Genomic DNA, 69,639 nt, shown 5'->3' on the forward strand with positions numbered 1-69,639 from the left:
CCCCTGCATTGGCAGGCGGATTCTTAACCACTGTGCCACCAGGGAAGCCCAAAACATTTCTATTTTTAAAAGTGTGCTTTATTTGTTAATATGGTAGATCCCTGGGAGTTGGTTATACCATCTCCTTTATATCTTTTGTTATAAATTAAGTATTTAATATTAGTGTTTTGAAACCACTAGAATAAGTGCAATCAAGGCAGCTTTTGGAGGGAACTAAAAATGGAAGCTTAGAAAGCTCTATACCTTTGAAAACCTTTTTAGATAGTTTTCATTGTACCCATCCAAATCATTTCTTATTCCATTCAATTAGGTGGAGAAATTTCAGTTCCTAAGATAAACACAAGGAAATATCACGTTTTCTCAAAAACTAACATAACAAGGAGAGAGTTTAATTCAGATTTTTCCTGCCTACTTTTTATTTATTATTATTTATTATTATTATTATTTCTTTTGCGGTACGCAGGCCTCTCACTGCTGTGGCCTCTCCCTTTGTGGAGCACAGGCTCCGGATGCGGACGCGCAGGCTCAGCGGCCATGGCTCACGGACCCAGCCACTCCGTGGCATGTGGGATCTTCCCGGACAGGGGCACGAACCCGCGTCCCCTGCATCGGCAGGCAAACTCTCAACCAACTGCGCCACCAGGGAAGCCCTGCTTGCTTTCTTGTTTTGCTCTTCTTCCTACATCCCAAATGTCTTGTGATTTCATTTGCTTACGGAAAAAAAAAAGAAAAAGCTAAAAATGAAAAGACATTTAAAGGACAAATAATACAAAGTCTATTTCATTTCATCTTCCCAAAATATATTTTTTGAACGTTTTTATTCTTATAGAAGTCACTCGTGTTCACTGTGCGAACATGGAGTACTTAGAAAAGAATAAAAGGAAACTAAAAAATTACTGTAATTCCAAAATCTAGATATAATCACCGTTAACATTTTGGTGTGCTTACTTTAGTCTTTTTAAAAGCATAATTGTTTAATGTCGATGGAATTGGAGTATATGTAGAGTTTTTTCTTTGTTTCCCCTTTTGTTTCTATTTTTTAAGTTTAATTTTTTTATTGAAGTATAGTTGATTTACAGTATCATGTTAGTTTCAGGTGTACTAGAGTTTTTTTCTCTTTCCTTAAACATCACGAGCATTCTCTGTGACATTACTCTTGTTTCAAGTATTATTTTTGGTGGTTGCTTAAGAGTCTTCCGTATGAATATCCTACCATATATGTATCATCCTCCTCCATTTTGAAAAGCTAGCTTTAACTTAGGCATCCATGGGCATTGAGAGTATCTTCATTCTAAAAAAGATGATTTTTTTTTTTTTTTACAATTTTAAGAAGGTAAAAAATTCAACTTTTTCTTTTGATTCTCATTCTTTTACTACTAGTAAGTCTGTCTTTGCTATACTTTTGTTTGCCAGTCAGCTGTTGTTCTTTTCTGTGAATTATATATTCAAGTCCTTGGCCCATTTTTTCCCGTTAAGATGCGTTTATTTCTTATGCATTTGAATAAGTTCTTTATAAACCAGAAATATTATTCCTTTATTTATAAAATTTATGACCAATATATCACCAGATTGTTCTTTAGTTTTTAATTTTGTTCATTACCACATTTGCATTGGTTTTTCCTTCGTGATGTCCTCCGTGGCTTTTCATGTGTTAAAAATGCATCTCCAGGGACTTCCCTGGTGGTGCAGTGGATAAGACTCCGTGCTCCCAATGTAGGGGGCCTGGGTTTGGTCCCTGGTCGGGGAACTAGATCCCACATGCCTGACACAACTAAGGAGCCCACCTGCTGCAACTAAGACCCGGCACAACCAAATAAATAAATAAATATTTTTTAAAAAATGCATCTCCACGCTTACCTGAATGTTCCACCTAAATTTTTAAATGTCTTTTTAAAAAAGTCTTTAATTCATTTGGAACTATTTTGATGAATGGTATGAGATATAAATGGAACTTGACTTTTCCCAAACCACAAATTTTCCCATTTTAGTGACTGATGCATATCCCCTTTCCTCATTCATTTGTTGTGCTTTTTATCATGTGAAAGGTTTTACATTTCCTAGAGTCTCCTTCCAGGCCATTCCATCTTTATTTCATTCATCTGTCTGTTCTTGAACCAATATGCTACAATATTTTTATGGAGACTTCTATCTTTTCAAACCTGGTATGGCAAGTCCTCCGTATCATTCTCTCTTTAAAAAACATCTTAGTTATTCTTATCAATTTATTCATCCAGATGAAATTTAGAATTTGACACATTCTCCCCAGATCATGTGGAAACTGATCGGTATTGCATTTCTTCCCATCCAGGGGGGTGGTATAGCTGTAGTTTTCTTTGTATAGGTCCTGCTCAAATCTTGTTATTTCTAAGAAGTTTACTGTGACCTTGGTATAGTGGATTTCCCCAGTCATCCCTGCTCAGGCTACTACCAATTAGTGTTAGAATAATAGAAAGCAAGCGATTTTTTTTGGCGATTCTCCATGTATATAGCTACTTGCTGAACTCTATTACGAATTCTGAGAGTGTCTTAAATGCTTATTCGGGGATTTCTAGATGGACCATCACACCTACAAATAACAGTAGTTTGTTGGTTTTTTTTTTTTATTTTTTTGATAGACTTTTTGCTCAATTTTATTGTGTTGGTTAGACCTCCTAAATGTGTTCAATGGGCACGTGATAAAGGCACTCTCGTTTTACTCCCGATTTTAATGGGAATTCTTTTGCTATTTCATATCTATGTTCTATTGTGGCTGAGAGTTTGAAGTACCTTTCAAAAATCGTGTTCAGGAAGTATCTGTCATAGCAATAACAAATGGGAGGACTAAAGCTAGAAGCTATTTTTTCAAGAGGCGGGGATGCCTCCAGCTGGAGTGAGGGCACAGGTGGCTCTTAATCACGAACCCTTCTGTGCCGATTCTTGACTCTCTACGTGAATTATGAATTACTCTGCTTTTGCTTTACAATCAAACAACTGCAAGAATAAAAACACAAAAACTTTTATTTCCAGTTTTCAAAAAACTATACAGTTTCAATCAAGTTTCAACATGTATAATGCCTTTCCCAGCGAGTGTTAAGACGACCAGGCTGTTTCCCTGTCACCTGCTGCCGTTTCACTTTCCCTGGGGTCGGATCACCCCTGCGTTTCTTGGACAAAGGCCTGCAGTCCCTGGATTACTGTTGTTAACATGGATTTAATGGCATTGCAGGCGGGGTCTCAAGTCTGACGTCGTACTGGAGGGTGGCCCCTGGCTTTGGGTCGGGGTCGGTGGGCGACCGGGCCACTCTCCTCTGGGTCGTGCCTCCACCCCGGGAATTGCCCTTCCTGGAACTTTTCCCCCCAAAACCCCACTGGCAGAGCCTCCGGAGGCGTTGGTTCTTTGGTAACTCTTCCATTTTTTTCCCCTGATTCCTTCCAAGCCGCTTTTGGCAGTTCGGTCGCATCTGCCTGGTTTCTTGACTGTGAGGTCACGGGTCACCCCCTCCCCCCAACCCCCACCCCCGCAGCCAGGTGGATGCTCCAGGCGGGTAGTAGCTGACCCCTGGCGGGAGCCCTGGAAAAACGCGAAGAGGCCTCGGGGCGGGGCCGCGTCCCGGCCCAGCCCCGCCCAGCGCCGCCGCCGCGCACGCGGCTTGGCCCCGCGCCGGCGCGTGCTGAGCCCTCCCGCGTGCCGTCCTTACCCGGCCTGCGCCGCGCGGCCGCCCCCGGAAGTGGCCTTCGCTTTCTCAGAAGCGGTGCGTCCGTGCCCGAGGCTCGTGAGTCTGCGGCCGCAGCGCTTGGCACCGGAGCTCGAGGGGCGGGGGTTGGGGGCGGGCCGGCTGCCGCCATGGCCGGGAGTCAGGACATGTTCGACGCCATCGTGATGGCGGATGATAGGTGGGTAGGGGCCTGGGCCGGGCCCCCACCCGAGCAGGTCTGCTCTCAGCCGCTGGGCTGCGGCGGTCACCCGGGCCCTGGGGGAACGCGCTGTGGCTCAGAAGGCGGCTGGCGCGGGAGGGCCCGAGATGCTTCTGCTTCTCCTTTGCTCATCGGCCTCTCGGGCGAGCGCCACGTGCCCAGCTGTTCCTCTAGATCCGCCTCCCCCGTCCGGGGCTGCCTCACGCATCTGCTTGGTCTGGTGACTGCCTCCCTCCAGGGACGCTCCTTCCTCGCGTGGGACGGACCTTTGCCATCTGGGCGCTGCCCCTTTTTCTTGTTCCTCAGTGGTAGGACATACGGCAGCATTCACGGACATGCTCTTAAATGTGTCAGGCGTCCTCCTTTTCCCTCCTGAGCCCCCGGGGAGCGCCTAGGGCAGTGGCGGGGGACCTGTTGGTTGCTTTGTGGCTGTCTTCCAGTGCCCTGCCCACTTGAGACATCAGTAGTTGTCAGTTAAGAAAGAGAGTGAAAAGTAAACAGTCGCTGACGTTTATTTGGAGTTTGCTGTGAATTGGACGCTGAGCTAAGCGTTGTATCCAGTTATTTATTTTAGCTCTACTTGTGAAGGGGATCCTATCCTGCACCCTGTCTTTCAGATGAGGAGGCAAGGTCACTCCCAGGGCCACACAGCCAGTAAGTGGGAGCTATCCCCTCGGCCTCACTGGGCGCTCCAGCACACCCCTTTCACTTCGGCGACCGCAAGTCATGCTGGTGCCAGTTACACTGCTGGGCCTTCAAAGTCAGAGCCTTTATTCTACTGCAGGCGCCACTGTCACGGTACATTTTGTGATCAACTGATGGCGTTTCTCCTTGCTAGCCTCCTGAGATGTGATGGAAAGCCCGGTACATGTTGCAGGGTTTTGGGTTTTTTTTTGAAGCACTTGACCAAGCAGTCTAGCTTACAGACCCAGAACTGGGGCTCGATGACCTGGCTGCAGATGAATTACCGGGGAGATTTTGCAAAGCGGATTCCTGGGCCTTCCTCCAGACTTACTGAATACGAGGGGTGAGGCCCCTGAATTGGTATCGTTGACAATTTCCTGTGTGTGTCTGATATTCTGCCAGGTTTGGGAATCACCGATTTAGCCCACCTTCCTCTTTGTAGAAGAGGTAAATTGGGCTTCCAGAATTACAGCGACTTGCCAGGCGCAGAGGCTTGGGGAGGGTGGAGCTGAGATTGGAACTGACGTTTCCTGGCTTACATTTTGTTCTTTTTCTACAGTACTAGGTCTTGTCTTGCTCGGTCTGGGTAGTGTGGACGAGGAAAGTTTTTGCAGGAAGAATGCTCTTTCTCCTGTTTATTTGCTCACGCTTCGTCTTCTCTGTTGCAGGTTTCACGGGGAAGGTTATCAGGAAGGCTACGAAGAAGGAAGTAGTTTGGGTATGATTGAAGGAAGACGGTATGGCACGTTACATGGAGCTAAAATCGGATCTGAGGTAAGTGGGACCCCCCACTTAGAAAGGAATCCTTTTCTCTTACCGTTGACAGTTTGCCTTGATGATCAGTGTGGTGGAGCCACCACTTCAGGCCTCTTCACATGGCAGTAGGCTAGATAGAACGTTGACGGAGAAATCGTCTCAGGACAGAGCCCGCAGAGGGTGTTGCTGTGTGGAGATGATGGAGTCAGGTGGGCTGGAGAAAGAGAAGACAAGTCCCCCCTCACCTCAGTCGACGTCGAGTGCCACGGTGCTGCCCTGTGTCTTAAGGCAGCTGAATCCTCCCCCAGAGAGTGAGCACCCTGTGTCTTGTGAAAACATGCCATTTATATTTCTGTTGAAATTCCATAAAATCCCTGATTTCCCTTTTCTCCTGCCCTTCGACCTAGATTGGCCCTCACTTATGGGGATAACTGGCCCTAAACACTAACGTCTGAGGCCGTGAGGACTGTATTAGGTGTCTTGCTGCAGAACGAATCAGCACAAGACACGTGGGCTTAAGACAACCAGTGTTTATTATCTCACACGGATTCTGAGGGTCTGCGGTCCAGGAGCCGCTGAGCCGGCTGGTTCCGGCCGGCTCGGGGTCTCTGGATGCTGGAGTTACGAGTCAGCCAGCCTGCAGTCAGCTTGCTGGGGTCTCACACGGATTCTGAGGGTCTGCGGTCCAGGAGCCGCTGAGCCGGCTGGTTCCCGCTCAGGGTCTCTGGATGCTGGAGTTACGAGTCAGCCAGCCTGTAGTCAGCTTGCTGGGGTCTCACACGGATTCTGAGGGTCTGTGGTCCTCACCGCGTGGACCTCTCCACAGGGCTGCTGGAGTGTCCTCGAGACACTGCGGGTGACCCACGTCGGCAGGGCAGAGGTGACATTGTCTGTCAGTGCCTAGATTCAGAGGTCACGTGCTGCCTCTTCCTGTGTGTTCTGCTCATCGAGGTCACCCCGATCCGGTCAGGGGACCGCACAGGGCAGGAATACCAGGGGGTGGGGAGGTGGGGTCGAGTGGGGCCACCTTGGAGGCTGGCTGCCCCACTGGTGACTTGACCTCCAACTTCTGTAGCCTGGTGCCCAGTGGGTGCTTCCAGAACAGCAAGAGAAGAAGCACCGCTGCCCCTTGGGCCCCCGCCCCCTTTTTGTTTTGAGAGCTTGATATTTAGATCAAGTAGAGCTGTTGGTTAGTCATTTCACTCTTGAATGTTTCGTAAATTCACAGATCGGGTGCTACCAAGGTTTTGCTTTTGCCTGGAGATGTCTCCTGCACGGCTGCACCACTGAGAAAGACAGGTAAAGCTGAGCCTTCTTTCTTCTTCGGTGTCTGGATGGGAAGTTCCGGTTTCATAGCTCACTCCGACCCTGGGCGGTTAGTCTCCTCACCTGTAAAATGGAGAAATAACCAGGCCGAACCTGAAATGTTGTCATGAGGTTTACAGGAAATAGTAACTAGAAAGCGCCGGGCGCATTTCTGGTGTTGGGTGAACATCCCTTGTTATTACTTCCCAAGGGTCCTCGGATCCCCCTGCCTTTTCCCTGGAGACCTTAGGGCGCTGAGTGGCTTTTAGTTACCCTGCCAGTCAAACCACGATGAAGATGACATTATCTTCTCATTTGTCTTTCCTCTGAGCTTGTAACAAACAGAGCAGAACAATCTTGGTATGATCAGGGCTCAGAAAAGGTGACTCCCTTGTCACTGGGTTCTTTAATGTAGCTGAAAGGTCTGCTAATGAGATGACCCATTTCATGTGTTTCACAGGCGTCAGGTACCTGGAAGCACTAAGTAACCATGAGCTGTTATTTGTAGTGTTTGTAGCCTTTTTATTTTTTTTATTTTTGGCTGCGTCGGGTCTTCGTTGCTGCACGCGGGCTTTCTCTAGTTGCGGCGAGCGGGGGCTACTCTTCGTTGCAGTGCGCGGTCTTCTCATTGCGGTGGCCTCTCTTGTTGTGGAGCATGGGCCCCAGGCGCACAGGCTTCAGCAGTTGTGGCACACGGGCTCAGCAGTTGTGGCTCGCAGGCTCAGCTGCTGCGGAACACGGGCTTCGTTGCTCCGCGGCGTGTGGGATCTTCCTGGACCAGGGCTCAAACCAGTGTCCCCTGCATTGGCAGGCGGATTTTCACCCACTGCGCCACCAGGGAAGCCCGTCCGTAGCCTTTGGAGCGTGCTCTTGCTGGTTGCTGCTTCCTGAAGCCCCAGGACCCTGTCCCCACCCCCGGTCTTCACTCTTAAGCTGGAAATGCACCCTCATGTGAAAGGCCGTCCTGCCGCTCATGGGAGCCGACACTGGGCTTTGGCGGCTGCTCTGCATCATCTTGATGTCTGGTGGCTTTGCCTGGCCTGGGAGGGGTGCCAGGAGAGTGGATAACAGAGCAGGGAAGCTGGCATTCCCCCGTCCATGTGGCCTGTCATCTTATTTGGAATATTTGAATTTCTAGAACTTGGGCCACAGCCATATTGAAATGTCAGAGCAGGGATGCTCAAGATAGTCTGGGTGATTGTGGGGTCGCCTGCGCTCTGACCTGTCCCGTCACTGAGCACGTGGGAGTTGACCGGATTCGTCCATCAGCCGAGGGCCATCTTGGGGAGATTTTCCTCTGAAGATTCAGTGGGAGTGGGCGGGTAGCTGGCGGTCAGGTTGGGACAGTGGTTGGCAGCCCCAGGTGCCACTGGGCGGCTGTCGGAGCGGAGCGTGGCTCCCCACTCCCGGTCCATGAAGGCGGGGTGGGGCGCACGGATTTGGAATGCTCCAACAGCCTCCCCTTCTCCCCGCACCGGGATCTGTGGCTCACTGGGTGTGAAGGGTCTCGCACCTGGGGGCTGCCAATCCGCACCCCAGGGCAGGGGTTCCCTCCCCTCCTAAAGCTGCGCCCCCGGTCTGTCCATCAGAGGGCCCGTGGCCGCCGCCCTCCCCACCCCACCAGCAGAGCCCAGAGAGCCCTTTGAAACACTAAAAGCCTAAAACCCTTTATCTTAGAGTAATGGTTTTTGGATTTTCTAAGTCTACAGTTTTCTTAAAAATGGTAGAAGGCGGGCAGAGGATCTGCTTCTTTATGTTTCAAGTAAGAATGTTAAAAGAGAAACATTGCCATGTGTGTTATCATTCAGTGAGCTAAGGGAATTTTAACACCAGAGAAGCTGTGTGGAGAGCTGTGTCTCAGCCTGAAGGATGGCGACCTTTCCATCAGGTGACCGTAGCTTTCTGACCCACCCTGAGACGCTCCTCTGCCCCTTCCGCAGTCGGGTGAAGGCTTTTTCCCTTACACCAGCCGTGAGCGGGTCACACCCTCCTGACACGCACTGGCTTTGACCGTGCGACGGGCTGGGTGTGTCTGGAGTAGCTTCACTGACCGGGGAGGGCAGGAATGACCCGTCGCTGCTTGCAGAGCTGGGAGTGGGTGGTAGTCATTGTTTCGTGGCAGGTTCAGCCGTTTCCCGCGTGTTAGCATCTGCCTTGCAACTCCCTGGAAACCAAGTGCTTTGTTGCTTTACTTAACTCCTTCTGACCTTTTGCAGTTCTGTGTTTTCTCCAAGAGGTGGCCATCATAGTTCTAAACTGGTTTAAAAGCCGCAGATGTGAGCAGGCCCTGGTCACTCTGAATGGCTGTTGCTTCATCCTAAGGATGAGTCCTTCAGGATTCCCAGGGATCAGATATCCGGCACGCTCCTGACACCCTGGGGATCAGATGTGGTGAGGGGAAGGTGGCTCGGCAGGGTGGCTTGCCTGCGACCCAGAGGGCACCCGCCCGCCCAGATGAAGCCAGGAGACTGATGTTTATCGAGCCCCTACTCTGTAGCACGTTCTGGGCTTTATCCTCCTGAGAGCCTGGGAGGTGGCCGTTAAGGCCCCATTTTACAGATGAGGACGCTGAGGCTCAGAGATGTGAAACACTCTGTGAGTGAGAGATGTGAGTGCCTCGGGGCGGTTGCGCTCCAGGCCGCCCACCAGCTGAGCTCCTCATCTTCCTGGGAAAGGGAGCCGAACTCAAACACCAGCCACTGGTTTCTGCCCTATGGATGGAGGGGGCTTGCCGGTTTACCTGCTGTTAAGCTCCCAGAGGCTGTGAGCGTGAAGATTGCAGATCCTGGGAAATCCCCAAGTCCGGAGCAGGCAGGGCTGTGCCCGGCACTCTTTCCCGTCTGCTTCTGTCTGCTCTGGGGTCAGACCTGGGGACCGGCGGTCGGCGTGCTTATCGGTATTGCCTTGGCCGCTGGGTCCGGATGGAGCCGTCCCTGTAAGGTCAGTTCGCTCTTGATGTCCAGATGCGGGTGTGGGCGGGCTCACATTGCCAGGTGAGTAAAGGTTGTTTCGTGTGATGACAAAGTTAGTCACCAGCGCCTGAGGCCAGGAGTGCTCAGCACCACCACTTTAAAGCCGTCGAGCGGCATCTGTTACTAAGCTGAGCCTGTTGTGTGCAAAGGACCAAAAGTCTTTATTTCTGTGTTTTACAGCAGAAAGATGAAGGTCTTAGAATCGTTGCTTGGAATGATTCAGAAATTCCCTTATGATGACCCTACTTATGATAAACTTCATGAAGACTTAGACAGAATTAGAGGGAAATTTAAGCAGGTTTGTGTCCTGTGTGTTTCTTTTTGATCGGGGTGCCTTTCTCAGATGTAGCTGGGGCAGCCCTGGGGGCTCATTTCACTAATGGTTTTGGGGCCACTGGTAACATACAAATGGTCAGTAAAGCAAATCCTTGTGTGTGTCGATGTAAGGAAACCGAGGACCATGTAGGGAACAGGTGTGAGAACTTCTTGAAGGGAGGTGACCTAGGCAAGTAGAGCTGCAGCTAGAGAGAGACTTCTGCTCTAATTTAAAAAAACATTTTCTTTCTTTTGTGTTTCTTCAGCTTTGTTCATTACTAAACGTCCAGCCCGACTTTAAAATTAGTGCAGAAGGTTCCGGACTTTCATTTTGAGGATGACAGACGCACAAAGACGAAACATCAGGGAACAGATGTTCGTATGTTAAGTGTTTAAAAATGTGATTAAAGGCAAAACAATGATGGGGGATTCATTGTTTTGCAGGGAGGGTTCCAGCTTGGCCGCTGAAAGGCCTTCCTTCCCCCGAGGTCTGCTGGGTGGCCTCCGTGTCCCCCACGGGGCCCCTCCACATAGGCCCGTCCTTTGTTGGGCCCTGTCTGCTCTGCAGCGTGAACGCGGCCCTGGCAGAGCCCTCACCGGGCTGCTCTTCTCTGGTCCAGCCAGGGTCCAGGCCCCTGGCTCACGGGTTCTCGTCACTTGGCAGGCCTGGCTCTGGGTTGGCTCTCGGGTTGGCTCTCGGGTTGGCTCTGGATAGGATAAACTTCCCCTTTACTCCCCGGGCTTTGGTCAGCGCTCAGAGGGACAGTTTTTTAAAAAATGAGAGCCACAGGGTTGACACGAAGCAGGTTAATAGGAAGGAGTGATGGGTACTGTGACATTTATTGACCCTTGAGATGTGCCAGTGCTGTGACCTGCTTCTCATGTTTTATTTAGTCCCTTCAGGAGCCTATGAGGTAGGCGTTATTTCCATTTTATAGACTAGGAAACAGGCCCAAGAGACTGCCTGGTCCAAGGGCAGTGGGCGGCAGAGCTGGGACTTCAGCCCTGTCTCCTGGTGCCCGCTCTGGAATGCACGGTCGCACCCACAGTCTCGGGGGTCCCTGCCCGCAGGTCCCCGCTGTGCCCCGTGGAGCCCTGGGGCTTCTCATGTGGCCATGGACGTGGGCGTCTGGCTGAGAGGAGCAGAGGCCAGCCCTGTCCCCAGGAAGCTGGGCCGTGCTCTTCCTGTGTCCCTGGGTGGGTGGGGCTCTGCAGCCTCAAAAATGGTCAAGGGGAGGAGACTTTAAGGCCACCGTTCTGTGTGCAGAAACTTTGGAGCCTTACTGCAGCCTTCCTTCTGGTGTGAGTTCTTCTGTCTTCTGCCCGGACTTAAAAGGCATCTGTACGGGTGCACGGCCTCAGGTGCTCCTTCGTCACAGACACCAGCAGCGCTTATCTCGGGCTGGTGGGATGGAGGGGCTTTTGTTGTCGTTTTTCTGGGTGGATTTTTTTTTTTTTGCGGTACGCGGGCCTCTCACTGCTGTGGCCTCTCCCGTCGCGGAGCACAGGCTCCGGACACGCAGGCTCAGCGGCCATGGCTCACGGGCCCAGCCGCTCCGCGGCATGTGGGATCCTACCGGACCGGGACACGAACCTGTGTCCCCTGCATCGGCAGGCTGACTCTCAACCACTGTGCCACCAGGGAAGCCCTGGGACCATTTTTGATGCGACATCTAGCGAATTCATTCCTTTCTCCGTGATATCTGGGGTTGAGGTACCAGGGTCGCACCGAACAGCCTTCTGTTGTGTTTGTGTCTGCGTGTTTCATTAACACGCATGGAGGCAGCTACCACGACAGGACGGCGCCCCGTGATGTTCAGGAAAGGGTCGGGTCCTGCTGCCCCTGGCCAGCCACCGTGTGCGTTTATCACTGACCTCTCCTGCCCCAAACCTCACTCCCCCCGACCCCTTCCGTCTCTCTCTTCTCAGCCTCTCCCATTCCAGGTGTCAGCCAGAGCAGCCGGCAGCCACTTCCTTTCCGCCATCCCGTGGGGCCAAGCTGCCTCATCCATCATCTTCAGGGGCCCTGGACACCGGACTTGACCTGTGCCAGCCTGGCTCCTTCTTGGAGGATGAGACCCAGTTTCCAGGACCCCTTGGTCACCCAAGACAGGTGTTCTGGTTACAGTACAGACAGAGCCCCCGTTCGCGTCACAACCACTGTGTCCCTGTGATGCCACCTCCAGCGATGGGGTCCGGGGAGCTTGCTCTTCTGGCTGATGAGACGGTGGAGGACACCCGAGGGCTTCTGGGAAAGGTCACATCACTCTTGAGAGAGATGGTATCTCTTTTGGAAGTTGTCCTGTGGGGATGCGACACCTGGAATTATGACAGGCAGCTTGCAAGCAGCTATGGATGAAGCCAGACCTGGGCATGGCAGAGCCCAGCCAGAGAGGACCCAGCCCGAGGACGTTGCCGAGCAGCTGTGCTGACTGACCCCCGAGAGGCGCTCTGCTTGCCAACCTCGGTTATAGGAGCTGATGAATGCCCTAGTTCAAGGCCACTTCGGTAGGGCTTCCATTGTTTGCAGGCAAAGGTATCCTGCTTGCCCTCTCCCCCAGCCCAGCCCATCCCATCCCATCCCATCCCTTCCCTTCCTGTCCACCTACACCTGGTCCTGTTGGATATTAACCCTTGTTGGATCTCCCCCTTTCCAGGGGCTCATAGATTTCCCACCGCTCTGGCCTGCTTGCTCTTCCCTGTCGGAAACTCCCAGCATATTTTGTGCCACATTATTAGTCAGCCGGGGCTGCCATAGTGAATGCCGCACAGTGGGTGCCTTAAACAACAGGCATTCACTGTCTCCCAGTCCTGGAGGCTGGAATCTGAGATCCCAGTGTGGGCAGGGCCGGTTCCTCCTGAGGCCTCTCCTTGGTGTGTAGACGGCTATCTTCTCCCTGTGTCCTCACACAGTCGTCCCTGTGTGTGTTGGTGTTGCTTTAAGGACTCCAGCCCTGTTGGATTGGGGCCCACCTTGATGACCTCCTTAAAGGCCCCATCTCCAAATATAGTCACATTCTAGGTTCTGAGGGGCAAGACTCCAACATGAATTTTTGTGGGGACATAATTCAGCCATAGGGTGAATACAGGGTGGCCTGTAATAGCCACCCTGTCTGGCTGCCTGGACAGACTTAACTTGGGAGAGAAGAAGACCATTTCACTTAAAAGTTGAAGTTACTTTGGGACTTCCCTCGTGGCGCAGTGGTTAAGAATCCGCCTGCCAATGCAGGGGACACGGGTTCCAGCCGTGGTCCGGGAAGACCCCACATGCCGCGGAGCAACGAAGCCGTGCGCCATAACTACTGAGCCCACGCACCTAGAGCCCGTGCTCCGCAACAAGAGAAGCCACCGCAAAGAGAAGCCTGCGCACCGCAACGAAGACCCAACGCAGCCAAAAATAAATAGGTAAATAAATAAATTTTATTTAAAAAAAAAGTTGAAGTTACTTCATTTTATTTTTTAGAACATCAGTGATTGGGAGTAAGGCTGATCCTTCCACCTGAACTTACCACGTGGGAACTGTACTCTCAGAGGCACCGCGGTGGGTGGTGGGAAACACCCACCCACAGGCCAGAACCCAGCCCCAGACGCTTGCTTTTACTTCACGTTCAGCTTGTTGTTTTTCTCTACCCAGTGGTGAGAAAAGAATGAAGTGATTTGGAGGAAGGGATAAGAAGTCTTATTTACCGAGTGGCTGCTCGTGGCCGCCTTGACCTTCCTTGGGTCACTGAAGTGTCCACAAAGCCCATGAGGTGGGGTCGCTGCCTGCCCCCCTCACCCCGGCAGATGGGGGCCTGGGGCTCCCAGCTGAGCTGAGCGATGTGCCAGCAGTCGCAGTAAGTGGCTGACCTCAGGCCTAAGCACAGCAGGGGTCAGGGGGTTTGCTTAAGTTATTCTTAGCCAGACGGAGTCTCACTTTCCTGGTAATTCACAGCTTGTCTGTGTGACCAGTCTTGCACCTAGCTGATCGCGGCAGAGACAGTCGGCTTTATGGGAAGGGACCCGTGCTGGCTGCAGTAGGGGAGGCATGGACCGCGTGGGCCATCAGCTGCCCGCGACCCTCTGAGCACGGCTCACTGAGGGATGGATGGGGAGCCTGGAGGCGGGGTGGGGGGGCGTTCAGCTCTGCCTGGGGGATAAGGGAGTGGGAAGGTGGGCAGGAAGCCTTCTTGGAGGAGGTGACCTTGGCATGACTCGCTTTGTGAGCTCTCATTTGAGCTCAGCACCGTGGAGAACGTCTCTTCCACCCTACCTGAAGACACCATATAATTTGGAGAGATCAAAACCTGTAAGTAACTGGTGAGGTCCCAACTCCACAGTTATTCCATTCCTTGGTGAGTGAAGTGAGGAACCGGTCTGCGGCCCAGGAAGCGTGTCCCCAAGCGAGTATGATCCATCAGAGAAAAGCGGGCACTGCGTTCAGTTCTCACAGGACACGAGAGTCGTGCAGGTGCTGGGCCAGGCCCCCAGAGGGACGGGCCTATCCAAGCCACCAGGACTTAGGGGCTCACTTCAGTGTCCCAAGAAGGACAGCCGCTCCTTGCCTGTGAACTTTTCCATAGCTCTGATGGCTGATTAAACTCCTCACCTGACATTGAGGCCCTTGCTGGTGTGTCCCTTGGGGGCCCCTGTGGAGACAGCGCTTCGGCCCCACCTCCCTGGTGCCCTTTACCAGATCAGCTGGGCCTTGGGTCCCTAGGGTTGGAGCGATACCTGAATATGATCCTGTTTCTACCCACTCAGGAGTGTGATGGGCCAGGGGACCCCATGCCCCAAGTAAACGGCCATGGAACTGAAGACTTAGTGGCGGGCTGTCTCCATCCTTTCAGCAAGGATTTATTGAACTTCCATTATTTTTGGTGGGTATGTGCCCCTGAAATCCCAGGGTGCTCCACGAGCAGGTTCCCTAGCTCTGAGAGCTCAGACACATCTGTTGAGTTGAACCATATCCCCTAAAAGATGTGACAAAGTCCCAGCCCCTGGTACCTGGGAATGTGACCTTTGGAAATAGGGTTTTTGCAGCTGAGACTCAGGTGTACGTTATGGTGGGTTGTACTAGAGTAGGGGGCCCTACATCTCACGTGACCGTGTCCTTGAAGAGGAGAATGCCATGTAAAGAGAGACATGGAGGAGAGACAGCCGTGCAAGAACAGAGGCTGAGAACGGAGTGAGGTGTCTGTAAGCCAAGGGACGCCGGGCGTTTCCAGCAGCCATGAGACCTGGGGCAGGGAGCACGGCCCCGGCCTCCAGGACGGTGAGAGAATAAATTTCTGTTGATGTGGCCACCCACTCTGTGATGGCTTGTTATAGCAGCCCCAGGACACTGATAACGACGTCTGGGCTGTCGTTTGGCCGTCTGCTGAGTGAAGAGACAGGACGCGGTGATGTCCAGACCCTTCTTCCTGGCCTGACGTGTGGCGAGCTTCCTTCTTAAGGCATTTGCCTCAGCTCCCTACTCTCAGCTGCTCTGAGGGGCAGGTGGTACCTACACCCCAGAAAGACGCTGTTATCTCAAGGCACAGGAGCCCCCTGGCTCCCTCCCCCGAGAGGCTGCTGCCTTTGGGGGACCCCGCTGGCTCTGTACAGGGGCCGAGACAGGGTCTGCCACTGAAGGCTGCCTCGAAGCTCTCCCCTGGTCTCAGCCCCTGTTGTTTATATCAGTAATACATGTTACATCTAGAAAAGGTAGAAAACACACATACAGTGTGATAGTTAAGAAGCTTTGAAAATGCTAGGAAACTTATATCAAATGGATTCAAACAGTAAGGGGCAGTGATGGGCAGCTCCAGCAGCTCGTCTGGAGACCTGGTCCCCCTCTTGCTCTCCCGCACGGCCGGCTTCACGCTCAGGATCCATCCTGTGGCCGCAGCACCACGGACGCCCCTATCAGGGCAGAAGGGCTGTGCCAGCCCCCAGGAGTCCTAAGGAACAGAGTGGAGTGCTCTCTTTTCCAGAAGCTCCAGAAAATGTCTCCCTGAGTCTCGTTGGCTGTTAGATTTCACATCCGCCCTTGAACCTGCCACTGGTCCGGGGGGGCAGATGTGCTGTTGGCTTTGAGCCCATTGGCGCCTGTCCTGGAGCTGGGGATGGGGTCAGTCCCACCTGAGCCACAGAGCTGAGAACGGTGGTTCCCACCGAGTGAAATCTGGGTGCTGTCAACACAAGGTGGGGGGCTCAGTGTGGGCACAAAGACCAAGAACTGCTAGAGGAGGGAAATGAGGATGGCCTCGACCACCCACCGGGGACCAGCGGGGCCTCCTTGCACACCTGGACGATGCATGGGGTGGTGGCGGTCACACTGACAGTGTGGTGACGTTTACTGAGTGACGCCTGTGCACCAGGCACTGTGCTCAATGCTTCATGGACGTCGAGCCATTGGTCCTTGCGTCACCCCAGGAGGCGGTCAGTGAACAGATTGACTGAGCTCTGCTTCTGTGCTGGGTGTGTCACAGATGCTAGGGTGCCCTATCGGAGCCGCCCTTCTTATAGACGTGACTATCCCCATTTTATGCGTGAGGAAGTTGAGGCCCAGAAGGCGAAGCCGCACAGCCTGAAAGTTGCAGAGCTGAGATCCAACTCCTGGGTCTTTTCCTCTAAAATGTGCTCACGTGTGAGAGTGTTTTTCAAACAACGACTGGCCACGTCAGACGACACTGCCAGCACACCTGGCCGCCTTTCTCCAGGCCGGCTGACCAAGACACTGCCCTGGCCGCAGGGGCCGCTGACTTCAAGTCTTGGACGTGGGTGGACCTGACCTCGACCCCTGGGCCTCCTGGCAAAGCAGGGCCGCCCCGAGTGCACGCACTGACCGTCGGGTGAAAAATACTCAAATGAAGACTTCGTGCGTTTTCTTCGAGCCCATTTTTGAAGACCTCGTTCTCGGCAAGGCAGCCAAGCTGACTGCCGGGGGCCCAGGCCCCAGAGGCACAAACTCGGCCACTGGCCTGGCTCGGTCAGCTCCCTGCCATGTGATCCTGGCTCAGTTACTTCACCTCTCTGGGCCCCGGTTTACTCGTCCCCAGCAGGAGTCGGCTCACTCCCACCCTCAGCCCAGATCCCGCCTGGCTGTGCTCGTTGCCATACTGTCCTCCGTGGCTGCCTGCTCCGTGCAGTGGAGTAGAGGAGCTAGATGGAGACCATGGCCAGCAAAGCCCCAAACACTCCCTATCCGGCCCTTTGTGGAGAAGCCTGCCCACCCTTGACCTGGAAGATGGGAATACTTGTACCTGCGAGAGGAACGTGGGCTCCACAGGGCCCCCTCGCCAGTGTGTCCCCTGCCTGTCACCAACCCCTGGGGGCTGTTTCAAGATTTAGGGAGAGGACTTCCCCGGCCGTCCAGTGGTTAAGACTCTGCACTCCCAATGCAGGGGGCGCGGGTTCGATCCCTGGTCAGGGAACTAAGATTCCGTATGCCCTGCGGCACGGCCGTAAAAACAAAACAAAACAAAGCAAAAACAACAAAAAGATGTAGGGGGAAATGGCGTGTTTGGCCCTTAGCACAATGCCCGGCCCCCAGTACGTGCTGAGTGACCTTAAGCTACTGTCCTCCTGCGATGGGACCAGGGAAGGAACACTGCCCGGCGTGCTCGGCGGGCTTGGGGTCCAGAATGTGGGTAGACCCTCCAGCTAGACGGGTCTGCTCTAGAGGGACCGCCCTGGGGAGGCTGTCTCGCTGCTAGTTGAAACTTGAAAGGATTAACAGACGCTGTCGTCTCTGATAGGCTCTGGGCCGATAGCAGCCCTTGAGCCAAGAGCTTCCCCATCCTCCTGTGCGCCCTGTGAGTGGCGGTGACAATGCCCCCGGATGTGGGCCTCCGGCCCTCGTCCCTGGCGCTGCCCGCCCACCGGCCGTGGCTATTGTCTGCTGGGCCGAGGTGTGGCTCAGGGCAGGGGCCGGCGGGCAGGGGGACTGTGGGAACGGATTAGAGGCCAGGGGCTTGCGTCCCCTCTGCATAAACTCCTGATCAAAGACATTCCTGGGCTGACAGAGCCCTGTGCACGGCGGAGGCCAGCCCAGCGTGCGGGACACACGCCCCATGCAGCCGCCCCCCGGAGTTGGGACTGGCCTCGTGGTGGGACAGCCGAGCCCTGCTGCTGCCGGGCTTCCAGGACGGACGGGCTCAGAGGGAAGGTGGGGAGCCTGGCGCCCAGGGTCCCAGCAGTACCCACCTCTGCAAACACGCCTGCCCTGGGGCCCCTCGAATCTGGGGCCCTGGCAGGGAACTGACTCGCCTTAGTGCCCAGGCTGTGTCCCGGGGCTTATCGGGCCTCGTCAGGGCGATGAGGTGCTCCCGGCCCCTGGGGAGCCCCCCAGCCCCCGAGTCCCCACCGCACCCGGGTCAGGCAGGGCCCAGCCCTCGGCAGCTCACAAAGCCCGCAGCCCGCACGCGGCCCTACTGCTCAGCACCCGCTGCGTGCAGGCGGGGCGCAGGGCGTGGGCAGAGAAGGACCAGCCGGACAGCTGTCCCCAAGGGCTCACAGCCCGGAGGGGAAACACCACGTGTAATGGCTCCTGGACCACCAGAGCCACCTGGCTGGGGCAGGGTGGAGAACACTGCAGAGTCTTATGTGAGCCTGGGGGAGAGCGGGGTCGGGGGGCACTCCAGCACAAAACTGGGGGCCGGAAGTAGTCTGGTGTGTCCTGCAGTCCCCTGGGCAGAAACTTCGGGGAATGAGGAGTCTGAGGCTGGGGGAGACGGGGGGTGAGGCTGGGGGGAGATGGGGGGTGAGGCTGGGGGGAGATGGGGGGTGAGGCTGGGGGGAGATGGGCCAGGTCCCAGGACCCCGGATGGAGCTGGAAGGAGCTAGAAGCCCCAGGGGGTTCTGGCAGAGGGTGGTGGGCCCACCTGGGGCAGGGAGACTGGCTGGGAGGCAGGGAGGCCCCAGGTGAGTGGCCGTGGGCCCGAGTGAGAGCAGGCGTTCGGGCTTCCGGGAGGGGGCAGCGGAGTGGACACCGGAAGGCTTTGTCTCCAAAGGCCAGTTTTTGTTTTCCTGATATGCACAGGGCAGCCAGACCCCCACGGGGGGGGGGGGGGATGGGGGATGCCCCAGCTGACGTGGGCGGTTGGAGAGGTCTGGGCCCGTGGCATAACTGAGAGAAGCCTGCTGCCCCTCCTCCGGGGGCCTCACGGCCGTGGAGACGGCCCTGGGGGGCTCCGGGACCCTCCTCACTCGGCCCAAACCCTCTGTGTACTTTGGGTCCCATCTGCGCCCCTGCCCCTGCCTCCCCCCACCGCCGTGCCTCACAGGCCACCTCCCCGTCACGCCCTCTTCGTTTCCACTGTCCGACCTGTCAGCCCACAAACAGATTTTCCACCTGCAACATTAGAAACCATCAAACAGCCCCGCAGGTCTGGCGTCCTGTGCGTCCAGCTGCCTGTGGAGTGCAGGCCGCCCCCCGGCTTCCTCTGCCCGGATTCTCGCTGGAACTTAATGCAATCAGACTGTTGGCCCTGCTCCTCAAGATACCCCGAGGCCCTCGCAGCGTCGGAGCCTCGCTTGGGCCCCTCTGTACGCCCATGGTCGTCGATGTCATTGGGCCCTGGTGCTGACACAGACTAGCGGGTCCCCGGGGCTGAGCCACCGCGGTGGTGCAGAGCAGGCCCTGGGCTTCAGGGCACCTCCCGAGGCTCTGACCGTCGCTCGGTCCCCTTTCAGAGCACCCTGTAGGCCCCGGGGGCAGGGGCCTTGCCTCACGTCCCCACCCAGCCGGCGAGGGACTGGGGCAGGGAGGCAGCAGTTCTGGCGCCTGCACACCCCACCTCCTCCCAGAAGCTCCAGGCCCCACCGACCCTGCGGGCACCCCCTGGGCAGGCTGGCACACGGCGGGCGCTTCGTTAGGGCTGCGGTGAACTGACCTGGTAAGTAGTGCCATCCTTGGCGCGTGACCCAGGCCTCCTCCTGGCCCTGGAGCGCTCGCTGAATGCTCAGCTGGGGGGTGAGGGCACCTTGGGGAGCTCCCGGCTCTGGGAAGAGGCCTCGGCCCCGCAGAGCTGGGACCAAGATTCATTTCCCACCTCCACCGGCTTTGGGAACGCGGCCAGTTCGCAGGCATCTGGAGCCCAAAGGTGGACGTCACAGGTGTCCACCAGGCCTCCCAGGTCGCCGGGTCCGTGTGAAAGGCCACTGGACCGCTGCCCGGACACTGGCGTTGTTCCCCCCTGCCCCGAGCTCAGGGCACCTTGGGGCCATGATTCACCCAGAGCAAACAGCACTTTGTGCCAGAAGAGGGTTAGCGCATTCATTTACTTTCCTATCTGCAAATAACCTGGGAGGGCGACTGGCCAGACGTGGGCTGGGAGGCGGCTGACCAACGGGGCTCACGTCACCGGGGCCAGAGCCGTAGTCTGAGGTGGTCGGGGCTGCCTGCAAGCCCGTCCTTAAACTCTGGGCGGGGGGGGGCGGTCCACGCGGCCCTCTCCCACTACTGACCTCTGGTCCGGATTTCCTCCCGGCTGGGAGGGCATCACACCCTCCTTCTGCATCACCAGGGGACCGCTGGCCATGTCTGGAGGCATTTTTGTTGTCACGACCAGGGTCGGTCCTGTCATCTAGCGGGTGGAGGCCGGGGATGCAGCCCAACAGCCCACGGTGCCCAGGGCAGTCCCCCATGACAGAGGATGGCCTGGCCCCGGTGTCCGCAGGGCCGAGGCGGGCCCCCTACCCGCCTGCCACCCCCATCCAAGGAACTTGGGGCGCATGGCCCTGGCTCCCTGCCCGCCCCAGGAAACAGACAAGCGGACACTGCACTGGGGTTTTACCAATTTTATTTCTAGACTTTTCACGTTTGTCTTGTTTCCTGCTGGAAACGTGCCGGTTACATGTCTGTGCTGGGAAACACCGTGGTGTGCAACCAAAAACACACACAGACCCCCAAGTGCCTGCCCGCCCGGACCCTCAGGCTTGCTGGTCACGGGACAGACTTCCTGTGCTCCCGGACCTGCCACTGGCCTTTGGCCTTAGAGCACACACATCTCACCCCCCACCACGGAGAGACCGTCCCTCACGGACCCCGTTTGGTTCAGACAGAGACGCCGCAGCCAGAATGGTTGAGGTAAGCGGAAGCAGTGTTCCTGCAGGGGTGGGGCGGGGCGGGGCGGGGCGGGTTTGCACCTGCCAATGGCCTTGAAGCGCACGGGCTGCCCCGCCTGGGGCCGCCGCGGACGGTGCAAATCCAAATCCTTTTGGTTCGGCAGCGTGTTAGACGGCTCTCGGGCACACAGCACTGTTGGCTGGCTTCATTGAGATCTGAAGTCTCTTTAAAGGAGCATTTGCTATAATGACCAGAACAACAAACAACACTAACAACAGATACAACGCACCCCAAACTGTGACACAGGCCAGAAGCGATTCCACTCATGCCAAATGACCGAGTCCTACAGCACAGCACCACAGTGGCACATTAAGACATACTTGTTACAATAATAATAATAATAATAATAATGCAACTTTCATAGCTATACGCAAAGAACGATACGGGCTGTAAAAACTACGATGATGGTAAATCCCAGGTCAGATGGAGAGTCCAGCATAACAGGCGCAGGGCAAAGGAAACGGACATGGCCTGTCTCCAGAGACGCCCGGGGGTCCTCGTGAACGCGGCCCGGCGGGGTGGGGATCCCCCACCAGGTCCTTTTTGGGATCTCGTCCGCGTGTCCGTCTGCCGAAGCAGCAGACAGAGCCTGACCACCTGGTCTGCAAATGGCTAAGTGAAGCTTGAGGTAATTGTGAAACAGGAACCTTTTTGGAATAGAGCAGTAATCACGTTAAGTCAAAATTGATCACATAAAAAAAAAAAAAAAGAAAAAGAAAACAACAACGCTACCAAAAACGAAAGGCATCCGTAATACATTTTTTCTATGAGAAAATTCAAACTAGAACATGGCAGTATATGACATTGTAAAACAAAAAAAAACTGATTCTCCAATAGCAGCAAAACAATGTGAAAGATAAGAGAAGCGATATGCATCTGTTTCCAAACTGCACTGGGAAGTCATCGGTAGCAGCGAATAAAGAAAAATGGAGCCGCAGCCTGTCCCTCACGTGGTCCCCGCCCACCTCCCCTCCACACACTTCCTCCCTCACCTCCTCGCTCCCTTCAACACTCCCTACAGAATAATTACAAAAAGGTACATAGCCAAGATGTGCAAATTATCTAGCGGTTGCTAAATTTCTTTTTTGAAAGGAGGGTTCGGGGATGAGATCGTATTGGAACTGAACTTGGAACTGAACTTGTTTCCAGCATCCTAATTTGTGCTTATAACTCTGACACCTCTCCAGCTGGATCACTCTGCGAAAAGCCAGTCGGGCCAAATTAGCCAAATCCATGTCATTGTGGTTTTTTTCTCGGGATTTTTTTCCCTCTCTTATAAAAGGACCTAACTTTAACAAACTGTCCTACACCTGACACCTGCAACATCTAAGGCAGAAAAGTGTGTGTGTGTGTGTGTGTGTGTGTGTGTGTAAATCAAGGGGAGATTGCATTACCTTATAAATCATACTGGCCTTACGAACATCCTCTGCAATAAATATTCTTTTTAGCCTTAACTATAAATTATATATTTTAGTGTTTAAAAACCTTCCGTTGCAAAACATCTAACGATAACTCTGAAACTGCTGGTTCTCTAGGTAAACCTTTAAGGCCCCTACTTTCAAACACCAGTTGGCACGGAAGGATTCCTAAACTTCAACTTCTCTACAGAAAAGGAAAGGAACACATCATCCTGGCAGTGTGAGAATGAATGCACATTTTCTTCTCCTTGACCGGAACCTAGCCCTCCAAAACATCATCTCCCTTTCGCTAACACCATATCGACAAGCACCTGCCTCGCCATCCTGTCTGCACCCAAGTACTGGAATATTCCCAAACCATTCCATTAAGAAACCGTTCCCCGCCCCCTCCACACACAACATACACAGAGATGTCACCTAGAGACTGAAAGTGCTTTGAAATGGAATGGTTTTGGAATATTGAGAAGAAACAAAAAACAAAAACAAAAAAACAAAAAAAAAAACAGCTGTAGATTTCACCTGGATGTGAGCAGGCTGCAGATCTGTTGGGTGAAAAACCAGCACCTCATAAACAGGTAACTACAAAAATATGAAGATTATAAAAATAGAATATATTAGGTCACTATTGCGGTCTCTCTTTCTAGTAGCGGACGCTAGGAGTCGGAGGTGGCCTTCCGTCACCGAGGCGCAGGCTGGCGCCCGACAAACCCCTCAGGTGGTTGGTCCACAGGCAGAAAGAGGATCAGGCCTTGAAAATGCCGAACTCTACGCTACCCTAGCCGAGAGGTTACATCAGCCATTGACAAGGTGAAGGTTACATGCCTACCTACGAAATAAAATAAACAAATGACTTATAAAGTGACTACATGCATAAGCGAGATACAGGATGCCTAGAACCGCTTTAAAGCTGTGCTCTTAGGAAAAGCACACGGGTAGAGTTCTATCTAAAACCCTCTTCTACTTTAAAAATGGGTTGTGGACTTCTTCCTATTTTTTTTTTTTTTCAAACGTTTTTATGCTTTTTGTTTGTTTGTTTGAAACACATAAAGAATCAAATCTAATCCTCCCCTGCAGACTCGCTTCTTGTGTTAACGCCTATCCTTATAACACAGAGACACAAACACATGAATATAAAAACTAGTTGATTACGGGGTATACAATCCTCTATTTTTGTAGCACAACCCTCCTCCCCCTCCAGCTCAGGGTTATGCAAATTCTATTTTTTCCTCTCCTTTTTTTTTTTTTTTTTTTTCTTAAAGTAGGTTTTCGGGGACGTTTCTTTTCTTTTGCTTAACTCAGAGACAGAAGGGAGAAAGAGCAAAGGGAAACACCAAGACACTGAGGGGCGGGCTGCCTTCCGGCGGCGACCGGGCCTGAGCGGCTCTGTCCGCCGAGCCCGGCCGGCCCCGCTCCCGCCGCGGCGCCCTCAAATGTCCACGTCGCGCACGTCGGTGGGCGTGCAGGCCAGGTCCGCCTCCTCCTCCTCCTCCCCCTCCTCCGCGGCCTTGGGGTCCAAGTTCTGTTGCTGGGCCTGGCGCAGGCTGGACTCCAGGAGGGCCTCGATCTGCTCCTGGCAGGCGCGGAGGCAGTCCTGCACGAGACAGGTCCTCAGGAGGTGGCCCGCGGCGAGGGGCCCCTTCCCAATGCTCACCGAAAACGCCGCCTCCCCCAAACCCAGGAAGCCGCCGCCCAGACCCCAGGATCGACAGTGGCGACCCTGTTTGCCCACCAGCTGCCCTCCCGGCCTGAAAAGCCCACGTCAACCAGGCCACGGTGAGCCCACTCGGGACCCAAGGGCTCTGGTGGACACAGACGCTCCTGCCCACCTGCCCCGAATCCCCTGCCTGCCCGGCCGCTCGCTGGAACTCCTCGCCGGGCTCTCATCTCTGGGCCCAGGTTCCCACCAGCCCCACTGCTGCCCTCCGCGAATGCAGTGCCATCTGATCCAGGATGGGGAGGCCCTCTGAGGCCCACTTTTCGGACTTAATCTCTGCCGTGTCAGCCCTCGCAGTGAACCCAGCATTCCGTGATGAATGGCCGTCAAGAGCGTTAGGCCGTGCTTGACCGAGGATGAATGCTGGGTGGCCCTGGGGCCTTTATCCCCTGTCCTCTCCCGTTCGGGCCTGCGTCCTGGGAGACGCTCCGGCCGCGCACAGCTCCTAGCAGCGACCACCCCGCGTGTTCAATGGAGAGGAGGAACCCCGGAGGCCGGGGGCCTCTCCTGGTCCCACCACGGGCACATCTCCCAGCAGCTCGAAGGCACCGCCCGCAGCCGGGCAGTCGCGGCTCCCGGATCTGAACAGAGAGGCTGTCCCAACTCCTGGGATGCCACACGGGGCTTCTGTTCTAGAGCCAGGGAAAGGCTCCAGGGCAGCCTGGGAAACAGACCCATGCCTTTCCCACAGGAACGAGGTTCAGCACGGAGAAGGCACTGCTAACTTCCTCCTAGATGGGGCTGGAAACGGTGTACCCCGCCCCAAAGAAGTGAAGCCAGGCCAAGAGGGCTTCTGAATGAATCCCTGGAGATCTCCCAAGGGGACAGGGCTTATGGGGCGGGGGGGCTTTCCTAACCACCCTTTCAGTATTCATCACGACAAAGGAGGAGGCAGGGAAGGTGCCAAAGGCCCCATTTTACAGAGGAGGAAACTGAGGCCCAAGGCTCCTGACGGCCTCCTCAGGCTCTGATCCAAACACCCACCACGGCCTACTGAGACCCGAGAGCCTCCACCCACCCACTGAAGGCAGCCCCCCAGAGGTGGCTCCCTGGCCCCTGTAACTTGGGGGGCCACACTGTGGAGCGGAGAGCAGAAGCATACAGGAGGGGCCTCCCCTCTGCAGGCCCCGGCGCATCCTCCAGCTCCACGGCCCGTGCTTCCTCCTCCCAGCAGCCTGCTTGGCACTGCAGCCTCACCCCGTGAAGAGCAGACTGTGACCACGGGGGCCAGCTCTAGGGAAGGGCAGACTCAGCCACGGCCCGGGGCCTCCACAGCCCAGAATTTGCTGCGTCTGAGCTCAGCGACATTTGTCACCGGTCACCAGACTAACGAATTTCAGCCTCAACTGATTCCTCCCACCATTCCTCAGCCGTAAGGCATTTTGCTTAAGATCTAATTAAAATAATCTCTATTCAGATAAGGGATCACACAGCGATTTCCTACCACTGTCTGTAGACAGCGCTGTTTGTGGCGTTTCTAGCTGGGGGATGGCGCTGGCCCTGGCAGCCAGGTGAGGATGCCTCCCCCTCCCAGGGGGCCACCGAGCTGCCCGCGCCTACAAACAAGAAGGCATCCTCCTCTGGGGGTCACGCAGGCTGGTGGCCAAGCACCATTGGCAGAGAACAGGCAGGCATCCATCTCATACCAGCTTTCCTCCCCGAGCCTCCTGGGCGCTCGAGGGTGGACCGCCAGAAGCGGCCGGAGCCGGAGCCGGACCCGGACCGGGGATCGGGGTCAAGGTGGTCACTGGCTCCTACTCGGGACACTAGTGGGGCCTGGCAGTGACCCCCGCCACCAACCTCGCTGATCTAATTTGGTGAAGCCCCAAGCCCTTGTAATTGTTATTTTAATTCTTTGAGAAAAGAAAAGAAAAGAATGGGGAATAAGACAGTGGCATTTTTAAGTAAAAAGATACAATGGACTCCGGCTTCCAAAGCAGCGGCCTCTCAAAGGGGGTCATAAAAACAAGTTGTCTGTACCAGGCCCATTGTGGACGGGAGACCTCACAGGGGCCCTTGTAAAGCGGCCATTTGTCGGGAGTCCACGCTGCCGCCCAGACAAAGCTCGACTGGGCCTCACCCCACACACCATTAGGGCACGGATCATTGATCCGGCCTGCCATGTGGCCCCTCTTCCTGACGGCCCCCCCGCCACGACCCCAGGAGGGGTTAAGGCTCCTGGGCGCCCCTGGGGCCACCAGAAGCCTGGGAGGACCCTCCCGCCCATTGCAAGTTCTGGGAGGTGGTTCTCCTCCCAAAGGAGCCCCCCAGGAGACGGGGTGGAGTGGCCCCCAGGCAGCGTGTGCCAGGGCCACGGCCAGGTCCTGTGCCTCTGGACGCAGGTGGCTGCCTGTCCCCCACGTGGCCCCAGCCTCTGCCACTTCCCACCAGACGACTGCAGCTTGGGACCCCCAGGCCCTGGATGCTTCTAGTACCCGGTGCCGGACAGGCCCCCAGCCAGCGCCGGAGCGGTCACTTACCGGGTCACACCTGATCACTTTGGAGAGGAACCGCGTCAGGCGGTGATAGGACAGGAAGCTGTTGGCGCTTCCCAGGTGCAGGCCTTGCACCGCGGCCACCACGCTCCCGGCAGCCACCATGGAGGGCGGGTTGGAAATGAACTTCACATCTGTGGAGAGTGAGGGAGGCAAAGGGGTTGTGAGTGTGGACGCAGCAGGACCCCTGTGACCTGGACCCCCCTGAGGCCCTGTCCCGCAGATGGCTGGTCCTGAGGGGGTGGTCAGGAAGTGGGCGCCAGCAGGGGCAGAAGCCGGGCCGGACTCTCTGATCACGAGCTTGTGATGCTCACTTAACAACAGCAGAGGGACTTGCCCGGTGGCGCAGTGGTTAAGCCTCTGCGTTCCCAGTGCAGGGGGCCCGGCTTGGATCCCTGGTCGGGGAACTAGATCCTACAGGCATGCTGCAACTAAGAGTTTGCATGCCACAACTAAGGAGCCCAAGTACTGCAACTAAGACCTAATGCAACCAAATAAATAATGGTAAAAAAACAAAAAACCTCCCATCACCTTCCCCGCCCCCCCCCCCCCCCCCCCCCCCCGGCAAACAGCAGAAATGCTAACCAAGAGAACAGCTACTGGAAGAGACAACGGCAGGGGGGGGCGGGGGGGGGCGGGGGAAGGAGGCACAGTGGCCTCTGCAGAGGGGTCATCGCTCACTCCCTTCTCTTAGCACGTGAGCCTGTGAATGTATCACTTATTCACAGAAGCCCGACGAAAAGAAAGGCGGGGAAAACCCGCAAGGAAGCAGACGCGTCCCCTACAACACTACCCCCAAGTACTTGCGCTGCTAGGTCCCAGGGGGAGTGGCCGTCTTGCACATGGGAAGATGGGCCCAGGGAAGCCCCCACTGCCCTCAGATGCTTATCCCCACTTCATCTGCCTCCAGGGACACGGCAGGGCTATAGCGTTACTTCATCTGCCCGTCCTCGGCAGCTCTCCGCAAACTGTTGGGAAACCCTGCACCTCTGGGCAGGTGGGCTCCAGGGTCACCTCCTGGCAGCTCACTGACATGGGAACTTCTGGTTTCCCTCCTGGCGGCACACTCGTCACGGACGTGAGGACACCTAAGAGGCGACCCAGCGCCTGTGGGCTGCCTTTCTGTCGCTCCCAACGAGAAACTCCTGGCAGGGGAGGCCACCGATTTCAGCATCTGAACCAGAGGGCCTCTCAGTGTGGAGCCAGGCCCTAGAAGGTCAGCCCCTATCCCCTCATCCTGTGCCCTGGAACTGGACGGTGAGCTGAGTGGGAGGGCACTGGGCACAAAGGGAGTGTGCGGCCCCCGGGGGCTGGGGGCACCCCCTGCCCCTCCCACTGGCCTGAGAATAAACAGCCAGGGCCTCTCATTCAGCGGAGCGGGAGCCAGCGGAGGGGTGGGAAGAAGAAAGGCAGCCAGGTGGTCACACTGACGGGGCGACAAAGCTGCTGCTGGGCGCTCCGACCACTTGAAAAAGCAAGCCCCTCACAAGGCGCGCCCTCTCTCCCCTTTAAACGGGAGCAGTTCCACCCAGGCTGGGAGCCAGGAGCCCGGGGTGAGAGGTTTTCATTGAGGCTAACCAGGACTGCACAGAAATCGCTGTGGCCAGAGCGCAGGTTCTGACTGGCCGCAGCTTGAGACCCGGTCCAACAGGGAAGGAATAACTAAACGCAGGCTGTGTGTGTGTGTGCGCACGCACGTGTGCATGCGCCTTGGCGGGTTTATGGGCTTAGATTGAGAAGCCCGCACGTTGCAACTCGGAAGCTCCAACAGCTGTTCCTGTTCACTGCCCGGCTGCAAAGAGCCCAGCAGGCCACGGCCAGGGTGGGCATCGGAGCTGCACCGCTCCACTGACCCTGCTCAGACCCATTCATTCAGCTCAGTTACGTGCCAACCTCAGAGGTAACTCACCGGCCGCAGCACAAGAAACGCTCTACTGCGTGCACACATCCGTACACAGGTTAAAAACAGGGCAAAACCCAACTCTGTGCATGGGTGACGTGCCCCCTCCCGCCCCCATGCACACCCGGGAACCCAGGTCTGCAGGGCGCACGGACCAGGGAGAGCAGAGGCCACTTCCCCCGCTGGCCCCCTGCACCTTTAAAAGGGACCCTTGCTACACGGAGAGCAAAATATCTCCCGGGACTTTTACTCAAGCCGCCACTTCACAAAATCTGTTTGTTTTTAGGCTGTAATAAGTCTCTCTCATCTTGAGAGGCCCCCTTGTTACTAAGGACACTGCTGTGTGCCAGTTAGGTTCCAACGGACCAGGACCCGGTCGTGGTGGGGTGCCGCTCCCCTCCCTCCCCTGGCCTGCCTGTCCCCCACCGGGACCCACCGAAGCTAACACATGTGAAAAGCTGGGTCACCCCTGGCCATCCCTCCGCCTTCACCCGAGGTGTGCCCAGGCCGGGGGTGCTGGACAGTCTCAGTAGCTGGACAGCCAGCACCAAGCACATTCACGGCCTCTGCGCCCGGCTTCTGCGCTGCCAGCACCCCACGCGGGCTACACACCCCGCCTCCTGGGGTCCTGGGAGAGGGGGAGGTCCAGGCTGCCCCAGCCATCCTGGGGGGAGGGCACGCAGGAAGTGTTCTTTGCATTATCTGCCGGAGACTTTGCCGTTTCTCTGAACCACTTTCAGCTCCATAAAAGGCTGCTGGGAAGTCCCTGGAGGCTTCTCTTCTCAGAGGCGTCCCAGCCAGAGAATGCCTCCCTGCCTGCTTGCTGGGCAGGCCCCTGGAGGCTGAGGGGACGCGGGTGAGAGCCTCTCCCTCCCCGCCCAAGGGCGGGTGCTGCGGGGCAGGAATGCCCGGCGAGGGGGCGCCCTGACCCCTCAGATTCATCTGGGCCTCTTGTCTGCCCCCACCCCGTGGCTCGCTTGGAAGGACTCAGAAAGAGGGGTTCACGCCTTGAGCGGACAAAGGAGGGTGGGGAGGCCAGCAGAATCCTCCCAGCTCTCCTAACCCAGAACTCCCGGTCACCAGAGCACCCAGACGTCAGGAGAGTGACACGAGGTGGCAGGCTGGGGGGGGCTCCACCCCTTCCGGGGAGGGGGTGAAGGATGCCAACTCCCCCCTTTGGCGCCCTGTCGCCCTCAGGTCGCACCGAGTGAGCCCCAAGCAGATTTGATGGCTGAGGCCTGGCCAGCGGTAGAGGTGGCCCACGGCAGAGCTGGGCAGGATGGGGGCAAGGGTCCTCCGATCAGGGTCTCCAGAGGTCCTGGGCCCAGCTCATGGGATTGGAGGGGAGGAAGAGGTCGCAGGGGCTCAGGGGCAGGGCTGGGACAAGCAGGAGGCAGCACCGTGTGTCTCACTGGGTTCTGAGTGACTGGCCGTCTGGGGGCTGGAGAGAGGGCTGTACCGGGGAGGGGCCCCCAGGGATGGTCCAGAGCGGTGCCGGGGGAAGGACGGAGGGCCTGCTGCTGCCGCCAACCACAGCAGCCCAAGCCCAGGCCGCTAGGAAGCCACTCCCAGGGCAGTGAGCTGAGCCGCCCTGCGGCGCCCCTGGCGGGGCCTCAGGCGGCCAAGCGCCTCTGTTGGCCGCCCCCGCATGAGGGCCGCTGCTGGCCGCCCAGAGCACGTGGTCCAGGCACTGCCGGCCGGCGCTCCCCACCCCTGTAGGCGCCCCTGGCAGGTGGCCCAGCCTGGGAGAGGCCAGGAGGGGGCCCCCGCCGCTCAGGCTCCTTGAGGACACGGGAAGGACTGGGGTGGGGGGAGGAGGCAGGCTGGACTGCCAAAGTCAACCCCTTTCAGCATGTAGTGACCCCCGCCTGGCGTGGGGAGCAGAAGCCACACCAGCTGGACACAGGCAGGCTGCCGCCCAGCCTCAGCTGCCCGGGCCCAGGAGCCCACACCCCCTCCCTGGAGCCCCAACAAGAAGCCCAGCCCTCTGTTCCCCGGAACAGGGAAAGAGGAAAGCTTCCGAGAGCGGAGGAGTCTGGGGACCATGTCCTTGGATGGGGAAACCGAGGCAGAGGACAAGAAGCTCCTCCAGGGGCACCCAGAGGCCCGGCCAGCACCCTACCTGTGGCACAGAGGGCAACGAAGGTCTGCGCGTGTTTGCGGATGACCTGTTTGCTCTCCTCGACCACCGGCATTTTGGAGAGGAAGTGTTCAATGAAGTCGTGCGGGGTCGTGGCAGCCAGGTTCCACTTGAGTTTGTTCACCAAGACGAGCTCCATTTGCTGCGGAAATGGAGGGACACGTGCGTAAAGAGAGGCGCAGGCGCGGACCCCAATGCAACAGGGGGCAAGGAGAACGAATGGGGCGTGTTGGAGGGTCCGGGAAGTTGGGGGGACAACGCGCAACCCCACATCCAAACAGAGAAGGTGCCGCTCGCAAAGGCTCCCGTTCTTGATTAAGCCCACTCTCCGCGGGTGGAGACCAGAAGCCCGCGGCACCTGGAAGGCGAGCTCTGGTCGTTCGCGCGGGCCCCTCGCCGCCGCCGCCGCCGCTAGAGGGCGCACGCCGCCCACTTTTCGCGGCGCTAGGGGCGCCGAGGCGGTGGGAGTCGGAGGGAGAGAAAGTGTGAGTGAGGTGGGGCGGCGGGGGACCCGTCAGCTCCTCGACAGGGGCCCCACTGGTGTGGCCGCCCTCCCTGGGGGCAGAGGGTCTCTCAGCGGCCCGCGGGGGCCCCTGGCTCTCCGCACCTCCCCCACCCCCGGGGTCCCACGGCTAACGGGGCATCCGGGGGCGGTGGGGGTCCCAGGGTTACCAGCAGCTCGTCGGGCCGGATGGAGTTGTCAGTGTAGATGCACAGCTTCTCGGCCGTCAGGGGGATGGTCTCCTTCATCTTCGAGGCGACGAACATGCAGGTGGCCCCCAGCAGCTGCAGGCGGCTCTTTTTCACGGGCTCCAGCGACAGGAAGCGGTCCAGGTAGTTCATGGCCAGCGGGAAGACCTCCTCCTCGCACTTCTGCTCCTCGCAGACCTGCCGGGGCACCGGGGGCCGTGACCGCCGCCACCGGGAGCGCCCGGCCCCCTCTGCGGAGACCTCGCGCCCCCCACCCGGCTCGCGCCAGGGCTGCGGGGCCCCGAGCGCGAGGAGGGTCAGGGCAGGGGGTGGCAGGAGCTGCCGCCGCCGCGCCCCCTTCCCCGAGAGTCCCCCAAACCCACCCACCCGAAACTGAAAGGGAAAGTCCCGGCAAGGCTGGCACAGTGGGGGCGGGAGCTGGCACGGCTGGCCGGCGTGTGCCGCGCGCGGGCGGCGGACCCCGGCCCGCGTGGGTGCTTCGGGACCCTCCAGGCCTGGGGTCGGCACCAAATGGGGTGCAGGGCCGTGGGGCGGGCCGCGGGGATGGGCGCCGCGCTCGCAGCGCCTGCTAGACACAAAGGTGGCGTCCCAGGCCGCCGCGCCGCATTTCCCCAGACGTCATCTTTTCAAAAAATATTTAAAAATATTAAAAAATTAACTGGGTACATAAAAAACCCCTGAAAATGACCCTCAGGCGGTCCTTTACCCAGGCCGGGGGTCGGGAGCTCGTTGCAGGCTCAAGGGAGAGCCCCAGGAATTCAAACTCGGGGGCCCCCCTTCCCCCTGGGCGCGGGCGCTGTTTCCCTCTCGCAAGGGCACCACGCCGCACTTTTAAAAATTATTTTAAAATACTTGCGGTGCACTCAGGAGCCCACTGAAGGCCTGAAAACGTGCCCCTGGACCCCGGCTCGCTCCGGACTGGTCCCCCAAGCTGAGACCCCTGCAGATGAGGGTCAATCCCCAGCGTCTCGGGGGCCACGCGACCTTGCAGCCCGGCGTGCTCTCCGGCCCAAGCTGGCCGTGCGGGGCGCCCCGGGACTCACTGCTTGAACAAAGGGGCCCCCCTCTCCCGAGCGGGGTCCCCTCACAGCTGCCCGAGCTCTGGCCCCTCGCCCCTCCCGCCGGCTCCCGGTGGCCGCACGGCCCCTCGCGGCGGCCCCAAGCGCCTCGCCGGCCGCTCCCCACCCCCACCCTGCCCCCAATTATTAATAAACACTTTTGCTTTGCAATAAAAGAACAAAGATGGCGCATAATACTGGCACGAGCGTCCCTTGCATACGTGTCCATGGATATTAATTTAAAAATCAAATCTATGCCCCCTCCCCCTGGAGCTGGCGGCTCAGCGGCCGCGCGGCCGGGAGAAGAGGCGCAGCGGGGCTCTGGCGCAGGCGGGGACTGAGCAGTGGCGGTCCAGGCGGGGGCCGCAAAGGGCGCCCAGCCTGCGGGCCCCAACCCTGAAGCAAACTGGGGTGCCCCGGTCGTGGCTTTCCCCCAAGGTACCCCTCCTCGACCGCTGCCCCCCAAGGGAATATCCAATGACCCCACCCCCACCCCCTCCTTGTTCAAAAAATACCCAGAATATCTATATATTTCGGAACTACGATTCCTAGCAACACTCTGGCAAACTTCAAAAGTTGGGGTGGGAGGGAAGGGAGGGCGATGAGTGGCAAAGAAAAGTGGGTTTGCGCAACAAGTCGCAGGAAAGTGCTAAGAGAGCCGCCCGGAGCCCCGCACCTCCAGCATCCAGGTGGCTACGATCTTCCGCATGGACGGCAGGATCTCCTTCTGCACACACTTGAAGTAGGACACCGAGGGCGCGCAGGTCTCCTCCGCCTTGAGCATGGCCCGCAGCACCCGGTCGTTGAGGAGGTTGGCATCGGGGTACGCCCGGCGGATGGTCTCCATCTCGCAGCACAGGAGCTGGTGTGCCATGGCAGGGGCTCTGCTAGGCGGCCTGGGGCGGCGGTGGGTCCGGGGCTGGGTCCGCGCTCGGCTCTAGCTCCTGCTGCCCCTCGCCGGAGCGCGCGGACGCTGCTGCTAGCTGCTACTGCGCCGACAGCCCTCTGGAGGCTCTAGGACTTTGCAACTTCCAACAAAACTCCCCTGTAGTCCGTGTGACGTTACTGTTGTTAAGCAGAGATCAAAGCCGGGCAGAGAATGGGAGCGGGAAGGGGGGGGCGGGCGCAGGGGGAGGGGGCGCGGGCGCCGAGCGCCGGGGAGCGGCGAGGGGCAGAGCCCAAAAGCCATCCCGGAGGCGCCGCGCCGGCACCGCGCGGAGTTGCCCCCGAAGCCGGGTTTTCATAGAAATGCAAATCGTCCCGAGGCTGCCTTTCTCCCCGCCGGGGAAGAGGGGTGCAGGGGGGCCTGTCGTCCCCGAGTGGGTCCCTCAGGATTTGGGGGGTTGGGTGAAGGTGGCTCTGCAGAGGGGACAGCCAGGAGGGCGGGCAGGCCACACGCAGCCTGGGGAGACCGCATGGAGGGGGGACTCTGGAATTCGGTGACACCCTATATCTGAGCCGGGAGAATGGGCGCATTTCCGAGAACGCCACGAGGGCACCCACGGGCGGAGAGACAGCCTAGGAATCTTAGCGTCTACATCTTCTTTCATTTTCATTAACACGTGTAAATTTCAGGAACCATTTAACATTCAGGGACTCAGGGCAGAGCCGGCAACACTGGTGGAGGCTTCATTCCCGCACACGGGGGGGGGGGTCGTTGCAAATGCCCGAGGGGGTAACCCTAAATGTTAAAGGACTTTCAGCCTAGCATGCGCTCGCTCAAAAAATAAAATAAAATAAAATAAATGCCCGAAAATTCCAGCAGCAGCCCAAGATGGTGGCCAGCATTTCCTTCATCCTGTCCTCCTCGCCTGGGGGAATCTGCGGGCTGTCTTCCTACCTTAGCCAGTCCATTCTTGCGGGGGTCCCCAATCCCCCCCACCCCCGCCCTGTCCCGGCAGCTAGAAAAACACCCTGAAAGGAAGGCTGCAAAATAGTGGTCTCTGTCCTGTCTCATTTTTTAAAATTAAAAATTAAGTTAAATCGCTGGAAATATTAGTCGCCTCTCCGCCTGGGACAAGACCACCGGAAGCTTCCTAATTGGTTTTGCTGGGGGTGTGGACGTCTCTTCACCTTTAGAACTTGCCCTGGGGCTGCATTCGTGAGCCTGAGGGGGATGGCGGGGGCTGGCAGCAATCAGAGCAATTACAAGTTAAAGAAATGGGTGTATTGATCTGATGATTTTAAACAAAACCTATATATGTTCGTGGCTATAAGAGAGTCCCCAATATTATCGCAAACTTGTACGACATATGAAAGAATAAAGCTTCTTTTCGAATTAAAGATTCGGTCTCTTTGGTGCTTATTTTTAAAATAAAAGGACATTTTGCTCAGTCTTAACATACTTTTTTTTACAGTTTTTACTCTACCTGCCCCAAATTAAGAAAACTGTTCATCCCTCTGAATATAGTTTAGTGTCATCAAACCACCATATACCCTAATGTTAAAGGCTCAAAGAAAACGGATTAAAAAGCCCCCTTCCCTTCGCAAGGGCGCACACCACAGGACAAGGACCTCCCCCCCGCCTCCTTTTCGGGGCTGATTCTTCCCGCGCCCCCTCCCCCGCCGAGATTTAGGGTTACTAATATTCCGGGTCCAAGAGGGTAATTACCCCCGGCTCACGCCTCGGGAGCAGAGGGTGGCCCGACCAGGGAGCACCCACCGCCGTGTCCCCCTCCCTGGGCACCCACGCTCGCGTTGGCCCCCGGCACGCCGGAGCCTCGGAGCATCAGCCCGCGCACGAGGGCAGCCGGGCTGCTTTTTCATTCATAAAATCCCGACCGGGCGGCCGCCCGGATGATTTATGGGGCTGCGTGCTACCACCGGGCTGCTTCTGTCCCGGGGGGTTAGGGGACCCGAGCCCCGCGTGCGCCCGGGCCCGGCCCGAGGCAGGCTGGCGACGGCGAGGGGCATCGGGTCATTAAGAGGATCGCCCACTCCGGCAGAACGGGTTCTGGGTCCAGGAGGGAGCTTCCCCCTAACCCGGGAGAAAGACAGAGGAAACTGGAATTAGCATGAGCCAATGGGGGCGCGGCGCTGTTACTAGGCGGACCGGGCAGATCTCGACGAGGAACTCCGTTGATTTCCCCGCTCAGGGACGGGCGCAAAAGTGCAAGCCCGGCCGGCGAGCGTGAAGAGCCGTCCAGGAACCCGTGGGGGAGGCGCTGGAATTTGGGGCCCGGCGGGGAGCGCTAGCCGCCCAGCCCCCACCCCAGGGAGCCCAGATCTGCGTTCCCCGGAGACTCAGAGCGGGCCAACAGCCTCGGGGCCCTTGAGAGCGGCTGCTTCCAGGAGAGCGGGGAAAGAGTTTTGATTTTAATTATTTTTTTCAGAGAGAAAAGCAACTTTTAAAAACTTTACTGTTTAAGTTTTAATTTTGCAAGGCCTTTAAAATACCCACCGCGAAGCAGGAACTGCCCGTTCTGGGCTCATTTAAAGTGCTCTGCGCTATTTCTTGGGGACCCTGTGGAACAAAGGGCCAGTGGCCCAATGGGAAAGGAGACCACTCTGGCTGGAAAGAAAATCCAAAAGTAACTTATATCACCTTCCCACTTTCCTCGCCCCCTGGTCCCCCGCCGAGGTGACCGCGGCCGGGGAGGATCGCCGGCCCCGAGAGGGCGAATTCCGCGGCAGGCGCGTTTGCCACCGTCCCTGGCTGTGGGAACCTTCATTCAAGGCGGGGGAAGGGAGCGCGTTCATTCAGGAACCCGCGCGCCGCGGCGCCGACCTCGGGACGCACCGCGGCTGCGCGCCGCCCGGCCGGGGGCTTTGGGGAGCGGGTGCGGGGCCCAGTGGAGACCTTCCACGGGCTTCGACCTCCGGCACCCGCCCTCCCCCGAGAGGACTGGGCGGCGGGCGGGCGCGCGCATGCAGGTGGGGTCACCTGCAGCCGCATACCTGGCGGCGACTTGAAAGGACTTGGCTCCAGCTCTGCGAGTTTTCCATTGTTAAGCCCTTAAGTCGTTCTGGAAAACGCTTCCGAATGCGGACCGCGGGGTTCCGGGGGCGCTCGGGCTCCACTTCCCCCACACTGCTCGCTCTCGGGGGGCGTGTGGCGGTCCACGTACTGAGGTAGCTCCGCCCCGGCTACCCGGCGCGGATCCCCGGCCCCCCAAAGCTGCGGGACGAGCCCGAGCAAACTCTGGCCCCGGGCCCACCCGGGACACTCACATGCTGGGAACAGGGGCAGCCGCATCTCCCACCGCCCCAAGCCCCGGACGTGCGTTTCCGCCTCTGATCAATTAATTTCAGCCACACACAGACCCCTGCGCACCAGTCTTGGGTCGGGCACGTTGCGAGGGTGGGACACCCATCCCCCAGCTCTTAAGGCCGTGGGCTAGGTGTGCGCGGGAGATGAAAGCAAACCCCAACAGGTGTGTGTGTGGGGGGGGTGGGGGGAGGGTGCTGGCTCCCGCAACGCCGCCGGAATCCCAAGGGAGAAGGTGCACTCTTGGGGATGAAAGAAGATTCTAACTCCTTGACCTCCGCCCCTCAGAACGCATCGCCTGCTGCCCTGAGCAATATGAAAGTCCACTAGGAATTGCCTGGCCTCTTGGCTCAGGCCCCTGCGCGGTCTCTAACTAAGGGTCGCGGAGTGGGCGCCCAGGCTCATTAGATAACCACCTCCAACCAAGGCGAAGGAATCGGGCGGGAGGTGGGGATAATGACCTAGGAGGCCATACCCCTCCCGCGTCTCCCGTGGCCAAGCCTACCCGTGGCTGAGCAGATCCCCCCCGCCCCCCCGCCTCTGCTCCGGGAGCGGGGCGCCGCTGCGGAGGCCCGCGGGGCCTCGGAAACCTTCCGCGAGGAGGACCCTCGCTAAGACCCTCGTTGGGTCCCGCTGCACCCGCTCCGTCGCCTCCAGGACTTGTCACTGCCCCCCCCGCAGCCCCCATCCTCGCCCTTTTCCGGAGAGTGCCTGCGGGGAGGACCCCGAGTCCTCGTGCGTTCCAGCCCGCTTCTTTGCGCCTTTGAAATGCCCGAAAACGTTTCCATCCTTCGAATTGGCCTTGAGGATGGGTGCGGGGACGACCGGGGTCTTAGTTGCGGGCAGTCTATGAGTTACAGGGTTCTCGACTCTTGCCGTGGGGGTCGGGGTAAGGTTCCAGGTGCGGGGAGAGGGGTTGCGTACTTAACGCCCTGCACACCTTCCCTTGGGTCCCTCGGCCTCGCGCTGTCGGGGCTGGTGGCGGGACACGGGTTTGGACCCGCTGGGTAGTTCTGGGCGTGCGGGGTGCTAGGGGCCCGATAGGCCGCGCTCTGTCCCCACGCCCCGCCGGGGTGCTCGAGCTAGGATCGCCTGCCCTGGGAGTCCGAGGACACGGGGCTGGGTACTGGGGTGCGGCCCCGCTGGGGAGAGAGGGGAGGCGAGAGCGCGCGCGCCGCGGGAACCTGAGCCTCGGCTCGGGAGCCGCGCCGCGCATTCCGCGCATTCCCGCCCGGCCTGGGTTCAGCCGCCACGTGGTCGCTCTGCGCGCCGCGCTTACCGTAAAGCTCAGAGGAGACGAGCACTCCCCAGCTTCGGAGCGCGTGCGGACCTCCCAGGGTGCGCCGGACCTGCCCACTCCTGGTGCACAGGTAGAGGTTGCTCTTTTACGTAATAAGTAGAAGTACTGCTGGAGTAATGACACACTCATTTGTAAAGACAGGCAGGAAGGGTGCTCAGGCCCCGCTGGTATCTCAGTAGGGCGACTGTCCATCTCAGGAACGTGACCGAAACGGACCGATGACCATTCTGCCTTCCCAGCAGTGACAGCGAAAAGGAGGAGCTGCAGCCGGCTGATGGCTTTCTTCTCCTTTTTCTGATTATTCCACAGCAGTAGGTGGCTCAGTGCAATACCCTGTGAGACTGGGAAACAGAATCCATGACGTCCTTAGCGCATAGGAAACGTCCATAAAGCTGCCTATACTATTTTTTTAAATCCTGAGGTGTCTTTTTCTGAGGATCAGGATAATAATCTACTTTTCAAGGATTCATGCAAAACCAAACCACTTTTCAAGATGCCAGGAAGTTTGCAAGCATATTTGTGAGGGTGCACAAGAGTATCACACACAGACCTACATCTGCCAGTAGGGCAATCAAAAGCTTCTGTAACTGCCATGCAACCTTGGACAAATCTCTCTCCCATCTGGAAAAGCGGGTATGACTGTGTGTCTCCTAAGGCTGTGGAGACGAGTAATTACGGTAATGTGTGTGAAGCGTTATTCATGTATTTGTTCTTGTGCGGAAAGAAGGCCGTGTGATGCATGCTGTATGTGGAATTAATTAAACATTTCAGTTTATATTCAGAAAGAGGATTTAAAAGTGGCTTTATAGTCTATAAATTCACTTTTATTTGGTGACTTCTCCTGAGCTGTCTGTGGACGTGAGGTTTAAATCCTAGAACACGCATTAAAAAAAAAAAGTTTAACCACGTTCATCTTCCCTTCTTCCTTCTCAACATGCAAAAGGAGTAAAAAGGTTGATTAAAAAAGGAAGAGCATTAATTAAGGGCACAAGTGTCAAGGCAAGGATGAGGGTCAGAAACAAAAGGAAGGATTTCTGGGGCGTCAAGGGAAGGGGACAGCCTGAGGCCCTGCCCAGGTCTCTGGATGGCAGGGGGGAGGGGGGGCCCAGGGCCTGTTGCCCTGTTCACAAAAGGGGGAGGCGATCACAAGTGAAACTGACCAAACGTGCGTGTCAGTGACACTGGCAGAAGCAAAGAGGCAGAAGTGTCAAGAAGCCATGGAGCCTGAAGCCGCTGACGGTGTCAGTCCATGGTCAGGGCACAGTCAGCCCTCAGGGTCCCTGCAAGGAGGGAAGGGCAGGGGGAGGCTGGTTTAAACATTTAGCTACAGCTGGAGATTGCTGGGGAGAGAGGGCTTCTGGACCACCAGTCTGGAGGGCATCCTGGTGCCCCCAGGACTCTGGTCATCCATTCTCCTTTGGACCAAGTTGTCTAATCACCTTTCTAACCCAAAGAGGAAGCTGGAAGCATCCGCTGGGAGGCTTCCAGGCAAAACGCAACCTTAGTGCCGGCAGCTCAGCCAACAGGCAAAAAAATGTTCCATGAGCTCCTGTGGAGTGAGATGGGTGAGCTCCTCCCTCCAACATAAGCCTCAACCCTTCTTTGGCCTTTGGCGAGTCAGGCGGTGTATGAGTTTCCCAAGGCTGCTGTAACAGAGAACCACAAACTGGGGGGCTTAAGACAACAGAAAAGGATTCTCCCACAGTGCTGGAGGCCAGAGTCCAAGATCAAGATGTTGGCAGGGCTCTGCTCCCTCTGCAGGATCCTGGGGAGAACCCTTCCTGCCTCTTCCAGCTTCTGGGGCTCCCATGTCCCTTGACTTGTGGCCATATCACTCCAGTGTCTGCCCCCGTCTTCACAGGACCGTCTCTTCTCTGTGTGTCTTGTCCTCTTCTGTCTCTTATAAGGACACCCGTCATCCAATTTAGGGTACACCTGGATAATCCAAGAAGATCCTTAACTTGATTACATCTGCAAAGACCTTATTTCCAAATAAGGTCGAATTCACAGGCTCTGGTGGTCAGGAGGTGACCACGTCTCTTGGGGGCCACCATTCAGCCCACTACAGGTAGGAAGAGGGAGAAAGATGGTACAGGTCTTAAAGCTTAAACTAGGCAAACAAATAAGGTCTTGCTTTGTGTCAGGCCTTGTTAGATATTTAGGGGCAGGGAGACAGGGCCCAAATATGACTGAGTTATGGTCTCTGTCTTCTAGGGCTTTCCACTGGGGACCTAAGAAATAATGCCTGGAAAGTTTTTTCTTTTTTAATGCAAGTCCATGGCCAAGTCGGCAGGTGCCTTCTGCAGGCAACCACCATCCCTGTCCAGTTCACTCCTTTCCAGAGGTAGACAGGGAAAAATCACGAGCAGCACGATTGCAATTAGAATTTTAAGGAGGTGTAAAGAGAAAGGCTTCACCCGAGAATGAGAAAGGTGTAAAGAAGCCTTTGGAAAGGCTTCTTCCCTTCCAAAAAGGGAAGAGAGAATGTTCTAGATGTTTGAACAGCGTAAGCGAAACCCTGAAAGGAGGAGGTGCAGGGTATGCACTTGGCTGAAAAGCAAAGAATCTCTGAACGCTTTAAAGCAGATTGGGGGAAAATGGAGATACAGTCATCCTCAGTATCCGTGGGGGACTGGTTCCAGAACCCCCTCAGATGCCACAGTCCGAAGGTGCTCAAGTCCCTTATTTATAAAAGTGTAGTGTCTGCCTATAACCTACACACATCCTCCCGTATACTTTATTTTTTAAATTAATTAATTGTTTTTTTTGCTGTACGCGGGCCTCTCACTGTTGTGGCCTCTCCCGTTGCGGGGCACAGGCTCCGGACGCGCAGGCTCAGCGGCCATGGCTCACGGGCCCAGCCGCTCCGCGGCATGTGGGATCCTCCCAGACCGGGGCACGAACCCGCGTCCCCTGCATCGGCAGGCGGACTCTCAACCACTGCGCCACCAGGGAAGCCCCCCTCCCGTATACTTTAAATCATCTCTAGATTACGTATAATACCAACAACACTGTCAGTGCTATGTAATGGTTGCCGTCTGGAGGCAAATTCAAGCTTTGCTTTTTGGAACTTTCTGGAATTTTAATTTTGGGGGAATATTTTTTGACCCATGGTTGATTGAATCCACGATGGGGAACCCATGGATACGAGGGCTGGCTGTAAGGATAGTGTTTTTGTTTGTTTGTTTGTTTTTGTTTCGTTTTGTTTTTCGGCTTGCGGGACCTTAGTTCCCTGACCAGGGATTGAACCCGCGTCCTCGGCAGTGAAAGCACGGAGTCCTAACCACTGGACCGCCAGGGAATTAATTCCCTGTAAGGATGGTGTTGACCTCACAGAGTTTTCACAGAGACTAAACGAGTTAGTGTGGGTAAATCCAGGCACCCACGGAGTGAGGCCATTATTAGCCAAGACTCACAATAAGTCTGGAAACTGTAGGCATGAAAAGGAGCCCCTTCATTAAGTCACAACCAACTCGTCTCCCCATGTTTTTCAATCAAAAGCTTCTGTAACTGCCAATAAGTTCAATCAACGTGAGAATAGCAAAGTTGTTATGCCGAGTTGATACCCTTCCAGACATAGAGAAAAATATCTGAGAGTTTCTTTTTATTGCTTTGTCCTGGGTGAACGTATGGTTTCCTCTGTGCATTTAGAGGTATTGAAAACAATAGGTCTCGCGATCCTTTGTCGCTTCCCAGACTGGGATTACAACAGCAGGGAGGGAGCCACTGAGGGTCACAGAGGGCAGAGAGCAGGGTCGGGGGGCCACGAGGGTGAGGTCAGAGCAGCTCTCTGGGAAGAGGAATCTGGCCTCACCCACCCCTTTCTTCTGCCTTTCCCTTACTGGCTGATGAGACTTGGCTCAGAATCCACCCACCAGCACATTCCCACATAAGTGTCAAGGTCATAGAAAGAGGCTGTTTGGAAAGAGGAGATGAAAGATAGGGATGGTGGCAAGGAAGGTGTGATTGCGATGCAGGGGAGTGGGGGAGGAGGGGGGAGTCAAGCAATCTGGAAGGTGGGAGCAGAAAGGAAAGTTAGGAACGCACCCCGCAGGCCTCTTCCTGTACAGCCGCACAGCATCTTTACAGAGAGCAACTAAGTCATTTTCACAGCAACCTCTGAGGACCGTCACTTCATCCCCATTTTACAGACGAGGAAATCGAGGCCCACAGCGTCATGAGCTCTGGCAGAACTGGGATACTTCCGGCTCTGACTCTAAAACCCAAGGGAAAAGGCGAATTATGAAGCCCCCAGAAGTTGCAGCATTCACCTATTTTTAAAACAGCTTTACTGAGATATAATTTACACATCATGAAGTTCACCCACTTAAAGTGTGTAAGTCAGTGATTTTCAGTATATTTGCAGAGTTGTGCAACCATCACCACTGTTTAATTTTAGAACATTTTCATCACCCCCAAAGAAACCCCAAACCCACTAACAGACACTCCCTTTTCTTCTCCCCCTCACACCCTTCCCCAGCCCCAGGAACCCAGTAATCTGTTCTCTGTGTCTATGGATTTGCCACTTTGGATGTTTCCTGTAGATGGGATCCTCCGATCTGGGTTCTTTGGTGTCCTCTTTCATTTAGCACGATGTTTCCAAGGTTCATCTGTGTTCTGTAGCACACACTAGTACTTCATTCCTTTTTGTGGCTGAGTGGTAATTCACTGCATGGATGTGCCACATTTGATGTATCCATCTGGGTTGCTTCCACGTTTGGACTGTGAGAATAATGCTGTTCTGAACATTTCTGTTTCCGTTTCTCTGTGTGGCAGGGATCATCTTTACTATGCAATCAGGTGGAGGGTCAGTCTTGGGGGTTTTTGCTCTCTGGGACCCAGGAAGAGACCTGGATGTGTCTGAGGGTTTCTCAGTGGTTTCAAACCCCCTGCCTTACCCTTCTTTCTCTTGTCCTCTCTCTTTCACCTTTTCTCCTACAGTGTCCACAGGGAGGTCCTAAAGCATGGAACCATAAGCAAATATGCACCAGAAATGCTTTTTTTGCCTGACATTAAGAAACTCAATAGGATGGATACGAGTCCTAATTAGGCATGCACAGTAAAGATCAGGGTGAGGGTGGGGCGGTCCTCGAGACCCCAGGAAAGGCATCCAGGGTGTGTCAGCTCTGACTTGTACCCAATAAACCCGTACCTTTAACATCCCAGGAGTAACCCAAGGGGTTCAACCTGTCAAAAGAGAGAATAATCCTAAACAAGCTTCCAGACTTGAGAGGGAGGAAGGGGAGAAGTCTGGAAGCATGTCCAAGATTCTTCTCTCTTTTGACTCGTAGGTCTGGGCCTGCAGAAGCCCCAGGGCAGCTGACTCACCTTGGAACAGAAGGCTTGTCACCGCACCCCGCGTGGTGAGGGAGGTGGAGTGTGTCCACGCAGTGGCCCTTCCCTTTGTCTCCTCCGCCACAGAGGCGATAATGAGCTGAATTGAGGACTGGTGATGGTCAGAATCAGAAGAGGTAGAAAATCCCTTCTGTGGGACTGGCAGTGCATTGAGGCTCAGGGGTAGCAATGGCCGAGGTCACAGGGTCTGGTGACAGGGTCTGGGCTATGGCAGTCGTGCTGCAGGTCTGGTGTTGGGGACGGTATGGGCCCCTCCTGAGACAGGATCGGAGCATGGTCTGGTTGGGATTCACGCTGCCTTACCTCCCTTGTTCCCGCCTGTTTTCTCCATCTGGTTTTCCTTTTCTGCTTAAATCCGTCAGCATTGGTTTCGGTTGCGTTAGACCAAAAACTAGCATGAGGAGGGCACCTTGACTGAGGACATTTGCAGCGTTTGCACGAAGACCTATGACGTCCCTGCCAAATATGAAACTTACGAGAGTCACCCTAGGAACAAGCTCATGTCCAATAAAAAGGGACGGTAGATCATTAAGGGATTATTAAGGACTAATTAATGGATTATTAACATGCCAATAATGAGGGACGGTATATTCAGAGAATGAAACAAAGCAAGATACAAACGTACAGTACTGCATTAGCTCAACTGTAGGACTTACGTAGCTGATCTGAAGGACATATGACAGGACGGAAGGAGCTGAGCCTTGGGCAGGTGACAGGGATGATTTTTTTCCCCTTCCTTCTATATTCTATCACGTGCTTTCCATATACTGTATCCTCTTATGAACAAATATTATCTTAAAACCAGAAAAAAAAATCCAACCAGAGACAACTCCAAAAGATACAAGGGCATTTTCCAGGCCCCCAGGTCCCCTGCTGTCCTTGGGACACCTGAGCCAGACCCCCTGTGGTTCATCAGGCAGTAGCCACATGGGGTCCTCCCCATCATGGAGGAGCATCCCTGGTGCAAGTTCAGGAGGAGCCTCAATTCTCACATGACTCCAGCAGACAAAGCGGTGGGAGGCTGGTGTTTCAAGGCAGAGTTTAATGGGTCCCAGGGTAAACAACGCTCATAAACACATAGCCAGTATGATCATCACTGGGTAGTGACCATTTCGGAGCGGACGAGGCCCAGACTTTGCCTCCTAAGATGCAGGGCATCGGCTGAAAGCAGGAGGAAATGTAAAGAGGAACCGACAGATAGAGCCTAACGTGCAAAATGATCTCTCCTCTGTGACCAGCAAGGCTGGGGCTGAGAGTATGAATAAGAAGCAGTTGGGGCAGCTGTCTTCTCCTTGATGTGGACTTGGACCACGTTATCTCTGAGAATTCTGTGGTCCTTGGGAGGCACATGTGTGTGTGCTGAGCCAGCAGTTGCCTGCTGTCTACTAGGACGAATAAAGGCACCTTGAAGGGGGCTAGACCTAGAGTGTCCCACCCCTGGATTGTATACAAATAGACATTGTATAGACAGAATCACTCAAGGAGAGACTGCTGGGGGAGGAGGCGGTGGGGCACGTATCACTGTGTCCTCTGAGATCCATTCCCTACAGAAATGGAATTTTTAACTAGGCACCTACTATTCACCTAAAGACTACATTTCCCAGCCTCCCTTGCTGCTGTATGGCCATGTGACTAGTCCTAGCCAATAGGCTGTGAGTAAGAGTGATGAGTGAAACTTCCAGGTTGGGACATTAAAAGGTAAAGGCATATAGCAAGGTTGCAGGATACAAGGTTAATATACAAGAGTCAGTCGTGCCTACCTATGTACCAGCAATGAACAGAATTTGAAATTAGAAAAACAATATTGTTTACATTAGCACTCCCCCTCCCCCCCAAATAAAATACTTAGGTATAAAGCTAACAAAATTTGTACAAGATCTATCTGAGGAGAACTACAAAACTCTGATGAACAAAATCAAAGAGCAAAATAAATAAATTCCATGTTCACAGATAGGAAGACTCAATCTTGTCAAGATGTCAGTTCTTCCCAACTTGGTCTATAGAGTGCTGTCTGATCAAAATCACAGCAAGTTGTTTTGTAGATTTTGACAAACTAAATTTTATATGGAGAGGCAAAAACCAACACAATATTAAAGATACCCTAGAAAACCATAATTCAAAAAGAGTCCTGTACCAAAATGTTCATTGCAGCTCTATTTACAATAGCCCAGAGATGGAAACAACCTAAGTGTCCATCATCGGATGAATGGATAAAGAAGATGTGGCACATATATACAATGGAATATTACTCAGCCACAAAAAGAAATGAAATTGAGCTATGTGTAATGAGGTGGATGGACCTAGAGTCTGTCATACAGAGTGAAGTAAGTCAGAAAGAGAAAGACAAATACCGTATGCTAACACATATATACGGAATTTAAGAAAAAAAAATGTCATGAAGAACCTAGGGGTAAGACAGGAATAAAGACACAGACCTACTAGAGAATGGACTTGAGGATATGAGGAGGGGGAAGGGTGAGCTGTGACAAAGTGAAAGAGTGGCACGGACATATATACACTACCAAACGTAAGGTAGATAGCTAGTGGGAAGCAGCCGCATAGCACAGGGAGATCAGCTCGGTGCTTTGTGACCGCCTGGAGGGGTGGGATAGGGAGGGTGGGAGGGAGGGAGACGCAAGAGGGAAGAGATGTGGGGACATATGTATATGCATAACTGATTCACTTTGTGATACAGCAGAAACTAACACACCATTGTAAAGCAATTATACTCCAATAAAGATGTAAAAAAAAAATAAATAAAAATAAAAAATAAATAAAGGAGAACAAAGTTTGAGGACTGACAGTACCTGACTTCAAGGCTTACTGTAAAGCTGCATCGTTGAGTGGAAGCGTCATCGTGAATAAGATGCTTGTCGACACTGATCATCACCTGCCTTGAAGTTAGGACTCGTACACTGCTCTGGATGTAACTGCTCCCATTTCCCACTCACCTTGTGGGCCGCACCTGAGGACTCTATCTCATGATGCCCCTCCAAGCTCAGGTACTCTCAGTGGCTCCCCAAGGCCCCCTGAAGACATTCTCAAGTCACTAGCCTGGTATTCCAAGACCCTCTTTGCCCAAGTCAACTTCTCCCTTACCTCTCATTCCTCCTATAAAACCTTCACATGTGCACCACCCCCCTATTTCTGCCCTTGGCATTCAGCCTCCTTTGCAGTGGTGTCCCCCCTGCCCCAAGTGCGTTACAGCTTGGCCTTCACGCAAGACCTAAATGCTGTGCAACCCCTTCCCGAAGCCTGCTGTGTGGTCAACCGCATGGCTACCTCCGACCGTGGGCACTTCTCACGCAGAGCGGGCCGCCCACATTGCTGGGCTAAAGTGTTATTTCCTTTAGAGTCTATAACCATCCGTCGCGTCCCACCACCATCCCGGACTTCCCAGGAGCTCAGGGGAAAAAGGGACCCCAGGTTGGCCTCCCAGGGAAGCCGCCTCTTTGAAAGTCTTTAGAGTTTGGAAATCTCACTTTGAGTTTTGATGCAGGGGTGGGGTGCAGGAAGGGAGGGGGTCTGCCCGCAAAGGTAACTCTTTGGATGTCACGCAAACACCCAGAGCTCATAGATTCAAGCGCCTCGTGATCGGAGGCGCAGACCGAGGCAACGAGGGACTCGTGAACGCAGAGCTCGCAGGGGACCTCTTGGGATGGAGCCTAGGCTGGCGGCCCTCCAGGGTTCTCAGCTTGGCATTTTGCTGTTGCTCTTCTTGTTCTGTTTGCCGTCGGACGCTGGCTTGCCATGCAGAAAACCTCCTCAAAAGAACACGAACGGGAAAATTAGAGGGAGACTGCCGAGGAGCCTTGCAAAGTTGGAAAAATGAGCGTGCTCCTTGTTGCAGAGTGCCTGGCCCATCCCCTGGGTCCTGATTAAGGGGAATTGGTGCTTGTGAGGGCCTTGAGCAAGAGGCCTCTGATTGGAGACAATTTTGTGGCTTTGGTCTGTAATTTGGATTCGGGGGGTCAGACACAGTTAATGTGATAAACTTGCAAACCTCTGCTGGTGACCAGACGTGGAGTACGGCCCGCACGGGCAGCCATCAAAGCTGGTGGCACACGTACTCGGCTCCTGTGGCTGGGACAGGCCGGGAAGGCTGAGCCTCCACAGGCCGTGGAAACTGGTCCTTTCGTGGCTGCCTTTGGAAATCTGGAAATAAAAATCATTGGTCTTGTTTGCCATGTTGCTCTAAACGCACGCTGATGGCAGGCTTGATTTTTGCTGGACGTGGGTCTTTGAGGTTCTCCATGTCCTAGACCGTGAACTTTTGAAGCCAGGAGGGGAAGCATAAAACGTACCCTGTCCTGCGGTCATGCATGCTGAGGGGCTTTGCACTGATGTGTTGGACCAAGTAATGAGGAATGAATGGGATAAAGGCGAAAAGATGTGTCTTTGGCTTGAAAAGTGATGGCCCTCGGGTCATTTCAGGTTGGGGTTTGCCCCAAGAGGTCTTCCTGATGGCCAAGGTCATTTGAATGTCGCCAGAACACATGGGTCCTTTTTGGCTAATGACCACTTTGGTACCTTTCTCTTGCTTCCTGAATCCCCAAGATCAGGCTATTGAGAAGACAGATAAATTTTAAGTGTGCGTTTGTGTGTGTTAAATGTTGTGGGAAAATTGGGAGGCATGGGATGGAAGTGGTCGGATGGGGTGAGGGATGGATGGACGGGGTGGGGAGATGGAGTGGGGGTTGGGGGTGGAGTGGAGGAATCACCGTCCACAGCCATGGGTCTCCACCCTCTCGGTCTCTGCAGGGCCCCTGGGCTGCGTTCACCACCATTGCCTTGTGAACATATGTGATATGTGGGTGAGTCTTCCATGGTCTCGTTTTACACTTACATTTCTTTGGTTCAACCCCCCCACCCCTGCCAGTGACCAAAGTAGGGTGAATTCCCTCTTTCCCTCCATGTGGATGTTTTCAAACAGGAATGCTTCCTAGGAAACTGAAGACAAACAAATCAGCAGGATATGAGACCGAATAAGACGTGAATGAGTTTATACAGTGCTAATTTCCGATCCTAACTCAAACAAAGATCTAATCAGGGGTCAGTTGGCTGAGCTGACACCATCGATGGGGAAGCAGGCTTCTGTTTCTTCCCCTTTCTGAAGGTTAACCAAGATACGTACACATCTAGCGCAAAGTATACCTTCCGGTTTGCCTGCGGCAGGACATGTGATTTTTGATAACATCTCTGGGCAAGACGATAATGGAGTCCGGTTGGTTTTTCCCAATGAAACAGGGACCCCTGAGCAATGGCAACTGAGGAAATGGGGCTTTAGTGACAAGCCACAGGGCTCTAGTCCTGTTCAACTCTTTCCCAATGAGTTCAATTAGAAGTTGAAAAAGTCTGCTTGTCTGCATGGCAGACAATAGGCAACTTCCACTCAAATGATTTCTTACTAAATACAGCTGAATTGGACATTTCCTATGCTGGAGTAAATTCAGATTCTTTCAAAGTTTTTACTTTTATAAATAAAATCTTTATACAAAATACGTCTCTTATTTTCAGTCTGATTTCCAGTACCCTAGTGCTCTGTGGGATGTTAGTAAAGTTACCACAAGAAAGATTCTGGGGACCTATTAATTGGGTAAATGCTACATACTCTTGGAGATTTGTGGTGCACACTTGTGTGTAAAGGCACTGAAAAGTCCTGCAGTGTAGAAACATGCTCGTTTGGCAGGGTTCCAGAAATTTTCTTCAGAAACACTGCCTCAGAACATGTTTTCCAACGTGATATAAAAGGATATAAATAGTTGGTCTCTCTTACTCAATAAGACAAATAGCGCTGTCAGAATACTCGCCAGACACAACCAGATTATGGCAGGCAGGAGAAAGATACTCTTTTCCTTCAACTCCTCCAACACAGAGTCTTATCATGTTGGTTCTTTCGGCTGGATTCACAGGGGTATAATAATACTTTCGTATTGTTTAGAGTTTTATTTCTTTAATTGCTAGTGAAGAAGCTTTGCATTTTCCCATGTGACTATGTGTTACCTAAATTTTCTGGCATATAAATTTAATTTCTTTTTTTTCTCTGATCACTTATTAAGTTGAAACTGAATATCCATCTTGTATATTTTATACCGATACCTTATATACATGGAAACTTAACTTTTTATTTGTTTATTACACATTTTCCCAATGCTGCTGCTCTTTTAAAAATTTTATCATGCATATGATTATAAGAGGTTGAAATTGCTTGTTTGTTTTAACATATTCAAACCCTCCATCTTTTCTTCAATGAGATGTTTCCATTTCTTTAGTCAGAATTTGTTTCCTTTACATGGATGGGAAAAAATGCTATTCTATTTTCTTCTAGCTTGTTAAAACAAACCTGAAAAAAATTCAAATGTGTGTTTTCTCATCATACAAGCAATATATGTTATGGAAAATAAAAATAAACAAACATAATAAAAATATAAGGACCTGCAATCTCACCACCCAGATAGCACTGATAATATTTTTTTGTAGATCTTTTTGGACTTTTCTGTGTTTATATACAAGTTCAAAATTTTTTAACTTTAATTTTTTCAAGTGTACATACCCTTGCCCATGCATGTACGTATATGCATACACGTGCACAGGCACACACACACTCTTCCACTGGAATTTTGGAATTTCACAATTTATCGCATGGCTAAGAGTACCAGTAAAAAACCTTTGACCTTTATCAAATTTGATGGTGTGCAGGAAACCGGCTCTGCAGGAAGGAGAGCCCTGATTCGTGGCTCTTGCTGATTCCTGTGGTGTAAATACCCTCAGTGTGGCTGACGTGGCTGATTTCAAGCTCTCCGAGATTTGTCAAATGGCTTGTGAATTTCCTGAATGTTTAACATTTGGCTCCAGCCCACTAGTCCGTCATCTTTGTTCTGTTTCTTCTTCCTCAAGAGCAGAATAAAGTTCCACTTTTTTGCCTTCCTTTTTTTTTCTCCTATTAGGGTCTTATCATGTGTTTTATAGTCCCAGGTAAATGGATACTCAATTATCTGATTTTTAAAATTGCTTTGGAAGTCTCTTTCATCTTACATGCATTTTCTGGTTGCCTGATACTCATATAAGACACAGTTGGTAAACATTGTTTGCTTATGTAACATAACTTCCAGAGTTAATTTACTAGCACTTCTGGTTGCTTTCCTAGGTTTATACTCATGACCACAACACAGTTGATGCTTGTATGTCTTCTCTTCCTGCACGTGTATGTTATTTCTTTTCCTTATCAAATAGCTTTCGCCAATATTCCTGGTTTTATTTTAAAATGGGATTGATGACTGGATGGGATGCACTACAGAATGATTGTGATTTTTACTGCTCATGACTTATTACTTAAGTAATATTGGTTTTTGGATCCACAATTTTCATCATGTGTAGAATACAAAATTTGTTTAGTTATACGAATGTTTAGATAGTGAGTTTTTTCAAAGGGCTCCTTGACGTCTATTGAGATAATTAAATCACATTTTACTGTTTCTTGTGCTAATATGATAAATCATTTTCCTACTTTATCGCCACCAACTTATTCATGGGATAAACCCTACTTGGTTGCTGTAGACACTTTCTTCTTTTAAGTGCTGAGGGTCTCTGCTTGTATTTGGGCCTTTAAAAATACGCTTCTTATTTAGGAATAATTTAGATGGCAAGGGAGTTCCCATATATCCCTCATGAAATGTCCCTGTTATTAACATCTTACATAACTACGGCTGGTGCATCAAAGCCAAGAAACCGACATCGGGACATTGAGGTTAACTAAACTCCAGGCTTCACTGGATTTTGCTAGGTCTCCTTAGTGTTTGGATTTCTGGGTCTATGTTCATGATTGAGTCTAGCCTATACATTTTCACTGTTCTTTTCTGTTTGATTCAAAACTCTATTTGTGTCATAATTGTATAGTGTACCCCATATATATTTATTTTTTATTGAAGCATAGTTGATTTACAATGTTGTATTAGTTTCTGGTGTACAGCAAAGTGATTCAGTTTTATATATATATATATAGTTTTTCATATTCTTTTCCATTATGGTTTATTTCAAGATATTGAATATAGCTCCCAGTGCTGTGCAGTAGGACCTGTTTACCTGTTTTGTACACAGTAATTTGTATCTGCTAATCCTAAACTCCTAATTTATTCCCCACCCCATATATATATTTATAATAGTCTACTGAATGGAAGAACTATTTATTCCTTGAAGGATATGAATTTTCCATGATTCAGGCAGGTGGACAAACGTATACAGGAGGTTAGTGTATTGTGATAATAATCTGTGTTCCTGCTGTTCTAGAAGAATCCAAAGGAACGAAACCTTTCCTTCCCTTCCCTACCTCTCCTTCCAGAGGGCAGGCAAGTCCTTGAGACAGGGAGATGGGGGCCTCTCCACCCACAGGGGAGGGTTGATTTGCTCTGGTTTTAGAGCAGTGTTGAATTGGCTCAAGGGCAGGGGGAGGCCAGGGTTTGCATCAGGGGCTGGAAACAGCAGCTAGAACTGCAGGCAGCTGGACCTGGTAGGCACGATGGGGCTGTATTTAAAGGGGGGGGTGCTTTCCAAGAGTGGGGAAGACCCTTGCCCTGTTCCCCACGGCATTCAGAAAAGTGGCAGCTCACCACCTGGCAGGGTGGCACCTGGGCGCCAGGGTGGGGGACGGAGGAGGGGGAGTTTGGGGGTATACTCGGGGCAAAGGATCCCAGTGCCCACACCTGGCTCGGCAGGGTGCAGCTCCATCTTCAAAGGGCCAATGAGGGCAGCTTGTCGGCGAACCAGATGGCCCAAGGACCAGTGGCCTCTCTCCCATTGCAGAACTGTGTAAGCTTCCCAAACTCTCTTGTGTGACGCGGATAAAGCTAAGTTACATCTCCCTAGGGCTGCAACATATGAATTTCAGGGGGACGTAAAGGTTCAGTCCATAGCCCGCCTCTTGGTCTCAAGTGGCTTATTGCTACAGAAGGGTCTTTCCTCACTCCATCTTCTCATTTTTGCCTTAAGCGTGGGGGAGAGATGTGGAGACCGGCCTCTGAGTAATCACAGCGCTCACAGCATTAGGCCTCCCATCAGAGGCCTTCTGGGGCCCGTGGGAACGCGGTTATTGTTAAATGGCTTCTTCAGACTCACATTAAGGAATCTTGGAGTTGAATTGCCGCAGCTGCCCTTTGGGAAACTGGCCTGCCCATCTGTAAATTCGGAGATGGAGCCTCCCCAGGCACAGGGAGAAATCGCGGTTCAAGAATTGAAAATAATGTGGTTAACAGGATTTTAGAGGGCTTTTCACTGAGCACGGTTTAAAATAAGAAAGAAAAAAAAAAGGGAAGAAAAAACAGCTTGTAAAAATCTGTTTTAAAAACCTCACTGGAAGTTGTCACTTTAAAATACTACCATTGTGCCTAACTTAATTCAGTAAAAATTTTTTTTTCTTTTTTTTTGCGGTACGCGGGCCTCTCACTGTTGTGGCCTCTCCCGTTGCGGAGCACAGGCTCTGGACGCGCAGGCTCAGTGGCCATGGCTCACGGGCCCAGCCGCTCAGCGGCATGTGGGATCTTCCCGGACCGGGGCACGAACCCGTGTCCTCTGCATCGGCAGGCGAACTCTCAACCACCGTGCCACCAGAGAAGCCCCTCAGTAAAATTTTTATTAACGATTCTTTTCCCCTCTCTTGCTTTTGCACTCAATAAAAACATCTCAACAACTTTTTCAAGTGTTCCCAAATCAAGCCTTTTATCTCCACGGGGTCAATTCCACCTGCCAATTTACAAACGGGCGTGTTTGGGTCAACAGACCACAGCATCCTCTCCTCGGCGAAGTTTCCATTTGCAGGCAGGCCAGGCCTGCTGCTGGCCCTCACCCTGCCCTCTGGAAAATGTGCAGTCAAAAATTCAAAGATTTTTTTTTTTTTTAATTGGTTGAGGCTGTGTGTGGTGGGGAAGCAGAGCACAGATACAGGATGCTTTTTTGTTGGATCTTACGGCTTTTACAGCTTTGCAGGTTTCAAGGTAAGGAGGGCTTACCCAAGAATGGCAGGTCCACCCTCAGGGACCCCCTACTCCCTGGCCTGACACCTCAGAGGGGTGGGTGCGTGTTTGCTGCCCTCTCTCGCCTTGTTCAGGGAGCCCCTCTGATGCCCCGGCTCCTTTCCAGTCTCTTCTGTGCCTTCTGCCATGGTCCCCCAGCAACCTGGGTCAGTCACTCACCTGAGAACTGCTAAGCATCTTCCTGCACCTTCCTGTATCCTGCCCTGTGTTGGGCAGGGTACCACCTCCTTTTCCCCGCCTGGAGCCTCCAACCAGGTGGGCACTTGACTCCTATACAAACCCATCACAAAACAATGGGCAACAATCAAGAGTCAGTGGGGACGCACAGAAGAGAGAGCAGTCAGGTTTCGGGGTACGCGGATGGCCCTGCGAGTCAGAGCGGTTGGAGCTTACAGGAGGGTGGAGTTCCCGGGGGAAAGGTGGGGAGGGTAGGGGTGCCGGAAGCAAGAAGGGTGACCTCAGGCGTGGGTGGGGCCAGAGTAGAGAAGGCAAGGAGTCAGGCCAGGGAGTTTGGGATTTATTTCAGGGATGCTGAGGGGATGCCCAAGGTCCTCGTGTAGAGCAAAGTTCTTAGGCGGTGGACAGGATTGAAGGCAGGAAGTCCTGTTGGTGGGGGTGGGATTCTGACTCTGCGATACAAGGCCAGCCTGGGTGGGCTGCCTCTTCTCTAGTTCTCTAGTCCAGCTGGGAGGATCGAACCCCTTAAACAGTAAACCAAGAACCTCCTTTTCTTGCCATACAGCATGCGGGATCTTAGTTCCCCAACCAGGGACTGAACTTGTGCCCCCTGCAGTGGAAGTGCGGAGTCCTAACCACTGGACCGCCAGGGGAGTCTCCCCCCGACCCCAGAACTTTCTTGAGGAGGTCGGCGTCTCATTCATTCATTTATTTTGTGTCCTTGCCTAGGAGCTAATGTCCTCTATGTGTCAAGCTGGCCTCTGCTAGTTGCTGTCAAGTAAAGGGACCCCACATTCCTCACGCGGCACCATTCTCATGATGCTAAACAAAATCAAAGCTCAGTCCTGTGGACGCACCTTCTGTGCTAGTGTGTCTTTCCTGCTGGTACAGAAGCTTAACCTGGGCGCCAGGGCGTGTGAAACGATGATCATTTTGGCAACACGACGGGCTGATACGATGACAGCAAGACATCTGTTTCCCATCCCGTGAAGAGCAACTCAGTCCCTGTGGGCCAGAGGTCCCTAACCCGGGGTCCGTGAGCTTGGATGGAAAAAGTTACATGTTAATTTTTTTTTGTCTGCGCCACGTGGATTGTGGGATCTTAGTTCCCTGATCAGGGATTAAACCCATGCTTCCTGCAGTGGAAGCGCAGTCCTAACCACTGGACCGCCGGGGAAGTCCCAGTTACACATTTATTTTCGCCAATCTCCAGCTGCAGTTGGACATTCCGAAGACAGTGGTAGCCACAGAGCGAGTGGTTTGCCACCAGAGGAACATGGATGTTTCAAATCACATCACGGTTTTTGCGTGTATCTAGAAATGTTCGCCTTAATCCACCCTTCAAAATCACGGAAATTTCTAGACTTACTGCTGGGTTTATTTTATGTGTCAGTAAAGCAGGGCAGTTTCTATATCACAGATTAATTTTTAAAAAGTATTTGATGAACTGATTTTGGCGCAGTTTCCTTTGTCATCCTATCATTTTATCTTTTGCATTTATAAGTATTACTCTGAGAAGGGGTCCACTGAATTTAATAGTTTGCTAACAAGTCTCCCAGCCCGCAGGATCACCGGCCTTAGCCCACGTCCCCTGGGGGGTGGGGGGAGCAGCGAGTCTCAGAGACACGGAGCTCAGAAGGGACAGGGTTCCAGTTCAAAGCCAGTCCTTCGGACCCCAGACACCTTGCCTCATTTCTGCTCCACCCTGGCCCCGAGGGAACGCTGACCACCAAGGACATGGCTGAAGGCAGAGAGAAGCCCTGTTTGGTCAGAGGACTCCTTGGCTGAAGAGTTCAAGGATGGAAAGGAGCCCTCAGCCAGGCCACTCCCTACAGGGAGCCCCGGCCCTCGTGATCTTTTCACCCCCGAGGAATGAGAAATGCAACCCTGGGCCCTGAAATCAGAGCGTTCCAGATGATTCCCTGTGGATGTGGTTCATGGAGGACGTGGTCTCGGGAATGAATACAAAACTTAAAAAACTCCCAGAAAAGTCGTGGGTGGTCCATGCATCCAAGAAGGTGCCCCAGGCCGTCTGTTCATGATGAGCTGGACAGGCTCCCCCCGGCTTCTCGCTCTGTTCCTTGTCCGCTGCGCCACCCCGCCCTCCCTGCCCAGGTCCACGCTCCCATGGTGAAGTGACGCCAAGGGCCCTGAGCTCTTAAACAGAGACTTTCTGTTTCTGACTTCTTTTCTGCTTCCTTTGAAGCCGGGTGGCCTCCCTGAGGGAACCCTGGAGGAGGTAGCCCTGCTCGGGGTCTCGGTGCCCAGCCCTCTGCTGGCAGGGAGCATGAACACGTCGGTGACGCATTCAGACAATGACCGCCATGGTCAGGGCGTGCAGAGCCCTGAAGCGCCCCTCGCTGCTCTCCTTTGCTTCCTGACTTTGGAGAATCTGGGGTGGTTGAGAGTCACCGCTCCGCTGATGCTCAAAGGGGAAAGGTGCCTGGCGCTCCGGGCTGCACCATCGCCACCTCCTTTCTTTGGGGATGCCACTTGGTCCCCCGCCCACCCTGGAGCCAGTCACGCTGGGATTTCTATATGAGTCTGAAGTGCCACGTGTCTCCCAGCATGCACAGATGTTCCACCATGAACCGGATCCAGGGAATAAGCTCTGTGCACCCCGGACCTCCTGTTGTCCCGCAACCCTACTGATTTCTCTCAGTAAACCAGTGGTCCCCCAGATCCCTACAGCCACTCAGACACCCCGAGGCACCCCCAGACTCCCTGAGGTCCCCCAATTCCATGAAGGCCCACCCAGACCACTGAGGCCCCAGCTCCCCTGAGGGCCCCCAGATTCCCGAGGTCCTCCCAGACCCCCTGAAGCCCCCCAAGACCCCCAAGCCTCCTCCAGACTCCCCGAGGACCCAGATCCCACACCTGGACAGGCTGTAGGGAGCGGCCCAGCTGAGGGCTCCTTTCCATCCTTGAACCCTTCAGCCAAGGAGTTCTCTGACAAAGCAGGGCTTCTCTCTGCCTTCAGCCATGTCCTTGGTGGTCAGCGTTCCCTCGGGGCCAGGGTGGAGCAGAAATGAGGCAAGGTGTCTGGGGTCCGAAGGACTGGCTTTGAACTGGAACCCTGTCCCTTCTGAGCTCCGTGTCTCTGAGACTCGCTGCCCCTCCCCCACCCCCCAGGGGACGTGGGCTAAGGCCGGTGACCCTGCGGGCTGGAGACTAGACTCAGGAAGGCTGAGTTGGTCTTTTCCCTTCCCCTCACCGTGAGGGCTCCAGCCAGGCTGGTGGCCTGTAAACACCAGAAGCCAGCCTCCAGGAAAGGACCAAGGACACTGGCCTCCTCGGATGGTACGAGGAAGCCAAGAGGAGTCACCTTGCCCCCCCCCCCCCCGGGGCAGGGATACGCCCCTCTCTCCCTCCACTCCCTTCTGGGACAGTGGGCAGAGAATTCACAACTGCCTTCCTGCCCCAGATGTCCAAATATTTTTCTTATCAAGGTGTTCATTTTCAGCAAATTGTACAAAGAGGAAAATCCTACGGAATGAAGAAGGAGGAGGGGGAGGGGGAGAAGGAGGAGAAGAAGAAAAGAGGGAGAAGAAGGAGAAGAGAAAGCTGTTTACACTCTAGGAAACAACCACAGGGAGAGAGCAAACTTCCTAGACCTGGAGACCAGGGTGCCGGCCTCACGATCCTGTGATGAATCCACTGACTTGTTGGGCATCTACCTTAAACGACCGTGAACCTCACTTATCCTACTCGAAGTATCCTTCAGGTAATTGGGGGCCCGTTTGGGCTGGTGGCCCCGAATTCTCAGAACGAAATTTGGGGGCGTGGTCTAGTAGACAGAACAAGAGGTTTGGAACAAGGCAGACTCCGGTGTGCACTTCAGAACTCCCGATGGATTTCGGTATGTCTTTAGATCTCAGGGTTTCAGTTTATCATACGGGCAGCCTATTGTCTGACACTGTTAATTCCCAAGTTCACAGTGCTGTGGAGGCCGGGCTGGGAATGGGATCGTGTCATGAAATCAAATGTCACGCTGACACACGGGCTCCGACTGCCTGACCTTCCCCTCGACGTCAGGGAACTGAGGCCAAGATGAGAGTGATTCTGACCCCAGGCTCTTTCACCTTATTATCTGCCTAAACTTTAGTCCCTGAGTTTAAAATCCAGGTAATCGCCTTAGTTTATTGCTTCACAGTTGAGATACGACCACCGTCACGGTTTATCCATTTAGCCTGTTGGTTTGAAAGGGCTTGGTTGGGCTTTTGCCCTCCCCGGCTGTGCTCCCTGTCCATCACCCTTGCTCGCTGTTTCTCACTTCCCAGTAAAGTACGTGCAGGGAGGAGAAGAAAAAGGAGAAGGAAAAGAAGAAGAAAAGAGGAAGAAGAAGGAGAAACGAAACCCTTGTTTCAGGTTTTGCTAAGTGCATCTGAATAAGGCGGTTGGTACAGAGTACCCTCTGAAAGCAGAGCCCCAGGATGGGATTTTGGTGTCAGATTACTCACCAGTCAGACACCAATGAGGACCCCACTCCTGGAGGTAAACCAGGTGGTGACCATCCCGGAACACAATTACCAAGGCTCTCACCTGTGGTTACTTGGGCTCAGGTGCGCCAAGGAAGGGGGACATTGGGCTGTGCAGACGGTGACCCTTGAGCAGCACAGAAATTGGCTGCCTTTTGTTAAGTGGCCCTGGGAGCCTTGAAAGAGAAAGAGAGCCTCGGACAGCATGTAGAGATGTCCACCTCCTGCAGGGCAGACTGTCTTGAAAATCAGACCCGGGATCTGATGGTACGAGTGACAGAGTTGCTGAGGAGATGGACAGATAGGCCTGCTCCAAGCCCCGGTCCTGAGGGGAAAATTGTGACACGCTGACATGCAGGGTGGGGACACTTAGGTAGAGAAGAAAGACTGCACCTCCGGATTCCCCCGAACCCTCCACATCAACAGAAGTAATCTCCTTACCCTTGACATAGGGGAGACCCCCCACCCTTTGCCTAGAGATTCCCCAAAGGCTCACTCAAGGATTTGACACCTGTCCTTCCCTAATGGATGCCCACGACCCCTCAATACATTAAGGCTGATGACTAGGGTCAGCCCTCAGCGTGGCCGCAGAGGCAGTGAGGAGAGCAGGAGCTGGTGAACGTGTGCCAACGGGAACCGGGAAAACATACATGGCAGTAGATCTGGCTCAGTTCGCAGACCCACACACGATTGATTGATTGATTGGTAGGGAAGTGGAGTCCCCTTGAAGAAGGATCCTGTAAATGTCACCGCCAGCTTATTCTGTAATCATTTCCCTGCTCCTTCCCCAAAGTGACATGTGGCTATTCACCAGGGTAGCCGTGTCCTGAGAAAAGAGGGGTACCCAGCTTTTCACGGATTGTTGGATGCAGGATCTGCTACCAGGAGACGTGAAACTCTGTTGCTGTCCCCTGGTGACAGTGGGAGCTCGTGGAAGCCAGGTGATAAATGGAGTCCCAAGTCCATCTCACAGTGGATCCAGGTCCATCTCTCAGTGGATCCAAGGACTCACCCTGTGATCATTTTCTTGGTCCCTTATTGTGTAACTGGGGTAACTGTACCTCAGAGTTGCCAGGACCCTGGCTTTGATTCTGTGACCCGTGAAAAAGGAGCCATTCGGTGGCAATCCCCTGAAACTGTCCCCTGCTGGCTGAGACAGTGAGTCAGAAGCAATACCACCCCAGGAGGAATTGCAGAGACGTAGCGCACCAGAAAACACTCAAGGGTACAGGAGTGCTGCCTCATCACATCCCCATTCAACTTACCCGTCTGGCCCCGAAAGTGCCAGGTGGGTCACGTACATGATGTTATTGTAAACTGCACCAGATGTGGTGTATTTACTGGAGGAGACTGACACAACCTCTGACACTGGTGTGTGGTTATGTACCATGCATTTACCTGTTTAGGTACTTTTCATTCTTCCTGTAAACTCTTGTTTTCAGCTGGTAAAACTTCGGCCAGAAGAACGTCCTGGTAGCATTGATCTGCTGGCAATAAATTGTGTCAGGTGTTATTGATCTGAAAATGCCTTTATTCCAATTCTCTTGTTTTTGAAGGACATTGTCGCTGGATATAACGTTCTAAGTTGATGAGTCTTTTCTTTCAATACTTTAAATATCTTTTCCCACTGTCTTCTGATCTCTATTGTTTCTGATGAGATATCCATCATTGCTGGGTTGTTCCCCTGTAGGTAATATGCTTTTTTTCTCTGGCTGCTTTCAAGATTTTCTCTTTATCTTTGGTTTTCAGTAGTACTCTGATGTGTGTAGGTGTGATTTCGAGGCTTTTTTTTTTGGCTTTGTTTTGTAATTATCCTGTTTGGGGTTTATTGAGCTTCTGGGATCTGTAAGTAGTTTTTTCCCTATTATATGAAAATCATCAAAGTTGGGAAGATTTTGCTTTATTTATTCAATTTTTTTCTGCCTCATTTTCACTCTCTTTTATTTTTGGGACTACGATTACACATATTCCAGGCCATTTGATTTTGTTCCAAAGGTCTTTGAACATTTGTTAATTTCCTTCAGATTTTTCTCTCTCTCTCTCTCTCTCTTTGGCTGCGTTGGGTCTTTGTTGCGGTGCAAGGGCTTCTCATCGCGGTGGCTTCTCTTGTTGCGGAGCCCGGGCTCTAGGCACGTGGGCTTCAGTAGTTGTGGCACGCGGGCTCAGTAGTTGTGGCCCATGGGCTTGGCTGCTCCGTGGCATGTGAGATCTTCCCGGACCAGGGATTGAACCTATGTCCCCTGCATTGGCAGGTGGATTCTTAACCACTGTGGCACCAGGGAAGTCCCTCTCTTTTTCTTTTTTAGATTGGATAGTTTTTTATTGATCTGTCTTCAGATAATTTCTATTGTCATTTCTAATCTTTTAATCCACTTCCTTTTTCACTTGTTATTGTGCTTTTGAGTTCTAGAATTGCCATTTAGTACTCTTTTCAAGGTCTAATTTCTCTGCTGAGATTCCTTATTCATCCATTCATTAGGGCCACATTTTCCTTTAAGTCCTTGAACAAACTTATAACAATAGCTTAAAAGTCTATATCTGCTAAGTCCAACATCTGGGCTACCTCAGGGTCGGTTTTAATTGAGTGCTATTTTATGGAGTATGAGTCATATTTTCTTGGTGCTTTGCATGTCTAGAATGTTTTCTATTTTTCTATTATTTTGAGCTGCATATGACACATTGTAGAGATTTGGAATTCTGCTATTTGCCCCTGAGTAGTGTTGGTTTTTATTCTTGTAGGTGGTTGGATCCCTGGCTGATAACTTGAACTTGCATAGACTTGGATCTGGTGTTTCCTGAGCCCCTCTAAGTTGATTTGACTCGCCCTCTGAAGTCTGTCTTTAAGCCTTGTTAAGACTTGATTTAAGGCTCTGATAGAGTATAGACTAGACCTTACTGTAGGTAATGGTCTTTACTCCTAAAGCATGACTTTTCTGATGTCTCTTAAGTCTAGAATAGAAGTAAAATCTCTCCTTTCTGGCTGGCCAGGAACTTCAGCATGTCTCAGCAACGTTTGGCCTCTCAACTCCATAACACCTGCTCTCAGGTAATTCTTACATAGTCTTTCCCTGCATACACGCAGCCCCGCCCTTAGCCAAGGGCTTGCAAGTCATCACCACACAAATGCCTGAGATGCTCCCACTTGGCACAGTGCCCTGACCACAGATTCAAGCCACTCTGGCCACCTTCTCTACAGCTCAATGACATTGATGTGCCCTGCTCTGCTCCAGCTCCTGCACCACGGTCAGGAACTTTCCCCGAGGCAGACAGGCAGGGCAATTACTGGGGTTACCTTATGAGTTTCCCTTCTCTCAGGGAATCACAATCTTTAATGCCTGTTTTCTGTTGCCCAACACAATTGCTTCGTATTCCCCCCCCCCCCATTTTATAGTTCTTTACAGCAGGAAGCTTCCTCTGGTAGTTACTTGTCCATCTTGGAGCCAGAAATGGAAGTTGGATGATATGCTTCTACTGATCTAGGAATGTTTTTTTCCAATCCCATCGGTGAAGAGGATAAAAAGCAATTTGTCATTATATGAGAAGGATAGCAGTTCACATTCACTGTCTCGCTCCAGATTGGTGTTAACTCTTCTGTTCTACAAACAAGATACCTCACAGAGACCACAGTCATCTCGATATTCTACAGGTCATGCCGGTCTCCTAAACTGATTACCCGTGCTAATCGGACATGGTGAGCAGGGAGCGGAGAGTACCCAGGAAGGGGGAGACAAACTCATGACGATATAAGGGGCTGCATAACAATGGAATGAGTAGGGATCCAGTGTCTGGGGCATGCTGGGATGGCCCCTTTAAGGCAAAGAACCATTTGGTGCCCATCTTGCTTCTCCTACTACTAAGAAAGAAGCACGACACTTCATGCTGTTTGGATTTGGGGGGGCAACATACATCACTTCTGGAAATTCTGTTTTAACCAGTTTATTGAGTGGTTTGAAAGGCTTTCTGTTTCACGTGAGACCCAGAGCAGGAGAGGGCTCTGCAGCAGGTGGAGGCTTCAGTGTAAGCTTCTCTGTCCCTAGAGACATGCGATCCATCAGACATGGTGATGAAGGCGTCCAGGGATGGAGTGTACAGAAAGCCTCTCCAGGAGCATCTCAGCACGGACCTGTAGAGTTCTGGAGCAAAGATGTGTTCTTTACAATTGGAATTACCTGCCATCTGAAGACCAGCTCATGGGCTGCTAGTAGGCTGCAGTAGGGATGGAGTGCCTGGCCAGGGGATGCCAGGTGGCTGTGTAGCTGGAGTGTCCCTCATGAGCTGGCTGAAGACTGACTCCTTTTGCATTATATCCCCACTGAGGGATAGCCCTGAAAGAGGGCGGGTGGGGCATTCCTCAGGCAGCACACTGGCTGTCCACTGTCCATGGAGAGAATACTACCCAGAAGCAAGACTATCCATAGACTCCTGGACAAGGGCAAACAGCTTGGCTGATGGGACAGGAGCCTGGAAGGAACAAAATTAGAAGATCAAGGACAAGTTAGTCTGGAGATGGAACTACGGGAGGGGGCAAAAGGTGTGAAGGTGTGGGGATGTCTAGTGCCCACTGGAGGGCCTTTCCTGTAGCTCAGGCACTCATTCAGCGACCGGGTGGGTGGGAAAACTTGTCCTGGGGATAACTGCCAGCCTTTCTACTTTATTATGGCACAAAAGACTAAATGAAAGATGACGAACCCAAGACCTCTCTCCGGCTGCTCATTAAGAAAGACTGTTGTGATTGTTCAGAATCCAAGGCAGGTGTGGTGGGTACCACAATCATCCCCAAATATGCTGTTGATGATGGAGAAATGAACAAGACTCCACAGGAGACAGCAAAGATATCTTCTCCTTCGTGGAAATTATGTTGCTAAGAACGTGTTCAGAACTAACGGCTTTTGGCTTGGGACATGTTGAGTGGCACATAGAAACCAATACTCATGCTGGACGCCCAAACTTGCAGCAGCAGAGACAAACGATGAACCTTCAACACGGCCCCATTCCTTGAGGGCACCAGCTAACCCCTTAGTGGTGGATTCCATTGGCCCCCTTCTAATCTGGACAGCATAGCAATTTGTCTTTTCTGAAACTGACACTACTCTAGATATAGGTTTGCCTTCTCTGCTAACAATGATCCTCCAGCATCTATCAAAGGGCTTACAGAATCCATCACCAAGGTCTGACTGCACACCTTGGACCAAGAACTCATTTTACAGCTGGGGAGATACCACAGTGGGCACATGACAGTGAGGTCTACTGGTCTTACGACGTACTCCCCTCAGCCAGAAGCAGATAGCCTGGAAGAAAGCTGGCGTGTCCTGTAAAAGACTCAGCTAAGGGGGCAAGAGCCAGAGGCGCTGGAGACCCTGTCTTTCTTCCAGTCGCCCTCTGAATGGCGAATGCGCCATGCAATGCAATGGTGAATGCAGTGGTGAATGTACCTGACCGATGGCCATATATGGTGCTGTGTCCCCCAAAGACAAATCGTGTGTATTCTAGAACAAAGGCTGGGAGTAGGAGGGACATCTCTCATTGTCAAGCCCCCTGTGCATCTTGCTAGAGATGCACGCAGCACATGTGTTTTGCTCCCTGCCTCCAGGTCCCTCCAATGACCACCGTGGGCGTGTGCTTGGCACTCGTCCGCCACGATCTGAAGCGCTAGGAAGTCAATATATTGAGGACTGATTCTCTGTCCAGTGGAGGCTGGGAGCTGACAGATAAATGTGGGATTAATGCTTCCTTCTCCAGATGAAGGTCCTGGAAGTCATTTCACATGGCTCCTCTGGGAACAACCGTGGGAACTGTCCCAGCAACCAGCGACCATAGCAATAGCAGCTCCAATAAGCATCCTTGTATTGGCTTTTTCCGGCCTCGCTTACCCAGCCCCCCAGATCACACTCCTCCAGGAAGGACTCGCACTGGAGCCTTTGTTTCAGTCGCCGTGTTCTGAGGACTCCGAGCTAAAAGACATGGAGAGTCCGTCAGGCCACTGAGGGCTTCGGCCATTCTTCCAACAATGTTTCTTGAGTTCTCACGATGTGCGTGGTGGTATTTTGGGGCTAGGGATACGGCAATGAATTAGACAGACAGGCCCACACCCACCCCATGAGTGGGAAACAGATGGTGACATGTAACGGAATAATCATGCCAGGTAAGAGATCCCGAGTGTCAGTGGGGGTAGAGAGAGGGGGAGAAGTTAGAGGGACCAGGGGGCATTTGTGCGGAGCCCTGAGTGAGGCAAAGGAGGGAGCCGGGTGACCAACAGGGGTAAAGTAACCTGGATAGAGGGGACAGCAGGAGGCCACATTAGGGACACGAGGGTCATTTTCATTCCAGCCCATTCAGTGTTTAGAAATAAAAAATATTCAACTTCACGTAATACCCCTGAGAAAGTGGCTTAGTGGGATTACACGACAGCTTCATGTACTGGTGAGCCTGGGAGCTTCATACCGCACAGGGTCCTCCATCCATTTTTCTTGCCCAGTGAACACAACCTGGGCCAGGAAACTGTGTTTCAAAGCTGGCAGATCAAAAGGTAAAACAAAAAATACGTGCATCTGGAGTCCCTTTATTAGAGACCAAACTTAGTTAAGATCAGTCAAGTCTTTCTACTTTGTTATGGCACAAAAGAATAAATAAAAGATAACAAACCCAAGACGTCTCCTGGGCTGTTCATTTAGAAAGACCATTGTGATCTGGCAGAAGTTAAGCCACTTGTTGTGGGTACCACAATCATCCCCAGATGATGCTGTTGATGAATGAGAGATGAACAAGAATCCATGGGAGACAACAAAGATATATCTTTCCCTTCCTGGAAATTATTGCTAAGGAGTGTGTTCAGAACCAGTGGCTATTGTCTTGGGGCACGTTAAGTGACCCATAGAAATCAAAGGGCTTTAAAGGGGTTCAAGAACAGGTGTGGTGGAGAGAGGGACATGGCAGGAGTCGGCGTGGCTGGAATGACAAAGTTTTTTGTTGCAGAAAGGAGGGCATCCTTTTGGATTCTATAATAACACTCTGTGTTTGTGGTCTATTTTCATCTGAGGATCTCAAAACATTTTCAAGCGTTCATTAAACTTCACAACAATTTGATGCACTTGGTATAATTAGACCCATTTCTTCGCTGGGTCATCTGAGGCCCATTAAGATGAGCCGACTTGCTTGGAGCCTTTGATCCCAACTTTCCTGTCTTCCACCCCGGCTTGCCCGGTTCATTTTAATGTCACCAAGTCAGAGAGGGATGTGAAAATTTAAACAAATCTACTCTGAAACCAGTTACTTAACGAATTCTTCGGCAAGCCCTCCATGGGTCTCTGTGACCACCTTTCTCTCATGTTCATTCATCACAACCAATTAACCAAGGTATTTTTTTTTTACATGCTTTTATGAAAAGCCATTGTATGCAAATATTGGGAGGCAGGAGATTGGTCCCAAGGAGGGGTACAAATGTGCCCCTTTCCCATGGCCTGAAAAGGACTCTGTCCCTGGCATATAGGAGCCTAGGTATGTCGCTAATTTCCCATCATTCTGCCAGGAGGCTATAAAATGTCTTTTCATCTTGAGTTACATAAGTATCCAAACACATAAGAAGACTGTTATTACAAAGGCAACCACACAGGGCAAAAAAAAACCCAAAAAAAACCAAAAAGGGTTTCATTTATTCTGAATATGTGCATTAAACACTTTTGATGTCTTTTCAGGGACTCCTAAGTACTAAGAAGGAAAAAAAAGTGCACAAAAGACCTTTTAAAAATGCAACCTGGCTGTGGCTGATGTCGGGTCTGGCGAGAAATCTATTGTCCATAAGGCGGGGGCCGGGCGATCATAATCCATCCTATGATATTTGCATTCCGTTTCCCTTCTGCCCAACGGGCAGCTTATGCAAAGCAGTTCTTAGTGTTCTTAGGGGGGGTGGGGGCAGGGAGAGAGGCTTGTACACATACTTCCAAAACTCTGCTCCTGACAACGGAGAACATTTGTTGTAAATGTGCCCCGCTCTGGGTGTTTTCTCCCCGCTTCTTCAGGAAAACAGATGGGTAGTTTCTCTGACAGTGAAATTTATAGGTAACTGAAGGAAGTATGCAGTAAAAGGATAAATTCCCTGTTTTTAATGTTCCCCATATAATCAAGGGCCTCTTTCACTGAGGTACCCACTGCACTCCATCCTTCCACATTCCTTCCCCTTGACTGGCTCTCAAAAGATCCATTTCAACGAGGAAGAAAAAAAAACCCCGCACTGAGGATGATGGTTGCTGATTCTGACACACAGATAGGTTGTCTGTTAAACAGATAGCTTTGGCTCGGCCGTGTCGGACAACTGACCTCCGGGTGAGCCCCGTAGCAGCCTCCCTTCTGCAGGCGATGCGGGGGAAGCCGGCCCCGTAGATTAGGGGCCCCCGGGGGAACCAAGATGGATTCGGGCGCTTGGTTTCATCTGTAATCTTTTCAGTGAGGTGCGTTCAGTCAGCGACTTCCCAGGAAGACTTTGGCCGCATGGAAAGAAATTTAAGTTCCCAGTCTGTGTCCCCAGGGCCATCTGAATGGAGCTGGTGTTTGATCCCGTCCTGCTCCCCGTGCCAGTCTGCGATACCATCTGGGGTGCCCCTGCACTGGGTCGGCTGGAGAGGAGGAAGGTGGCTGGCCTGGGGAGTCAAGGAATTCAATCCCAGCACGTTTTAGTTCGACAAACGTCGATGGAGAATTTACTAGGGCCTGTGTGGATGAATAAATTAAAAAACGAAATCTCCACTGGGAGGGACAGGAATGTACGTGACTAATGCAATGCAACTGAGGGTGCCATATATATATATATAAAGAGAGGCACAAGAATGTTCCAGATAAATGATTCATTCTGTCTCAGAGAACCCAGGATGATATTCCAGCTGGATTCTGATGGATAAATGAATGAGAGGAGGGCTCCGTGAGTTTGCTCAGGCTAAAGTACTACAGCCTGAGGGGCTCAAGTATTTATTGTCTCCAGCCCTGGAAGTAGGAAGTCTGAGATCAAGGCTTCAGCAGAGCTGGGTCCTCCTGAGGCTTCTCTCCTAGGTGTGTAGACGGCCGTCTTCTCCCTGTGTCCTCACGTGGTCATCCCTCTGTGTGTGTCTGTGTCCTGACCTCCTCTTCTTATAAGGACACCAGTCCTATGGGATTAAGGCCCACCCTCGTGACCTCATTTTACCTTAACCACCTCTCAAAAGGCCCAGCTCCAGTCACAGTTACATCTTGAGGTGCTGGGGGTTAGAACTTCAACATATGGCTGTTTGGGGGAAACAATTCAGCCCATAACAAGGGGAAGGCAGTCTTTCCACTGAGGAGACAGAGGCAGCAAAGCCAGAGATACAAAAGGGCATGGTCAAAAAAAAAAAAAAAAAAAAAAAAGGGCATGGTCTTGGGTCAGGATCCCTGGACACAGAGCCTGAGGCAAGGGTTAGGGTCTACATGATTTATTGAGGGAGGTCTCTCAAGAGAAAGGAAGTAAAGGAGGCAGGATGGGGCAGGGGGCAAAGCTCAGCAAGGTGGTTATCTCAGCTGGAGACTGGCCTCAGCCTGGTCCCTCAGGGAGCTCTGGAGTGTCAGTTGTACAGACTAGGTCCCACCTTCGGGCCACCATGGGGGTCTTCTGCATGCCTGGGTTAGTCTGGCCCTGGCTGTGGTCTCCCAGGCAGGGTGGCCTTGGTGTGATGTTCTAAGCCAGGGCTCCCATGAAGTTGAGGGGTCTCTCTGGACCAGGAGGTGCCTGGGAGTCCTGAGCAGCCAATATCAGAGGCCGGGGGTGCTCCTGGTGGCCGAGCCCATGGTGGGGGGACGCGAGCGGGTGCCCACAGTTCCCAGAGGCACAGTGAGCTTGAGGGGACAAAGTGGCTGCATTGGTGGGTTGACCACAGGGGCCTAAAGTGGCAAAGGGGAGTGGGGGCAGAGCTGCTGAAAAGGGGAAAAAACCAGGGATGAAGCCACACTGTTGCCCATGGCCTCTCTGCCCTGCACCCCTGCCTAGGGGTCTGGCTCGTGGCAGGGGCCCTGAAAGAGGGGTCAAGAGAAAACACATGTGGACCAGCCATGGACCAGCTTCTGCATCCCAAGAGCTGCTTCTGTTGCCACTCTTTGGGCTCTTATTAAAAAGAGGTGATTTCAACCATATGAATAAATCAGTGGATCCGTGCATCTCTGCAGAGGGGCCTGCTGCCCAGTGGCCAAGGCAGGGAGAAGACGGCCGGCCTCAGCCCTGGGGGAGGGAACAGGGCGACGGGGGAGGGCCCGTGCGGCGTAGAGCTCAGGGGTATTCAGAGCGAGGAGGGGTGATAAATATCGGTGGGGTTTGTCTCCTCCCCCAGTTTGTCGGTGGTGGCCCTGTCCTCACCTGCACGGTCAGCTCCACCCACTGTTGGTTTGAGGGAAGCCTTCCTGGTTTCCTCACCACCCTCACTGCCTGTTGGAGGATGGTAATGCGTTTGAATTTCCCAAGCATGCAGGAATCTTGCCAGGTCCGAATGTGGCACCAAGCACAGGTGGGGAGAGGTTCGTGTGCTGAGATCCGCCTTGGGAACCATCCCCTCCAAGGTCGACCTCACTTAACGCTTCATGTGAAATGCATGCGAGGATCCCGAGCCCACTCACCATTGCTTCCTCCTGCCGTGGACCGCAAATGGCTGGCTGGGTAACAAAGGAAACGAGCCACCAACGCATCATCCCACGGAATCCATTCAGGGCTTCAGGGATGGAGAGCGAGTCGGGGCTGCTAGCCCAGCTCCAGTAGCGCCCCTGATTTGACTCTGTTTCAATGATGGAGAAGGACCACAGAAAAGCCCCCTTGCCCACACCACACCCAGAGGTCAGCTTAGGGACGGACTCACTTTTTGCTCATATCAGACAGTTCCTTTTGCTTTTCTGTTTGTTTGTTTTGTTTTGTTAACTTTTTATTTTATGTTGGAGTATAGATAATTAACAATGTTGTGGTAGTTTCAGGTGCACAGCAAAGAGACTCAGCCACATATATACATGTATCCATTCTCCCCCAGACTCCCTTCCCATCCAGGCTGCCACATAACATGGAGCAGAGCTCCCTGTGTGTTGGTTGTCCATTTTAAATATAACAGTGTGTACATCAGACAGTTCCTTTTGGAAACAGAGCCGCACGTTAAAAGAAAGGATGAGGGACTTCCCAAGCCGTCCAGTAGTTAAGACTCCGTGCTTCCACTGCAGGGGGCGTGGGTTCGACCCCTGATCCGGGAACTAAGATCCCACATGCCGCATGGCATGGCCGAAAAAAAAAAAAGGATGATATCTTACAAAGGGGTAGACACCCTCATGTTAGAAAAAAAGAGTCATCTGAGAAACTATGTATTCTATTCCTTACAGAATAGGTTTTCCTTTCCCCTTACCCCACGACCCTGACTACCAGGTGGATGGCCGGTGAGCCTGTAGACGTTAGTGGAACGCAGCGTCCTGATTGCCCTGGGTGAGCAAGTGTTTGGTGAACTTGTCCCCGAGGGACCGCTGAACTGCAAACATTCTGGTCTCTAACTTTTATGAAAATATGCTGTTTACTTTTAAAAACCGAGGGGCATAAAGACAGACAAAGAAGGAAAGGGAGAAATGCTAATTGAATCCGAGCTGACTATTTTTTTTTTTTTTAAGTCGACTGGAAGGCAC

At 53.3% G+C, this 69,639-nt stretch overlaps 2 protein-coding genes across 6 annotated transcripts; one reads left to right on the forward strand and one right to left on the reverse strand.

The window, feature by feature from the left end:
• Positions 1-3,762: 3,762 nt before the first annotated feature.
• LTO1 (LTO1 maturation factor of ABCE1) lies at positions 3,763-14,003 on the forward strand. Of its 5 annotated transcripts, none has more exons than XM_030763299.2 (6): positions 3,763-3,873; positions 5,247-5,352; positions 6,563-6,633; positions 9,792-9,909; positions 10,193-10,301; positions 11,871-13,994. In XM_030763299.2, the coding sequence occupies exons 1-5, from the start codon at positions 3,824-3,826 to the stop codon at positions 10,259-10,261; spliced, it is 414 nt and encodes a 137-aa protein (XP_030619159.1). In that variant the 5' UTR covers positions 3,763-3,823; the 3' UTR covers positions 10,262-10,301; positions 11,871-13,994. The 5 variants fall into 5 exon arrangements, with proteins under 5 accessions (XP_030619159.1, XP_022446859.1, XP_022446858.1 ...); XM_022591151.3 differs by having other exon boundaries at positions 10,193-10,305; positions 11,856-13,993; XM_022591150.3 differs by having other exon boundaries at positions 11,856-13,993.
• A 6,672-nt stretch (positions 14,004-20,675) lies between these two features.
• On the reverse strand, positions 20,676-33,468 carry CCND1 (cyclin D1). The gene is made up of 5 exons (XM_022591148.3): positions 33,131-33,468; positions 31,358-31,573; positions 30,668-30,827; positions 26,631-26,779; positions 20,676-24,027 (listed from the first exon to the last, which is right to left on the reverse strand). The coding sequence occupies exons 1-5, from the start codon at positions 33,326-33,328 to the stop codon at positions 23,863-23,865; spliced, it is 888 nt and encodes a 295-aa protein (XP_022446856.1). The 5' UTR covers positions 33,329-33,468; the 3' UTR covers positions 20,676-23,862.
• Between the last annotated feature and the right edge of the window lie 36,171 nt (positions 33,469-69,639).

This window comes from Delphinapterus leucas, chromosome 7 (assembly GCF_059928025.1).
Source record: "Delphinapterus leucas isolate spDelLeu-1000000601 "Yukka" chromosome 7, BTC_Dleu_Yukka2, whole genome shotgun sequence".
In the NCBI taxonomy this organism is placed as follows: Eukaryota; Metazoa; Chordata; class Mammalia; order Artiodactyla; family Monodontidae; genus Delphinapterus; species Delphinapterus leucas.

Bases quoted from the DNA above. Each gene is read 5' to 3' on its own strand.
- LTO1 (XM_022591152.3), top strand. From the start codon at position 3,824: ATGGCCGGGAGTCAGGACATGTTCGACGCCATCGTGATGGCGGATGAT. The intron at 3,874-5,246 runs GTGGGTAGGGGC...TCTCTGTTGCAG, and splicing joins ATCGTGATGGCGGATGATAG to GTTTCACGGGGAAGGTTATC. The intron at 5,353-6,562 runs GTAAGTGGGACC...GTAAATTCACAG, and splicing joins GAGCTAAAATCGGATCTGAG to ATCGGGTGCTACCAAGGTTT.
- CCND1 (XM_022591148.3), bottom strand. From the start codon at position 33,328: ATGGCACACCAGCTCCTGTGCTGCGAGATGGAGACCATCCGCCGGGCG. The intron at 31,574-33,130 runs GTGCGGGGCTCC...GTGCCCCGGCAG, and splicing joins TAGCCACCTGGATGCTGGAG to GTCTGCGAGGAGCAGAAGTG. The intron at 30,828-31,357 runs GTAACCCTGGGA...CCATTTCCGCAG, and splicing joins TCCGGCCCGACGAGCTGCTG to CAAATGGAGCTCGTCTTGGT.